Source organism: Hemicordylus capensis, chromosome 1, assembly GCF_027244095.1.
Source record: "Hemicordylus capensis ecotype Gifberg chromosome 1, rHemCap1.1.pri, whole genome shotgun sequence".
Lineage (NCBI taxonomy): Eukaryota > Metazoa > Chordata > Lepidosauria > Squamata > Cordylidae > Hemicordylus > Hemicordylus capensis.
The window spans coordinates 126,939,450-126,992,360 of record NC_069657.1 but is presented as its reverse complement, the minus strand read 5'-3'; the positions used below and the strand labels follow the sequence as shown (position 1 = coordinate 126,992,360).

At 44.3% G+C, this 52,911-nt stretch overlaps 1 protein-coding gene and 1 long non-coding RNA gene across 2 annotated transcripts; one reads left to right on the top strand and one right to left on the bottom strand.

Moving 5' to 3' along the window:
* Window positions 1–310: 310 nt before the first annotated feature.
* On the bottom strand, window positions 311–36,432 carry LOC128340876 (uncharacterized). Its single transcript, XR_008314054.1, has 3 exons — window positions 36,208–36,432; window positions 33,852–33,926; window positions 311–437 (listed from the first exon to the last, which is right to left on the bottom strand). It is a non-coding gene; the product is annotated as an uncharacterized LOC128340876 (long non-coding RNA).
* Window positions 36,433–38,742: 2,310 nt separating this feature from the next.
* LOC128339442 (pleckstrin homology-like domain family A member 2) lies at window positions 38,743–41,948 on the top strand. Its single transcript, XM_053283374.1, has 2 exons — window positions 38,743–39,367; window positions 41,526–41,948. The coding sequence occupies exon 1, from the start codon at window positions 38,889–38,891 to the stop codon at window positions 39,330–39,332; it is 444 nt and encodes a 147-aa protein (XP_053139349.1). The 5' UTR covers window positions 38,743–38,888; the 3' UTR covers window positions 39,333–39,367; window positions 41,526–41,948.
* Window positions 41,949–52,911: the final 10,963 nt, after the last annotated feature.

The following is a 52,911-nucleotide window of genomic DNA, read 5'->3' as shown; positions in this document are numbered from 1 at the left end:
GTTCAGCATCAGCATTTTATAGTATTACAGCTTTACACATTGATTTTAAGCTTTAAGATGTTAAGATCTTAAGATTATAACAAATTAAAGTTTTTACATAGTCTCGCCCATTTTACTCTTCTTGTACTACTTTTACCCATTTTAACCACAGTTTTAAAATAGCTCACCATAGTCTAACAGTAGCTGTATAACAGTGTAAGGCTTTTAGCCTCTGTACTCACAGTTCTGGGCATAGCCTGTTTTAATGTCATTTTAATGCTGCTAGATGATGACTTAATTCTAGATGATGATGATGGTTATTATTATTATTATTAGAGTCAAAGACCGTAATAAAGGTTGATTGATTTGAAGGTACGCTGCATGAATGTCCTTGCTGTGGGCAGCCAGATCTGGGTCTTCTGCATTCCAAGTCATACAAGTACATTCTCTAGATTGCACTAAAAGCAAGAATCGTTTTTAGAACATTTATCATCCTGTGCCAACTTCACATGAGAGCAGTGCTTAAACATAGCATTTGATTCCTTAACAGGAAAAAAAGATAGGTGGCAAATAGTTCCATCACCTACACTGGGGCTGCTATACCAGGTTCATTGTCTATACCAGCATCAGTTTGCATTATAAAAGCTGTTCATAGTTTTCATCATGCAAAGTAAAATCGCTGTCGAGGATTGTTTTGGTTTTACTTTCAGTGGAACATTAATTTCTTGATAATGTTTAAATGGCAATTCAAAGCAGTGCATATTGGACTGAAAGTTCAGAAGTCGCTGCTGAGTCATATTTAATGGCTCTTGTGGAACAGTGAAAGGTCCAAAGTGCAAAGTTGCAGTCTCATTCTTGAATGGTAGTTTTTCTGGTTTTACAGACAGAGAGGCATTTATTGCCCTATGTATTGTGCCATGAATTAATTATGTGTGGTTTTAATTTCATTCATTAGGAACATAGGAACATGTACTAAATAAACATAGGAAGCTGCCATATACCAAGTCAGACCATTGGTCTATCTAGCTCAGTATTGTCTACACAGACTGGCAGCAGCTTCTCCAAGGTTGCAGGCAGGAGTCTCTCTCAGCCCTATCTTGGAGATGCCAGGGAGGGAACTTGGAACTTCATGCAGATGCTCTTCCCAGAGTGGCTCCATCCCCTCAGGGGAATATTTTACAGTGCTCACACATCTAGTCTCCCATTCATATGCAACCAGGGTGGACCCTGCTTAGCAAAGGGGACAAGTCATGCTTGTTGCCACAAGACGAGCTCTCCTCCTTAACCATATCTAAATTAATTAGGCTGTGGTATCTTGAGAAGTGGTCAGAACTGAGCGTCTTTTTGTTCATATGCCCTCCATACGAGCAACAGTTATATGCCTCCTAGGCTCAGGAATGACAGTCACCATAGTCAGCTTAGTGAAGATTACAGTCTGAATGGAACTGCTGCAGCAACCTTGCTCAAGATGAGCAGATCTAGGTCTGGTCAGTGCCTAGATAAGTGTCCAACTTGGAACACCATGTGTTTCACAGAAGAAAAGTGGGATGGAAATGTAATAAGTAAATCGATAAAATAGCAATTCAGCAAAGAAACTGCATTTGCAGAAGCATGCCACCAATGCAAATATGGATGCTCACCTGGGCCCCACTGTGGAACAGTGTCTTTGGCAGGAGGTGTCTTTGGATGGGGATGTGCATTCCCATCCATGGCCACTAATTGTTGTGCTTGATTAGTGTTTTATTGCTGCTTCCCTCATAAACTCAAAACCATCTTGTGTTTGTTTAACTAAGCTTTATTTGGAAACAACTCAATTTTTTCTCCTCCTTTCTTTCCCTTTCCAGTCTGATTTCCCCCACACTCTCTACAGGATCCCCACAGGGACAAACTTCTAATCAACGAAACCGAAAAGATTGCAAGATAGACTACAACAACTAGTTACATGTGACTTGAGGGGGGCTGGGGCCACCACACCCTCCTCTTGCACTAAGCCTCAGTGGCAGGAATGGGACTTGCAGAATAGCAGTTTTTGATGGAATGTGTCTATATTACATGCTGACTGACTTAAAAATGTTATACTGCAGACAAAAGGAGTTGGTAATTTATATGACATTTATTCAGATTTTATGTAAATGTAGTAATGAGGTCCTCTCCAGTACAAATGATAGGTCTTCAAGTCTGTGCTTCCTTAGCATGATATCGCATAGAGAAGTAATATGTGCACTTGTTTGGTGATTTGCTTGGTCAACATGATTCCCACTATACAGTTTATGTATGCTAACTAGTGCCCTGGGCAAGAAGTGTCTTCACTGCCTGCCTACCTCCACCACATGGTTAGTTTCTTATCTATTGCAGGGGTTCTCAAACTATGGGTTGGGACCCCCTAGGGAGTTGCAAGCAACTTTAAAAGGACTCAGGAGAGAGTCTTTAGAAGGTAGGGGGTCTTACCTGACATCTCCAAGGTGTGAGGATAGACAGGGTCAATAGGATGCAGGCAGGGAGACAGATGCTAACAGCCACTCAGCTTCTCTGTCACTCAAAGCTGTGGACAGGCATAAGCATGGCACTTCTTTGGATGATGGGATGGAAGAGAGTTATCCCCTTCTCCAGGAAGCCCTCTGTGCCACCCAATAATATGTCCCAGAGGGCTGCACAATCCTCAGGGACATATTGTCGGATGGCACAGAGGGCTTCCCAGGGAAGGGGAATTTGGCAAAAATGGCCACTTCCCTGTTGCACTGGTGCAATTAGTTGGGAGGTTTTGTTTGGCTTTTCTTTTGGTGTACCTTGCTCTGTATTTTTATCCAGCATTTATTAGGCACTGAAGTTTAGGAAGGTCAGTTAATTTCAATGATGCCTGCACAAGGTAGTGCTACATAGACTGTATTATTCTTCAGATCCAAGCAGGGGGGAATGGTACTGGGCTTGTAAAACAAATGCATTCAAGTGAAGCATCCAGAGAAACAGCAGCTATGCAAACTAGCCTAAACCAGATAGCGTAATCATAATGTGTGCATTTTAAAAGCAGCAGCATGCTTCTGTCTCAATAAGTATATAATCTCCAAGACCATGTTTAATTGGAATAAATCTTTGGAAGTATGAGGTATTTGAACACTTGCAGCTTAGACTCTGCTGTGTCCTTGATATGTTATCTCCCCACACAGCTAGCACTGACTACAAATTCTGACTACTTGGAATGCAATTTCTTCCCTGCAAACTTTCCTAATTCTGGTGGCATGACCAGCTGTGGCATTTCCAGGAAATTGCTTTAAACTACTGGTACCCTACACAGCCAGAACAGAGACTGCTTTTTCAAAGGCGGCAATTGCTGGCAATTGCAGAATGATTGCTTCTCGTTTTCAACAGCAGGCAAGTGCCAGGGCCGGGGGTGGGGGTGGGGGGTTGCCAGCAAAGCATTCCTTCCACTACATAAGAAAGGGCAATCACTCCAGAGAAGAGAAACACTGGCTCTGTCAACTGGAGATAGCATAAATAATTTCTGATAGCAAAACTATGCAATCCCAGCTGAGGGCTGGGGAGCAGGGAGGGAGGAGGAGCAGGGAGGGAGGAGGAGGATCAGGATTCCACAGAGAAGATAGTCTCTCATGCATGAGAAGGAATCAACTGTATCTCTTGAATCTAGAGGGGGGAAGATGACAACTACAGTATTATAAACATCATTATGGAAGTCCCTTCCCATTGCAGACTCACCAAAGTTCAAGCCTGAGCACCTTTGGAGGTATTGCAAGAACTATTAGTGTGGAATAGCCTTTGGGACCCTATATTAAGGTGGCAAAATTTCACTGTACTATCCACACAGTGGACCACCAGATGTCTTTGAGAAGGGGCAGGCTAAACATCTGAATAAATAAATGATTTCACCAGCCATACTGAAATAGAAAGTATTTCATAACAGGATTCCCCAAATGTACATTTTTAATGTATTGGGGGAAATGGAGTGTTAACCTACTTATCCTTGCTCTTTCCCCTGGTATTTTAGAATTACATAAAGGGCAAGAGGTGTTGGTCTCTGATAGAAAACTTCTGATAGAAAACCTCTCTCCTTTAACTGCTAGTCTCTGACAGAAAAAACTGTGGTGAAATTCTCTCTGCTATGCAACTCTTAACTAAGTTCCTTCAGGTTCAAGAAATGGCAACCTAGTTCAAGACTGTTTTCATGACTTGCCATTTAGGAATGTGCCGAAACATGATTCAGCGGTTGAATCACAGGCACATCCCTTTTAAAACTAGGGCTTACACAGTCCCTTTAAAGTGGAGGAGAACAGGTCCATACCTGCTCCTCCTCCAATCGCCGCCATTGCTGTAATCCCAGCACTCCCCCCAGCTATGCCTGCACATCGGCGGGGCATCTCCCAGCTGCCCAGGGTGAAACAATCATTATACTTAATTCTCTTACCCAGCCACCAGCCATGCATGGGGATGTAGCTCAAGGCTATGCGTGCCAGCGAGGGAGGCACCTGATTGGCTGGGCACCAGTTGGCCTCTGTGAAGTTAATGGCGGTGAGGAGAGGCAGGCGAGGAGGCGGCGGCCGCATTGGGGGGCAGCGGCGGGGAGGCAGGTGAAGCAGTGGCTGCTTTGGGGAGGCGGCAGCGGGCCCGGCTTCAGCGAGAAGAGGCAGGCAAGGCAGTGGCGGGCCCGGCCGCGGCAGGGAGGCGGCGGCGGGGCTAGCTGCTAGGGTGAGGAGGCAACTGGGCCGCCAGGCCAGAAGCTGTGGTGTGGGGGAGAAGCGGGCTGCGTGGGCATCAGAGACGCCCGGGGGAAGAGGGCGCAGACACTCTGCACCGGGTCTGCTTGTTAAAATTATTTCACAGGATAAAAATTAAACAGTTTAAAAATAATTTTAATTAAAAGCCTGAGGAAAACAGGTGTGTCTTAAAGGTCTTTTGAAAAGAAATCAGAGATAGAGAAGCTCCCATTTTGACAAGGAGTGCATTCCAAAGCCCTGGGGCAGCCACAGAAAAGGCCTGGCTCCAAGTCGCCTCCTGACGAGCCAGTGGTTACTATAATTGAACCTCCCCCGATGGTCTTAATAGGTGGCAGGGTTCATGACAAAGAAGCAGTCTCTTAAATACCCTGGACCTAAACTGTTCAAGGCTTTATAGGCAATGACCAGGACTCAGTATTTTGCTTGGCAACTTATCGACAGCTAGTGCAATTCTTTCAGAATTGGTGTTGTATGGTCCCTGCATGTTGTCCCCAGAGACCAACCTGGCTGCTGCGCTGTAGTTTCCAGACTATGTACATAGTTTGCCCCACGTAGAGTGCATTATAGTAGTCAAGCCTGGAGGTCACCAGCATATGTACTACCATTTTAAGGTCAATTACTTCCAGAAATGGGCATAGCTGATTTTTGATAAAAAGCACTCCTGGCCACTGCCTCAACCTGAGAAACCAGAAAGAGTTTATGACATTAACAGTAATATGCAGCACAAATAGTGTGAAAGAGGATCAAAGGTTCTTGTCGGTATCATGTGTGGAAAAAAGATCAAAGGCCTGGATTTTAGAAGCTTGTCATGACCTTTCTCTGGAGTCTTTAGTGGCTTCTCATAACCCTTCAGGTGCAATATAAACCATTATTTTTATGACTGCCCTGTGGTGTCTTATGTACACTATACATAAGTGTACATAATTATGTGTTTTATGTATAACACATATAAGTGTTCTGAGGTAAACTCAGAAAATCCCTGTTCACAAGCCTATGCTCAGCACTCATAGAATGAGGATACAGTGTACATAGGCACTGTTATGCAAGTGTTATGTTGAATGCAGGTACAATACTACACTTCCTATATGTACAGTGCATTTGAAGTGATTGTACCCAGGTTCATTTTTAAAATAAATACAGATACAGCCATTCACACAAAAACATGTGTGAGCTAATAGACATCTGGGTGCAAGTACAAGGTAGTGTATGAATAAGGCTACTGTCTGACTGGATCCCACCATGCTGATTTTGCCTTGGGAAGGGCATCTACCACGGAAAAGGCACGAAGTTGTGCAGGGTTCTGGTAGTGGGGGGAAACTCAATATCACTGCTCTCTCTCTTCCTACAGGATGCAAATCCATCTCTCTGTGGATGCAAGCAGCCTTATAATGCAAATTTGCAACTCAGAGTGCATACACTGTCATAAATTGTTCTAATGCAGGTATCCCATCATCCAGTTGGTAGCTCTCATGATTTATGAATTCATTTTTACATGGAAGAAGCCAAGTAAGCATGTGTTTGGATTAGTTATTCTTTTAACCAAGTAAATCAGAACAAGTAGAGTAACTCTGAGCAAGAGACCTTTGTAGCATATGGCAGTTCCAAGCTCCCAATGCCTCCTGATGACTCCTCCTTTTCCTCAGCCATTTTTCCCAAGAGAAGCATGGGTGTGCAGACTTGGGCTCTCTTTGCATTGGCTAAGCTAATATTTACTGATGGGGCAATCTTGACAATGAATTCCACTTTCCCCTTCTGCCATCAGCTATTCATATTCTTGCTGAACACCTGTACACGCCTTGCTCAACATTGTAAAAAGCTTCTTAGGGGCCCTGTCATAGACTTTGCTTCCTCTCATTGTGAGTTCTAAAAAGCCCTAATGTAATGTCTTAGCAACGTAAGAGACACTAGCAATCATCCCAGCAGAGATTATATGCCTTCTCAATGCCCATGTGATGTGCCTCACTAACATTTTACTATACATGTGGGAGAAGCAAGCATAATTTTAATGCAAGCAACTGACAAGGGGAAAGCATAACAAGAAAGCAGACATCATGCCTCTCCAGAAAGAGAGGAAATCCAAAATAAATTTCAGTGTAAACTTCTATGAGGGGCTGGGGGTTGGGTATGTAGTTGTTTTAGAGCAAAGGAAAAAATGAACCAAACTAGGCCCATTCGATTCATTTTCCCAATGGATAGAAAACTGTGCAAATTAAACATGCTGTTACGTTGGCCCAGAGAAGTGCTGCGGCAATTTTAAGATTCCAACGTGCCCAAGGAGGGCGTTTTCTTCTCTGTGGCCATTACATTATTCTCTGCTAAGCCATTAGCACAATTCTTATATGGAGCGCAATTGGGTCCGTATTCCAATTTTGGCCCACTTGAAAGAGTTCAATCTGGATTCCTAAGAGTTCTTATGAGTTTGGATGGCTGCTATTTTCTTCTGGCTCAGGTTCTATTTTATCCCTGTAGGACTGACACTTTTACCAAATGTGATCTTTCTAGGATAGAGGGTGGGGTACATTAATCAGAATGCAGTACATTTATCAGAACAGTACAGGATTAAAACAGGCTTTCCCAAAGTAGCTAACATTGCATACATTGATTTGAATATAGTCTTTGACTTTAGTTTTCATTGCCCACTATATCCCAGAGGAAATTCTTATTAATTGTTGCCTGAGGCTCACTGAAACTACTGACTTATTCGAAACCTGACTCATACTCTAGCTGATCAGTCAGTGTGACAGAAATGTCCAAGGATTGTGCAGTTCATGGAATAAGCTGTTTCTGTAACAAAAGTGTTGCTCATCAGTAATGAGCTAAGAAAGTGAAAAGACAAACTGAATTATTATGACATTCAGCACTTTCTTTTTTCTTTCTTTTTTTTACAATCTTTGGATATCCCATTGATTGCTGGGATTTCAGCACTTAAAAGTACTGGGTTTCAAGACATCAATTAGATGCCAGTTTAAAACGTATTTGCCTGAGATCAAACATCCCTTATTCTTAAAAGATCACTGTTTAAATCAGAGTGTCCAACACAATGCATTGCACAATGGATGTCCCTTATTTCAGAAAGCTGCCACCTCCATAGCAACCTACAAAACTGTAGCTCCACAAGGTCATCCAGTCAAGTGACAAATCTTCACTTTGGCTCAAATGTAACAGCAGATGGATGTGTACAGGTGTGGAGCTGCACCCTGTACACACAATGTGGTTTACTGTGCTGCTTAAGTACACCCTGTGAGACCTTTGGAAGGTTGAGATAAGTTGCTTTGAACAGCCAGCTTTCTACTCCTTCCTGAATGTGAGTTATTTCTACAGCTATATCAGGAGCACAATCATCTGTCAACATGCAAGAAGCCTTCATGTGGCCACGGAGCTGCTCTATCCACTGATAGTTTATTTAACTCCAAAGTCCTTTTTATGAATCAACTTGCAGAATGCTTAGACATTCTTGGTGGAAGCAGGGTGTGGGGTGGCTCCATTCAGTTATCAAGACCTATTAATGAATGGAAATAGGCAAGGAAAGAGTACACATATAAAATGGGCTCATATGTCACACTGAGCACATGTGCTTGGAATCTAAAGGGAACTTCCAGCCTAATCTTTCCTTATTCATTGCAGGCAATGAGATAAGAGGAGGATGCTGGTTTCTTATCTCTGGTGAGTCATTAATTCTTCTGCTTCAGTTATATTTTAATCTCAGGTGCTTGTTCTATGGCCATTTCTGGTGCTTACAGCTAAAACAAATGTGCTTCTCAAAACTGAGAGCCGAGAAGGCCCCTGGGGAGGGCCTGATTCCACCAGAGGCCATTAAAAACAACCTGGAATTGTGACCCCACCCTGTTCTGGCCTTCATTGATACACATGGCTGCATCCCAAAGGACTAGGGGACCGCAATAATTGTCCCCATCTTTAAAAAGGGAAGTAAAAACAACCCAGCCAATTACAGACCTATTAGTCTGCTCAACACAATCAGTAAACTTTATGCGAGACACCTGCACTGGAAATTATGGGACTGGTTGGAGCAAGAAAATCTGCTGGCAGAGGAGCAGGCTGGCTTCTGTGAAGGCCGATCTACTATCGGCCAGTGCCTAGTACTCCAGCACGTTGCTGAAAACTACTCTTCCTCCAACACATCCTCCCTGTATAGCCTTCATTGAATTTAAAGCGGATTTTGACTCCATCTCAAGAGTTAAATTATGGGAGAAGCTAGAGGCCTCCTCGATCGACCAGCGATTGTTAATACGTATGCTACATACTGAAACATCACTCAAGGTAAGGTGCAACCAGCAGGGACATCTCACTAGTGCCATCGTTACACGAAAGGGTGTAAGACAAGGCTGCATTGTGGCACTGTTACTATTCAACTTCTACATCAGTACAATGGTGGGGCAAATTAGCAACTTAGACTTCCATCTCCCTAAACTCGCCGGAGCCTACATCTCCATGCTATTATATGTGGGTGATGCAGCAATACTCTCAAGGACCCCAACTGGCCTCAAACAAGCACTGAAGGCATTGGCCCAGTATTGCAAGGAAGATTTTCTGGAGCTTAATTACCACAAAACCAAAATCATGGCCTTTGCCAAAAGGCCCCAAACCCGTTCCTGGTTTATAGATGGGCATAAGATAGAACAGGTCCCTTGTTTTAAATATCTGGAATAGTCCTGCATTCCTCCAGCTCTAGGAAGACACATGTATGCAGCACTAAATGATAGATAGATAGATAGATAGATAGATAGATAGATAGACAGACAGACAGACAGATAGATAGATAGATAGATAGATAGATAGATAGATAGATAGATAGACAGATGCACAGAGGAGCTCCTCCTCTATTCTTAAGTTCCTCTCAACAAGAGGTGGCCACTATATACCCGCAGGGCTGAAACTGTATGAAGCCAAACCGATAGCACAGTTACTCTATGGTGCCCAGCTCGGCCCCTTCCCCAACTTTTCCACACTGGAATGTGTGCAATCAAAGTTCCTAAGAGCAGTTCTTCAAGTACCAAGATGTGTATCTAATGCTATCCTGCAACTAGAGACAGGTCTGATGAAAATGGAGGCAAGGGTATGGATGACCATACTGAACTACTGGCTAAAACTCTCCCTTTCCCCCTCAGGCCTAGACCCCCTAATGCTACGTGGTGACTTCCAACCCAGTTGGAAACAGACAACTATGAATAAAATAAAGTCCCTGGTCGCTTCACTTAGTTAACTTGGGGTACGACCCCACCAAGGCACTCATCAAACAATGTATTACAGATATATAGCGTCAATCTGACATAGACAAAGCCCCTAACCTCCCTGTAAGTGAAGGACTCAGGTATGTCAGTGCCCCCTCGTCATACCTAATGCAACTGGAGCATAGGAGGGCCATTACGCTGGCGTGCTGCCATGTGCTTCCTTTAGCAGTGCATGAAGGTCGCTATAGGAAGATCCCAGTCTCAGAGCACAAGTGCCCCTGCAGCTCAGGGCAAGTAGAAACAACAGGACACATTCTTCTGCAGAGCCTGTTCTACAGGGACATCTGTGCCTCCCTCATCTTACCACTATTGCAGGGCTATCCTGGGTGAACGGACCAGTTTTACACCCCTTTGCTGCTCTCTGATAGCAACCCTGCTGCCACCTACAGTGTCGCCAGGTTCTGTGCGGCAGTGATTAATATTTGGTGGACGATGACCATGCGTGCCCAGAGCCCACCTCTATGAACTAGAGGACAGCCACGGCTACTGCCTTAGTGTGTCAGCTGGCTTATATTAGCTGGCTTATATATTGCCTTATATTTTTGTATATATTATATGATATCCTTTTAAAACATATGAGCTTTTATTATTTTAAATGACTGTCGTGATTTTATATGTTTTAAATCTTTTTAGATATTTTCTTACTTTATAAGCATGCAATGTGATCCTGGGTACTGCTACATGGTTTATTCCTCTGCTTCTTATTGCAGCCGTAGTTAAATCAAAATGTAGCCTAGACCAGAGACTACAATGTATCTTATTAGAGCCATAGCTAGATTTTTAGTGCAGTCACATACCTATTTTTTTATATTTTAAAGTCATTTTACGTTAGTAATATATTTTAGCATCTTTTATATTTTGTATCGTATATTTTAAATCATCTTATGATAGTCTTAGAGTGTAAAATCTATTGCTACTCAGGTTTTAAAATGTACTTTATGCTGGTCTGTGACCGTAATAAAGATTGATTGATTGATTGATTGATTGACTGATTGATTGTTAAGACCAACAAGCGCTTACACTGTTGGAAGTCTGAGCCAGTGTGGTGCAGTGGCATTGACTAGGCTCAGGAAGACATGAGTTCATGTCCCCACTCAGCCATGAAGTTGGCATGCTCCCTAGGAGCATGATGCCAACACCACAGACTTAAACTGCTTTAATAGACACGGAGAGAAACCTGGAAATTATAGTTTGGGTATGTGTGGATAGGGATCTTTAACAGAATTCTCAGCCACCAAACTATAACCAGGTTTCTTTGCTAGAAGAAGCCATGACTATGAAAGTGTCACAAAACCAACCTAAATGTGTAGTATCATGAGCCTGTCATTCTCTCTCAGCCTCCCCTCTCTCGCAGGATTGCTGTGAGGATAAAATGGGAGAGGAGGAGAACCATGTATATCACCCTGTGTTCCTTGGAGGAAGGGTAGGCTATAAATGTAATGAATAAATGTTGCTAATTAGGCTTCAGTGTTCTGAGAAAAAAATAAAAAATGTTTAACTGTGAGTTACTGATTACGGGCATGTTTAGATGACCATCTCAGTAAGTTGCAGGGGTGGTGTGGGTGGGATGCAGTGCTAATCTGTGCTGCTTCTGTGCATGCACTGCCGCAAGTTGAATTCAGCCTGGACTCTTAGTACACCAGCAGCAGCAGCTCACATTCAGGGTGGCTTCTGTGGTGTGCCAGAAGCTGCATTCAACCCATGTCAGCACATGGCTGACTTGAAGTCAGCATGGCCAAGCTATTATTGTGGGTGCCACATGCTAAAATGGTTGCATAAAGCAGTCATGGGCCTAGTGCTCTAATGAGCTCCCTAACACCACACACAAAGTTACCCTCAACTTGATAACCAACTGATTGTTGGCTGTGCAGATATGTCCTTAATTAGAGTGTTGAGTATAAGTACCAGAAAATATAATTAAATAAAGATTATTCAGGTATTTTTAGAAAGGACTAAGATCAGAGAAAGGTGGCAATGTTTACGTTTTCTGTTGAGATTTCTAAGTGTTAAAAGGAAGAGACAGAAAACATGAACTGGTGTCGCTTTAGGTTGTGCGCACAGTACACTCTCAGCATAAATCTCATACTGCTTAGTGCAGTAATAGCTTGAGCAGGAGCACTGATCTCTGCACAGCCTGCCCCAGAGCACCAGTATCATCAAAACTGACACTATTCTGGGCAGGGAGTGGGCGGGGACAGTGTATGTAGCTTTAGAGAACCTGGAACCAAAGGACAGAGAATTGCAAACCAGTCACCTTCTAGGTTGGCTGAAACCCAGCAATTTAACTATTGTTAGCCACTGAGGCTGGGTTTTTCCATTGTATTTCTAATCCCACCCTTTCTCCAAGAAGCTTTGACCCCCCCCCCAACAAAAATTAATTACAGCTGCCTTGAGAATTAGGTTAGGTTGGGAGATGGTGACACGCCAAAGAACATCCAGTGAGTTTCGTAGCTAAATTGGGATTTAAATATGGGTTCCTTACATGCAAATTCAGCATTCCAGCCAATGCATCTTGTAATATGAAGCTTGGATGGTTAAAAGCTGAGCAACAGAGAAATCCTCCTCTAGTCTGTAGCTGCCATATAAAGAAGCATGGATGCACATAGTATTCATTTCTGAGATCATGTCCCTTCATGGGCTTAGAAAAGAGGCTGTGATGGAGTTGCCTATCCCCTTTGCTTTCTGTGGATTTTTCTTGCCCTGTGGAAGTATTGGGAACCCCCACAAATGATTACATTGAGCATTAAAATTAAGTTTTGTATAAATTCAAAATATAACAAAAAGTTCAGGTTGGATTTTTAAATCAGCTTCTTTTGAAATTTGACTCTGAAGGAGATGTATAAAAACTAAACGCAAGTCTCGTTAATGAGTTTGACTTCCATTGTGTTAGGTATAGCACTTTTACACTTTGCTAAAACCCATAAAGCCAACTGTATCCATAATCTGAAGTGTTGAAATATGCTGAGTTAGGAAAATATAAAATGCAAACAAATGCAAATTAAGAAAATTGTCTGAGAAACGTTTACCTCAATTAATTTGCAATAATCATGACAACACTCAGACTGTTCAGACTGCAAGTATGTAAATAAGAATAAGTATCAACATTATTTTCCCACACAAAGAGAAAAACTCAAAGATTGTTCACATGTTGTTTTACAGTAACAGGTGGACAGGCATGGTAGCAGCTTTATGCTTTACTTCTACAGCATCAGGAAAAAGCAGTCCCATCAGGACTAAATGGTGATGTGGTACAGACCCCTGTATGCATCCACCCATCTGAGTAGTTGGGCTGGCAGTACAATAAGGAGGGTGGAGGGGGGGGACCTAAACTGCACAAGTAAGGCTGCCCCCACCCCCAAGATTAAATTAGGGCAAGGCTGATTTGTGCTGCTCTGCTGGCCTTCAGTTTCTCTTTCCCATACAGACTCCTCCATGCAGTCATCCATGCATCCATTCCTACTCTCAGCATCATCAAAAGGAAAGTATGAAGGCCTGGGTGGAGTACAGGGAGACTCAGAAAGAGATACTATTGTGTTGCCATGGAGAAGTAATACACACCCACATCAGAGTATGCTTAATGAATCACATAATTCACACAGTAGCTTGCTGCAATACTCTCCCTGGGACTGGGAGGTTAGTCATAGAATTCCATGGTTTTCCCATCAGGAGATTACTGTTTCGTGTCAAAAAGAGTCATTTTCTTATCAGTGGTTAAATCCTTTGCACTGCCCACTCCTAGACCATCTTATTGTTCATTTCCACAGGCCAGGCAGCTACCAAACTAGCTTTACTTCCCAGTTTCCCTCCTCAGAGGACAGCCAATCTCATCTTAGCTAAACAGAACAAAGATGAAACCGCCTTCTCTGCCTTCGTTTCAACCATCTCTGGCAACCTCTTTACAATAGCCAAGGTGGGGGTTTTAAAGATAGGACATATCCTGTCTGGATCATTTTTCTTGCAGCGTCACTCAGATTCAATGAACTTGGATTGAATGCAGTCTAAATTTGGGGGGATGGTGGGTCTCAGACCAATTTTGTTCAGTTTTATTACCAATGTTTTACCAACTCTTAAAAGGTGCTTAGAGTTGTGGGAAGAGAGCTGGTCTTGTGGTAGCAAGCATGACTTGTCCCCTTAAGCTAAGCAGGGTCTACCCTGGTAGCATATGAAAGGGAGACTACGCATGTGAGCACTGTAAGTTATTCCTCTGAGACATAGGCGTAACTATAGGGGGCGGGGGGGCACGTGCCCCGGGCGCCACTTGGCAGGGGGCGCCAAAAAGTGCCCCCGCCGATTTGTCGAAAATAAAAATTTTATTTTTATGTTATTTTATTTTTTTGCAGAGCAGTCCCCCTCCCCCAGTCCCGGCGCGCGCGGCCCCCCCCCATTGTCATTGCTCATCCAGCACTGGGTGCCGCGGCGTCTTCGTAGTCCAAGTCTCTGACTCTCACTCCCCGGCGTGCCCCGCCGCCCCACCACCAGTCGCGCATGCGTCCAGAGGAGGACACGCACCAGAGCAAACTTCCTGAACAACTCCCTCTTCTGAACAACTTCCTGAACGCCCGAACCAGTTCCCCTTTTTGCTCATTCAAGTCCTTCCTCCCCTATAATCTAACCACATTTTAACTGAAAAGGTTCAGGGAGGGGGAGATGGGGGGATGTGGAGCCTTGGGTTCCACATCCCCCCATCTCTCCCTTCCTGGACTTTTTCACTATGTAATGCAAGCTAATTTAATTATATGTCATCATCAAAATGGATTAGCTGTTTCAGCCCATCAGGAAAGTCTAAACCTCCACCGATTTAATTAACCAGACTGAAAATCAGATGAACAGAGAATGTTTTAATGAAAGGTGGTATATAAATTTAACAATAAGTAAAACTATCATTAGAAGCAATTAGCGATTACTTAAACATTGGTGCTGCCAAGCAATTTGTAAATAAAACTTGAAGCCCTTTGAAAATAAGCTGGAATTAATTGTAGGTTGGGCAGGGGGTGAAAGTATATAGTTCTAAACATTTATTGTTAAATTTATATACCACCTTTCATTAAAAACAACCCCAAAGTGGTTTGGTTTTAGTCATGGATTTTAATTTTAATTGCTCTTTTTGTCAATGTGATGAAGATTAGTTAAATCTGAGTGGTCTTAGGCAACCAATGTTGCATCTGAAATGCCATTTCATTTTTTATTGTCATAAATACTCTCCAACCAATTTAAATAGCAAAGGTGTATATGATTGCTTTATTCAATTGCAGGGAATCTCAAAAAAGCAGGATTTGCAACTAAGGCAGTGCATATCTTCTCTAAAATGGCCCTTTTATAGTTTTTCTAACTTTGAAATCGTAACATGAAACAAAGCATAAATGCATAAATGCTTCCCCCTCCATTTGAAACCTTTTCTGGTGTAAATAGCGCGCGGTTTTGGAAAAGGGGAGTCTTTCTTTAACAGCGAGAGAATAAGGAGTCTTTAGCACTATCACCCTAGTCCCTCGAATTACTTTGGAGTCCTTGGTTTCCGTTTTGTTAAAATACAGTCACTCACAAGGGAAAGTCAGGAACAGAACCAGGGCATGAGGGAGGGGCATCATAATCATAATAACCATCATTGCATCATAATTCTGATGTTTGAGATACAAGCCAACTTCACAGGGTTGTTGTGAGGAAAAACCTAAGTATGTAGTGCATTTTGAAATTTTTGGTAATTTTTGTAATTTTTTAAATTTTTAAAATAAAAGTTTTCTGAAACATGTGTGTCAGTCAGATGTATGTTGGGGACGTGGCGGGGGGGGCGCAATTTCAGTGCTTGCCCCGGGCGCCGTTTTCCCTAGTTACGCCTCTGCTCTGAGAGGATGGAGCCACTCTGGGAAGAGCATCTAGGCTCCAGGTTCCCTCCCTAGCAGCATCGGCCTACAACCTTGGAGATGCCACTGCCAGTCTGTGTAGACAATTCTGAGCAAGATGGACCTATGGTCTGACTCAGTAAATGGCAGCTTCCTGTGTTTGTACAGGCAACTAATTAACATGGATCCTCATTTTCTAGGTAACAGCAAGTCAGGAGAACCTAGGCCTTTTGCTGGCAGGATTGCCAACTTCTAAACTAGTCCCTGTAGCCGGGGGCTTTAACATCTATTCAGTCCACAGTACTTAGCAGATGATAACGTTTATCACCATGCTGCGAGAAATGCTTTGTATGCTAATTCCTGTATATCAGGCTGCTGTTAAATGCACACCACCAGATCAGGATGTTTTCGGGTTTTTTCATCCTGTCCTGACCTCCTGGTATCCTCGTAGTATCTGTTAGCCTGAAAACAGTTGTTATTAGATCTTTGTTGAAGAAGTCATCTTTAAATGTAGATAAGTCTCCCAACTAGTGTCACCATGCCCCCCTGGAATTCCGGGTTTCACTCAGATTTTAAGCATCTCACCCAGATTACTTAGCCCAACCAGATTCGCCCGGATTTCAGTGTTCATAAAAAAAAATAAAATAAAAAATAAGCTAAGCTCTAGCCCTTGTAGAAGCGGAGTTGTGGAGCAAAACGTGCAGTCACTCTTCTGCTCAAAAATTATTTTCAAGCCAATTTACATAATATGCAAATTAGGCACCTAGATTTGGAAAGCCAGAATATGGCAACCCTACAGTCCCAACTTTTCCTTTGGGAACAGGTGGGAGTTGAACAGTTGGTTAGGCTACGGTTGTAATCTCATTCTTGTTGGAAGTGAAGGACTCTGCGCTGTCTCATATCTCAATGACAGAAGGGGACAGATTAGTGAATCAGAGGGCTACAGGGGTCAAGACATTGGTCATCCCTTCTCTACTGCTCTGACACTATCCCTTTGATATGTAGATTGCTACTCTCAGGGACTTCCTTCCTTCCTTCCTGCCACTTCCACTTCCACTTCCTCTTCCCTTTCTTCTCCCTTGCAACACACACGCTCCTCTCTCCCTGCACCATGTGTGCAGAGATGCAGAAACTATCCCTCTGCATCCAGCTAGCTAGCTAAATAAGAGATCCTATCTCTCCACTTTCCCATCTAGAATGGAGTTCACCAATAAAGACTCCTTATATTGATTTGAAACTATGAACTGGCTCCAAGTTTCTTTTACTCTCAGCATACATGTCTGCATGCCTAGGCAGACTCCACTGTGTTGTGCCTCAGTGCACTCTGCTGTAATAGAAGGGTATCTCTTACCAGAGATAATTCCCAACAATTCTTCCAGATCTTGCTGATGTGTTTTTAACAGCAGGCTGTTACACAGAGGAGGTACTGATGGTGCAGTGGGGAAGCAACCTGCCTAGAGAGCAGGAGGCTGTTGGTTTGAATCCCCTCTGGTGTGTTTCCCAGAATATGGAAAACTCCTATATCGGGCAGCAGCAATATAGGAAGGTGCTGAAAGGCATCATCTCACACTGCGTGGGATAAGGCAATGGTAAACCACTCCTGTATTCTACCAAAAAACCCACATGGCTCTGTGGTCACCAGTCAACACTGACTCGATGGCACAATCTTTCCTTTTGATATACAGAAGTTTAGCTAGGAAAGCATTTTCTAACACTTCTCTCCATACCTGGAAACGTGTTGTCCTACATTTCTGCGCGCTGAGCTGTCAAAGGCCCAGGAGCAGGCAAGTTTAAAAGACGGGTGTGGGGTAACCAAATACACAGTACCTTGAATAGGATTGCCAGCGTTCAACAGACCTCTGTAGCTGTGGGGCTTTTTCACCCCTAAATGGCTTGATCTGTAGCAATTAGTATGTTCTAATGTTTATTTTTATGACTTTCTCTCTACAAAAAACCAAACTCCCCCAGCTGATTCCTGCGAAACCAGCTGCTGTTTAGGGCAAGCCATTGAGGTTGGTTTGAAAAGTTAGTGACCTTAGCCCAGAAGCTGTAGGCAACCACATCCTATGTAGTAAGTGTTTAAGAAGTCACCGCTTGATTCCTATCTATCTGTTCCATCCAGCATTTTGAAGTTTCTAAGTTGTGGTTTCTTTTGAAATATTTCATTATGACAGAAATGATCCTATAACTGTAAGAAAAATGTGCTGGGGAGAATGACAGCAAGTACTGCGGTAACAGAAGCGGAGGTTTTCAGTAACAGAAGTGGAGGACTTTAAGGCAGGGGGGGAAGCAGAGCAAAGGAGATCACTTAACACCACACAAGCAGGTGTCAGTTTAGTTTGAGGCAGGAGCTTCCTACCTTGGGTCTCCAGATGTCGTTGGACTACAACTCCCAACACCCACAGCCAGAAGGGCCTTTACTCATTGTGGCTGTGGATGATGGGAGTTGTAGTCCAGTGACATCTGGGGATCCAAGGTTGGGAACCCCTGGATTAAAGTCTACATCTGGGATTGTGAACAGAACTGGTCTAGGGCAGTGCAATATCTATTATAGTCTTATGCCATAATGTTTGTGCCTGGTGTTCAGATGTCTGTCCTTGCTGGGACTCTTCTGAAACTCTTCTGTTATTCTCCTTGCAATACTCCTAATGCTATGATATTAACCCTGTTAACTGAGCAAAGAGGCACCTATTTAAAGAGATCATCCTCTTTATTGAGCAGGGGGAGAGCAACTGGCCCTATCCATCCCCAGCACAGTATCCCACCAGTGACTGTTGCTGGTGTTTATCTTATGTTTTTTTTTAGATTGTGAGCCCTTTGGGGACAGGGAGCCATTTCATTTATTTATTTATATTTACGTAAACCACTTTGGGAACTTTTGTTGAAAAGCAGTGTAGAAATATTCGTATATCTACGTAGACATAAAACCTGATTGAAAATCAATGCATCTTACTTCTGGGTAAATGTGTTAAATCCTTTAACACGTTGCAGCAATGGCAATTCAGGTTCACCTGATCCAGTCAAAAGCAAATACGAAAAGAAATGCTGTGAAGCAACAGCTCCTTGAGAGTGCTACTTCTCTAAAGAAGGACAGGGCACATGTGTGACACTCACATCTGTCTGTCCCACAAACCATACTTCCTTCTTGACTAGTGTGCAGAGGCACTCTTATCCCTGGACTTCAGGGCCGAAGTCCAGGGCCTCCAAATCCTCTGTCCTGGGTGGTGTGATCACCGTGCCGCACTGCACCAGGCGGCCAAGTGTGATTGTGACCTGTGCCAGGTACCTTAGAAGGGGGAGTGGAGAAAGAAGTATGTGGGGTAGGAGTATGTTAAGTTGCATATTGAGATGTTTCTGCTAACACATATTTGCATAAATATCTGTTTTATATTCTTACATGCTTGTGAGTTCAGTTGCTGTTTGTGCCCTCAAGAACCCATGTGTTAAAAATATTGTGTGTGTCATGGAGTTTGTGTACATAGGGGGATGATGCTTAGCTTGCGGTGCAGGCGGTGGGGGGGGGGGGGGGGCTCCAAAGGCCTTTAGGTCCAGGCTCCAAAATCACCTAGTTGCACCTCGGCTAATATGCACCCACAGAAGCAATACACTACAACTGCATCCTTCAACTCACGTCAATCTTACCTTACATATTCTGCCCCTGCACTCTTCTCCTTCATTTTCATAGTCCTCTTCCCTAACCATGTTTTTTTATGACACTCAGCTGCCAGACTCCAGTTTATTTCACATATGTAAATATATTTGCATGCATTATTCCAGTTACACATTTCAGTTTTTTGAGTTACTGAATTTGGGATTTCTCTGTGTGGTGTTCTGGAGTTTTCCCTGTCTGGACTGGGAAAATGCTGATCAGCTGTTCCATGCAGACTTTCTCCTCAAGATACTAACACTGTAATGTTACTGAAACTGTTCTGGAGTGCTGGCTAAACACTCAAATCAGGCTTTTGAGCTAACGTGGGGAATCAGTGTGACTATGTGAAACAGTTATTTACAGAATAAATGTGTGCAAGGTTTTGGTCTGGAAAATAAGGAGAAGATAAAAATATGGTACGATCAGATTTATTTAGGGATAATAGGGAGACAAGAAAATAAAAGGATTGGTTAGGCAAGATGAGGAGGCAATAGAATCTCAAATAACAGTATTAACTAGAGGCTCACATAGAGGGATTTTAGCTTAAGGTCCAAATTGTCAATTAAATCAGCTTAAGGCTTTACTTGAGAAAGGACCAAGATGAAGACTTAGAGAGGAGAGAGAAGGGAACAAGGAGATTTAAAGGGATAGGCATAGGGATGTAGGAAGCTGCCATATACTGAGTCAGACCATCAGTCCATCTAGCTCAATATTGTCTACACAGATTGGCAGTGGCTTCTCCAAGGTTCCAGGCAGGAGTCTCTCTCAGCCCTATCTTGGAGATGCCAAGGAGGGAAGTTGAAACCTAGATGCTCTTCTCAGAGCGGGTCCATCCCCTAAGGGGAATATCTTACAGTGCTCACACATCAAGTCTCCCATTCATATGCAACCAGGCTAGACCCTGCTTAACAAAGGGGGCAAGTCATGCTTGCTACCACAAGACCAGCTCTCCAGTTAGTATTAACTGAATTCCAGTTAGTATTACCAGTCCAGTAATACCAGTTAGTAATACTGGTAATACAAGTTGGTATTACTGGTCCCAATCAGTTAGTATTACCAGTCCCGATCCATTGTTATATTGGATACACTTGCAGGTTGAGGTGTGCAGATAGATTTCCTCGCAGGGGGAAGGCAGCAGAAGGAAGGTAGTAGAAAAGTGGGAAGAAGAAAGGGTGAGGAGCAAAGAGCTGCCACACAAACCCTTGAGAACCAGCAGGGCAAAGATCCATGGGGAGTCTGGTTCCAAATCTGATCCCAAGGCCATGTGGCTTGGCCAGGAATATTTGTACTCAGAAACATATCCTGAGGCAATGCACATCAAGTGCCCTGATTCCAGTGGCTGAAACCTGTGTGTAACAAAGAAGTTCATGTTTACATGAACCAATCAAGTGGGTGTGATCTTTAGGAAGAAAAAGGTGTAATGGCTAGTCGAGAGGTGTGTGTAGGGTACTGGATGGGTGAACTCAAAAGCCTTATGGGAGACCAGGACATCTCTTCCTAGGAGAGAGAAAGGTTTTCTTTTCTGTTCCTACCTCTGGGTCCTCGCCAGCTCATTAACGTGGTGATAGGAGGCTGGGGGTGTGCCATGCTTCTCTGAGTAGTTGTGGAAGCAATGAGTGAAACTAACCCCATTGCAAGCTAGCTATTTCATTTGAGAAGGTCTCTTTGACCCAAGTCTGCTTGCTAGCTTCCTCCCTTTTTGCAAGAGAGACCATGGGGGTCTCCCTTCAGTCATTTGTTCTCCTGACCTGAAGCAGATCTGCCCCACATGTGCTTGTGCCAAGCAACCAAATTGCATAGTTTGCCAAGTATGGGCATGTGCAGAGTGCATGGTCTCCAAGATGAGCGCAAGTATCCAAGATGGAGGTTGCAAGCCTGCAACTCCAAATCACATGGAGGGGTGTTGTTTGCTTGCAGCCCCAAGAAAAAGTGTTTCAGTAACAGTAATCCAGGCAATGATTTTTCACCTGTTTCTGATGCACTGCAGAAACAGTGGGCAAAGTGTATACTGTTCAGGCCTTTGTTACTCTCCCCAGGATACACATGAATCACAAGACTGGGTGTGAACTGGACCATTCAATAGTGTTCTTTCTCCAGCCCTTCCGCTCTCTATGCCACAGAGTGCAGGAAATGCTGCAGGCAAAATCTGGGGGCAGAACTGAAACACTGTTTTATTTCCTTTATTAGGGTGTCATAAAACAATCACATACTCAGTTGCATGACTGGAGAAACTCAGTGTGTGAGAATATTGACAGACTGACCTTCTCAAACTAGAAATTGAATAAGCGCATTCTGTTTAATATTTGTTTTAATATTTGCTTCACAGTCAATGCTATGTGTGCAGCAATTAAATACATGCTTCCGACTACACAAGATACTTTAGCTAAATTAGTGTTATACTAGTAAGATTAGAGTTGTCATGGTACTTTGATTTCATCTGGGGGGAAATTAGCTGGCACCATGAACAAATAGGGCAATTTCATGGGCATCCACACAGGAGCTCTGTGGGGAGATGGCAGGGGGGAATAGGCGCATACAGTGTATGCAAACAGAAATCAAAGCACAAGTTGTATCCAATGTTAATGTTGGCTCAACTGGGTGAGAGCAACCCCCTTGTCCCCACTCTGGAAATGCATTGGCAATTATATCTTACTATAAAATGGCCAGGGGCGTAACAAGGCTGGAGTGGGCCCAGAGACAAAATTTTAAAATGGGCCCCTCACTGATACACACACACACACATCACAATATATAGTCATGTGACTTGCCTCTGGGGGGCCCCTTGAGGCGTGGGGGGCCCCCAGGCAGCTGCCTCCCCTTGCCTAATAGTAGTTATGCCCCTGAAAATGGCATGATGGTAAACCCCTCCTGCACTCTACCAAGGAAAACCACATGGCTCTGTGGTTGCCAGGAGTCGACACTGACCCGATGGCAAAACTTTACCTTTATAAGTGTGTGGAGAGGGTGATGCGGAACATAAACATGGTCACTGGGGAAAGGTTCAGCACCACCATCATTCCTGGCTCCTCTTGCACTGCTCAAAATTGCCGTCTTCAAAGGCAGTTTTTCAATAATTAAAAAAATGTTGGGAGTCATGTTGCACACACTTGAATGTAGCTTGTAATTTGCCACTACACTTACTGTAATCCTAAGCATACTTACTTAAAACTAAGTAAGTTTGCTAACTGGGCAAAGAGGCACCTTTTACTGTGGTGATTCTCTTTATATAGCAGGGGGAGAGTAACTGGCCCCATCCACCCCCAGCACAGTACCTCCAGTGACTGTTGCTGGTGTCTGTCTTACATTTCTTTTTAGATTGTGAGCCCTTTGGGGACAGGGATCCATCTTATTTATTTATTATTTCTCTGTGTAAACCACCCTGAGCCATTTTTGGAAGGGCGGTATAGAAATTGAATTATCTCTTGTTTACACAGTCAGACAGGTGTTATTGACTGGTTTGTTTTATCCAGACATCGAGTCCTTCCCAAGGACCTGGGATGGCTGAATGTTATTGTCAATTGTTATAGATATCGTTGCAGAATATAGGCTGTTCCCAGTAAAGCTGCTTTTTGTAACTGGCTGATGGTGATTTCTGTGACCCCTATGGTGTTGAGGTGCTCTTCAAGGTCTTTTGGAACTGCACCCAGGGCGCCAATTACCACTGGGATTATTTTGGTCTTTTTCTGCCACAGCCTTTCAATTTCAATTTGTAGATCTTTGTATTTTGTGATTTTTTTCTATTTCTCTATTATATTATTATTATTATTATTATTATTATTATTATTATTATTAGTGAACCTCATGGAACTAATGGCATTGACTTCAGAATAAATGTGGTTAGCTCAAGCTGGTAACTAACACACAGGCCCTGGTTCATAGGTAACACCAAACTGGAGGCAGGTGAACCCACAGTTTCAGTTTGAAATTCCAAATTGTGTCGCAGACGTCCATCAAATTGTGGCACGCCAAACTTCAATTCCAGGAGAGAGCCCCTCCCTGCCGTTCGGCCTCTGAGGCAGATCCCAGCAAGCTCCATGGCCAAACGGTGGGGAAAGCATCACCACGTCAGTGGGGCGGCCGTGCTTGGCCATGATCTCGAAGGGGGCGCATTGAGCACAATCATGCATTTTTTGAGCACTGCACCCCCCTTGGCATGGAAAGGGTATTTAAATCAATTTAAATGCCCTGCAATGCCCTTCCATGCTGTGCCATGGCAGCACTTATTCTGCAAGCAATGGCACCCCTCCCCAGGGGTCCCACACCCTTTTAGTCCCACACAAGCATGAATCCTGGGGCAGTTGATATGGGGATGTTGTAGGAGGGGATATGTAGATGATGGAGGGCAAAGGATGCTGGGGATCTGTCCCACCGTAACCTATGTAGATGGTGTGAGGGGTAACCAGAGCAAAGCAGTCCATGCAGACCCAACCAAAATCCTGCTGTCTAGCAGCTTGCTGCTGAGCAGGCTAGTCCTCTCAAGGGTGCACTGCCCCACCCTTGGACTGCAAGCTCACAAGCTGAGCCAGCCCACTCATGCACCCAAGGGGCCCCTGCTTGTGTGGGGCCCCAACTCTCAATGGTAAAAGATAGAACAGACTCCCCAAAACTTCCCCACCCTCATTCCCTGTGGAGACTTTCAAGCACCCAAAGGACATCTAGGCACTCGATGTGCCATGTCCCAGCTATGTGGACGGAGGGGAGTGGGGAGACACTGGGTCGGACCTTTATACCCATGCAGAATTCAAGGTCCTGGTCCAGTTTCCAGCTGCCCCAGGACAGCTGGGTCATTCTTTGGGGGTGCAGGCAAGGGTGCACAGGTCCACATGGGTGGATGGGCTGTCCCAGGACATGATTTGAACTGAAGGTACATGGTGATGGAGCAACTGAAGCAGAGCTTGTCTGTCCCTACTAGAGACTGCCTAGACACCCTATGTATGCCATTTCTTGAGTTCCATCATGGAAGAAAAGAAAGATGTAAAAACAATGCATGAGCATTTCAGCACAGTACAAACTGACTGTATGTGACATATGCTTAGGAAGATTTGAAAGCATAGAAGGAGTTGAGTGGACATTTGTGTTGGAAATGAAGGACTTTGCGCTGTCTCTTGTCTCAATGACAGTGGAGGACAGACTAGTGAGTCAGAGGCTAGAGGGTCAAGACATTGGTCATCCCTTCTCTACTGCTCTGACACTATCCCTTTGGAATGTAGATTGCTAATCTTAGGGAATTCCTTCCTTCCAGCCACTTCCTTCCTCAATCCCCTTTCTCTTCCTGTTCCTTCTACCTTGCAACATGCAAGCTCCTCTCCCCTGCACCATGTGTGCAGAGATGTAGAATCCATCTGCATCCAGCTAGCCAGATAGATTAGAGATCCTAACTCCTCACTTTCCTATCTAGATTGAATGGAGTTCTTTAATAAATACCATATATATTGATTTAAAACTATGAACTGGCTCCAGGTTACTTTACTCTCAGCATACACACATGCCTAACTAAATCCACTGTGTTGTGCCTCTGTGCACTCTGCTATAATGAAAAAGGGTTTCTTCTACCAGAGAGAATTCCCAACAATTTGCAAGGGCAGAAGGGAACATGGGTCGGGCTAAGGAAGAAGCAGCAGGTCCTCCTGCTGGAGACCAGCACATGGCCCAAAGGGGCAAGTAGGAAACATAGATCATGAGGCTCAGCACCAGTTTCAGCCAAGGACATTACTGAGAAACAAAAGAAGGGTGGATGCAGCTGAATGGGTTTGAACAGAAGGCTCTTCCATTCTACCTCTCCAAGCCCGGAGAACAGCTCTGCTAAGGGAAGATACTGAAGGGGCTTGGGTGCTGTATTGATAAGAAAGGGATGTTAAGTGTTTGGTTGTAATTGTACAGCGAGTACTGCTGACAGAGTAAGTTTCATAAGATATACCTTGTCTAATTGAAGATCAAATCAGTTATGTAAGCTTTATGTTAAGTTGCATTGTGTTGAAGTTTTATTTCTTCCTTAAAATATGCATATGATATTGTATGAAGATGAGTGTGACATTGCACAGTTCAGCAGAGGAAGGGAGCTTCAGAGCAATTCCTTCATGTTTAATCCATCACGCCCAATGAAGCTTGATCCTGGATGGAGCAAGTATAGCGGGGTTGACCAACCTGAGGCCCCAGCTGTACTTGGACTACAACTCCCATCACGCCCAGTCACAATAAAGTGCTGCTTGGGTAGTTTATTGGGGCAAGGATTGATGGGAATTGTAGTCCAGCCTCAGGCTGGCCACCCCTGAGCTATAGCCTTCCACTCAGAGCTCAAGACAACGAGAAGGGGAGTGGAATTGGTAGGGCCTTGCGATGGAGCTGGCAGAGCCCTGCGAATGGTATGCTGGTAGGGAATGTAGAACCAAGAGCCTTGGGATACTGATTCGCTTCCTTGGGGCCGAGCACTTTTCATGGTGGCAATTCTACGATAGCAGCATCACATCAGCAAAGCATGTCACAAAGAAGGTGCAGGGACTCACTGGAGGAAATGTGCAGATGCTTTTGATCACCTCCCCCAAGTCCCAGTTATATGTCAACACACATATATGAAGCTGCATTCTGCTGAGTCAGGATCCATCTAAGTCAATAGTCTCTACTCTGACAGGCAGCAACTCCCCGGGGTTTCAGGCACCGGCCGGGGTCCTTCCCAGCCCTTCCTAGCTGAAGATACCTGGGACTCTCTGCCTGCAGATCACGTGCTCTAAGCACTGCCCTCACCTCACACACCAAAGTCCTAACCTCACACTTCAGATAAAGAAACTACATTTCTCTTGTGACACAGATTCAGGTAGCTGCCCTTTCCTCTTAATTAAAAAGCCAGCAATTGTGCAATTGTCTCTTCATTTAGACAAATTAGATTAGCCAGACAAGGGGAGGGAACTTAAGCAGCACATGAGAGAAGCTGAGAAAACCCGGAGCAATTAAAGGTGCCTGTTTGCTTTGCTCTTAATCTAGCCTCTCTGTGAACACTGGCTTTTGAAATTGGACTACCCTCTTTAAATGCAGTCTGGAGGTTTCCTACTTTCCAGAAACACAACCTACTGGTTGAGCCAGGTTGAAGCGAAGGAGGAGATAGAGACAAAACCCCGTGACTCTTTCTTTCCGCCTTAATGAGAAAGAGAAGCTGTTCAATCAACTGTGGGAAAAGATGGGCGAGGCTGTCTGCTGTCCCAGGCGTGTGCAACTCGGGGCTAAATTGTCACTCATTCATTCACCTGGCCACCACAATGCCAGTGGCTGGTTTTTTGTTTTTTGTTTGGCCATGCACCCATCCTGCTGGCACCAACAGTAAAGTGATAGATGGCTGCTGCCATGCTGGGCAGTCAAAAGGGGATAGTCAGGCTATGGGTATGTGCTTTTATGTCTTTCTACAGGTCAGACCTGTGTGTAGTGTTGCCAGGTCCAGATGGTGAAAGAAGTTGATATCCATCACCAAAAAAGTGGAAAGAGAGGACACTTTTCACTCTCTCTCTCTCTCTCTCTCTCTCTCTCTCTCTCTCCAAAAAGTCTCCACTTTGCATAAAAATTGCATATGTTTAGTAGTATTATATATGCACATTTTGATAAAAACTGGATAATATGAGAATAAATACAGCTCACCACTGTGAAGCTGGTGATCCTGTGAGCTGTATGTGTTGGAGATGAACTTCCAGTGCATCGACCTTTTGCACCAACTGTCCTAATGACCACTAGGGGCATTGGGAGTAGAGACAGTGAGTCAGGGTCTCCCTATCTGTCCCTACTCTATGACCCCTGAACTGACTCTGCAGCACTTCCTGTGCTGCGTCACAATCCTTCCTTTCCTCCTAGAGAGCAGATGGAAACATCTCTCTCTCTCCTTACCTATCCACTATGTAGTCCTTTAGATTAGAGATAGGTCTTTCCTATCTAAATGTATTTAACCAATAAATATTTAGTGTTTAGTCATACAAGGATCTCCTTGTGTTTTCTCTAAACAGCTGCAATATCCAAACCATCCTCTGCTACCTACTCTGTAACTGGAGTGTGTGCTCATTCCTTAGTGCTCTGCTGTTTTACCTATTGTGGGTAAAAATCAACAACCTCTAACAGTATGTCTGCTCAGTCTGCTGTCTATGGGCAGAGCCACAGGTCAGCCAGCCAGCTCTCTCTAGCCTAATCAGGCCAACAACTTCACCTCTTGGCTCAAGGCAGGGCAGCCAGCTAGCTACCAAGCCAGCCTCTTTGTATGGTGGCGCAGTGGTGCATGCACGGTCTCCTACCCACTTGCTGTTCTCTGTGACTGCAAACATTTATATACCGCTTTTCAACAGAAGGTTTCACAGTGGTTTTCAAAGGGCCCCTGCCCCGCAAAGGGCTCACAATCTAAAATGAAACACAAGGTAACACCAGGACCAGACAATGAAGGAATGCAGTGCAGGGGTTGGAGAGGACCAGTTGCTCTCTCCATGATGAACAGAAGAGATTCGCCACTTTAAAAGGCTTACTCAGTTAGCAGGAGTAACTGCTAACTAAGGAAAGTTAGTTTGCTAACTGCTAACTTCTCACTGCCACCACATCGTGTGGCCCTGCAACCTGCCACTGAAGCAGAACCTCCCCTCTCGCTTCCCCTTTGGATGGCTGGTCAGTAGGATGCTGGCAGGGGAGGGAGACCAAGGAAGAGAAGCTGCTCATGAGAGCAAAGTGTTATGCAAGAACAAAACTTTGGACACCACAACAAAATTGCAAAAAAAGTTGTTTGGTCCCTAAAATTGTTCCTATTCCTCATAATGCCAAAAAACAAAACAAAACAAAAAAAAGGTTTCTATCCCATCCCCATTATAGGTCAATTGGGAGAAAAACCACTCCAGAAATGAATGGGCTTTCTGTGGTGGGAAGGTTTGTATCCCTTGACCATTTTAAGCTCTTTGGAATGTGGGAGGACACCCTGTTTCCCAAGATGATGACAGTGTCTCAAAACTAGTCTGAGGCTTTGTATAGTTCTGTGCTCCAGAGCTAAGGCAGATGAAACCAGCCCCACCCACAATATCATTCATACCTCATGTTTGGAACAAGTAAAGCATTCAGAAGCATCTGACTTTGCAGAAGCAGGGATTTTATTCACTGTCAACTGTGTTGGGCTTGGATTGACAGAAGCTGTTGTTATTGTGTGTAGCCTGGAAATTTGTGCCCAGGACAGCTGAAAAGAAACCAAGCAAAAAATGTGATGATTGTGGGTGACTGGCCTGTACAATGCACTTGACGGGGTCCCAGATTACCTTTAGGTAAGTCACAATGTGTCCTTTGGGCTGAAATGCTGAGAACAGAGCTGTTGAAGTATAGTTCCTCATCAGTGTGGGGTTTTAAATGTTCATTTTTCTTAGCTGAGAACTCACATTCTCAGTGAGTCACTCAGTCATACAGGGCACCATGCTTGGGATGGAATGAAATGTTAAATTATTGTGAGTCCTGTGGCCTGAAAAAGTTGGGGGGCATCCAATGAAACCCCTGGGACTAATTGAGAATAGCAAGTTCTACAAGTGTAAAAATCATGACTCCGGATGAGGGTTAAAAATAATTTTCTGAAGGTGTTCTTGTGCAAGAACACCAGCACACCAGAGCAAAGGGAAGATCTATCTGCCACATTGGTGCCTCACTGGAATTGGATATCTCATGGGATAGCAGGGCACTACACATGCCACCTTCCCCCCACTCTCCACAGACACTACTGTTCTCTGTATGGAAAGAAATGTTGCTGGGTGACTCTGATGTCTTGGTGTTCTTGCCCAAGAACACCATGGAGGTATGTTTAAAGGTGGGGGCAACTGGAAAGGAAAACAGCTTCCCATCCTCCAAGCTCTGCTTTTTCCATGTACCCAACATATAATCTCCCCCATCCCCAAATCCCCACCTCTACAGAGTGTGAAACCTGCTATGGATTTTGAAGTAGCTGGACCTTCTGACTGTTCTAGTGCACTGCTGTTAGGAGTGCTAGAACATCAGGGTTTAAAAAACAAAAAACAAAATCAGTATTCAATGGAGCTTTGGACCAGAAATAGACTGCAGGGCATAAGACACAAGTCTGCCCAGGAGTGGAATTCAGAGGGGTGGTGAAACTGACACTCCACAAAGTCACTCCCAGACAGGTAGCCATGCTTCCAACTTATATTTTATCACAAGGGCCTCTCCACACAGCTACGCAGAAATGCTGGAGTATCCCACACTACCACTTTTAACACTCTTCCAGAGTACGGCCAATCATCATGAAAAAAGCCAAACAATGCTACTGGCTGTATGAACAACACATTGCTGTTATCATATTGAAGGTGCTGTAAATCCCTCTGTTGCATTCTATCCATCGAGGGGATTCTCATGATCGGGCAAAATAGCACTTACAGCAATAGCACTTACATTTATATACCGCTCTATAGCCAGAGCTCTCTAAGCGGTTTACAATGATTTAGCACATTGCCCCCAACATTCTGAGTACTCAGAAAAGGAGCCTAGCCCGCTTTTGCCCGATTGTCCACTGCCAAGGGAGCTGTGCGGCTCCCAGTAGCAAACCCACCTAATTCCCACTCCCCTTAGACAAGGTTAGCGGAGCCAGCGCTCCACTAACCCCATCTTTTCGATTGTGTGTTGCAGCTCCGCACCATGGCAACACATGAGAAAGCCCCTGCCAGGAGGCTGAAACAAGCCTCCCAGCCCTGAGGGTCTCTCCAGGATTATACAGTAACCAACATTTGTGGTACTGGTTCACACTCTCCAAATGAAAGACACTGCAAAGGCATCCTTACTGTAGGCATTATGTATTAATTTTAGTAGAGTCTGTCTGGTGCAATTATCCACCCTATATTAAACCACCCACACTTAGTACCTCTGTTATAACCTCTTAAAATCTGGGGTGCATTAACTTTGGCATTCCGGTTCCTAGATTAAAAGAACAGAACGAGGAGATTCTTATGATCACCAAAAAGTGGGCTAAGGGAGCCTAGCCCGCTTTTCGGCGATTGTGTGCTGCATCAGGAGCTGCAAGCGCTCTGTTAACCTCGGTGATTTGCTCGTGTGTTGCCACGGTGCACAGCGACACACGGGTGGACCCATGTGCGACACACGGGTAGACCTCAGGGGTCTCTCCAGGATGCTCTGCGCACCTGGAACTTCCGGCGACCACACGGCCCCCGATCTCCGCAGCCCCCACCGGCTCTGTGATGGAGCTGACAGTCATGTGGGCAGCCGATTCAGCCGCCCAGGGCTCCATGGACAATCGTCTGCGAGGAGAGCAGGCTAATCCCGCTCTCCCCACAGGCCTCATTATGGTGAGTCTCACTGATCGTGAGACTCGCCTCAACCAGTATTCTAACCTAGGGAGGCTATCCTCAGGGTGAAAAGCATGATCCCAATATAGTAAAGGAAAAAGTTTAAATTTAATACATAATTTAAACAAGTATGTTACCTGGATATGTTTAATTTCATTACTATATGTTTATTTGCATTATAATAAGTAATTATGAACCAGTTAAAATAATAACAAACGTTAGAGTAACCAACTGCAAAATTAACCTGAAATATGCTTTATCTTGAATGTGCTAAATATATTGCGTGTATACACAAATATTCACACACAATTAGGCTGTTCTTTGATCATAGCAACCCAAAGTAACAAATTGGGGTAGAATTGGCAGTTGATTGGCCAACTCCCGATTAGAGGATGGGAAAAGATCCCAGAGTCCAGTTCCACTCAGATGCTTTACAGAGCACTATGTCAGGTCACAAGAGGGTCCTCCTCCCAGAGAAAGTGCCATGGACTTATTGTAGTTTCAACTTCTTGATACCTGTGGTTTGTACTCTGCTTCTGTGTCTTTGTAGCAATGTTCCTGGCTCTGTGGAGAAAGCCCTCTGTGCCTATAGGTTGTATGTGCAAGAACTCTTGCAGCCCTTATAATGTGGTTGGGCATGCAACCCTTAGTCACCTTAAGTGGCACAGAAGGGAAATGCTTGACTAACAAGCAGAAGGCTGCCGGTTCGAATCCCTGTTGGTACTATATCGAGCAGCAGTGATATAGGAAGATGCTGAAAGGCATCATCTCATACTGCACGGGAGGAGGCAATGGTAAACCCCTCCTGTATTCTACCAAAGAAAAACACATGGCTCTGTGGGTGCCAGGAGTCGAAATTGACTTGACGGCACACTTTACTTTTATGCAACCCCTCCCTCCAGCTGCTTTTCCACACTTGACTCGTTGAGGGAAAAGCAACTGGGGAAGGGGGTGGCAGAGAAAGAGTAAGAGTCGGGGAAAGGTTTAGCATACCCCACACAGCTGACAGCACCAAGTGCTGATGTTCCTTACCATCACCTCTCCACTATCCACCAGCAAAAATAATTATGTACCCTTCTAATGGGGGGAAAAAGAGAAATCCTATCTGCTAGCAGAATGGCTCAATAGAAGATGGGACTTGGCTATAATAGTGATGATGATGATGATGATGATGATGATGATGATGATGATGATGATATTACTACAACAACAACTACTACTACTACTGATATTTATTCCCCGCGCCTCCAGTACACTACGGCTCAGGGCAGCTCACAACATCAGCAAAACACATACAATGTAAAATAAAACATTAATAAAGTTATAATTAAAAGATCAGGCTAAAACCACATTTAAAATTACAAATTTTAAAAGTTTCAAATTAAAAGTTTTTAATAGAAAGCTAAAAACTGAGAACTAAAAACAAAAAAACCTACCAGATATAAGCAGCAGATAAAACATTAAAAAGCCTCTTTTAAAAGATGTGTTTTTAATTGTTTTTTAAACAATTATATGTTTATATTAGGGTTAGGGTTAGGGTTATTTATTATGTACAACTACAGCAAGGCTGTTCAATTCAAGACTGTTCTGTAAAGTGTGGTCTTTGTGATGTACTGGAACAAAAGATGTAATGGTAATATGAAAACATCTATATTTCCTTGCCCAAGAACCCTATTGAACTTAAAAGAAGTTTCTAAACAGGAGTGTTGGTTAGATGTTGTTCTTGGTAAAATATCAGAAGTGACATGTCATGGTTATGCTTTCTAGATCAAAAGTCTTCAGACTTCTTTTGTCAATGGGTTCGGTGTCAAGAAGTGATTGATATATTGAACACATGATGCACACAAGTCCATAACGGCTTGGGTCCAGGGTACTTAAGAAAGCATTGTCATGAACCCAGCCACCTGTTACGATCTTCTGGAGAGGTCCAGTTATGGTTGCCGCCAGCAAATTTGGTGGCGACTCAGGACCGAGCCTTCTCTGTGGCTGCCTCAGGGCTCTCGAATTCACTCCCTGCTGAAATAAGAGCATTTACTTCTCTGTTTGCTTTTAGGAAGAATCTCAGGACATGCCTGTTTCCCCAGGCTTTTAACTGAAATTTAAATTTTAATATTTTTTTAACTTATTGATACTGTTTTTTATCTGTTGTATGCATTTTTAACTGTCTTATTTTTTTTTATATTATGTTTTAACTTGTACACTGCCTAGAGATTTTTATATCAGGCAGTACAGAAATACAATCAATCGATCGATCAATCAATGATACATGTAATCCAAGAATGTATGTAGTAGAGTGTGTGTGTGTGTGTGTAAGAAAAGTTAATAACCACCGACATCAGTCAAATCTCTGTCGACATCAACATGTGATAACTGCAGGTCTATTTATTTCAGTGTACATGAAGGGCATAGTGAGGGGAGAATAGGGCCGTGGTCACTACACGGACAGCCTCCTCTCTTGCCACAGTGCCCCCCCCGCCAGTGGTGGTGTGCATGTTCACACGCACGCACACCCCATTCACACAGATCCACCCATCCTCCTTTCATCAGCTGGGCTCCTGCCCAAGGGAAGGAGGATTGTCTGACCTGGACCAGCCACCCAAGGCGGCAGCTGGTGGTGGCGATAGGTTGTGTGTGCACCCTCTTTCCACTGGCTGAGAGCCTGGCCAATGGAAGAAGGATGGGTAGAGCTAGGCCAGCTGCCAAAGAAGGCAGCTGGCAGCATCGTTGGGCAGCATGAGTGCCCTCCTCCTATTGGCTGGGCCTGGGAGTCTGGCAGATGGAAGGAGAATGGGCAGAGAGACCAGCAAGCTGCTGAAGGAGGTGGCTGGCAGCGCCAGGGGGTTAGCAGCTGTGGGAGCCCCAGCCAGGGAGAGCTGGGTGGCTCCGTGGCTCCCCTATGCAGGGCACAAGGGGCAGGGGAGGAGGATTTGCTTTTATTTACCAAGTGAAAATCACGAAAGGCAAAACTACTTTAAACACATTTGTCTAGTCTGCTTTGGCCCACAGGCTACCTAGTAAGCAAATACGTTTTTGTTATTTTTGTCATCATCCAAGATGCTGAGGAGTCCCTGAAACCCCGGGTAATAATTGATGCAATAAAAAGTTCATACCTACGCAATTGATAAATATGTGCCTTGCGGAAGATCTTCTTACAGGAAATTGATTGTTTCTTCCCACCAAAGGGCCTGCACAGTAGAATGTTATGTAACTTCAGTTTAGAAACTTTTAAAGACTGCTTAGGAGAAAGGAATGCATGTCCAATAAATATTAGTATACTGGCTGGCTGACTAGATTATTTGATGTCACTGGTTAATGCAAGTTCTGCGTATGGAGGAGGGGAAGTTCCCACAGTCCAGGCAAATACATTCCCACCATTTCCTTTGTATAAGTCTTGCAAAAATCCAGCTCTTCCAGTGTATAAAGTACATATGAGGATTCATGCTGGAAGTATTCAGTTTACCGGATTCGCCAAACAAATACACACAGTCACCATTCCAATGTGGGGTTGTACTTTAGATATACACAGCAGAAAGATCTGAACTGGAGAGGGTTTGGAGAAACAACTGAGATTTGTCATCCATTCATTCACATACAACAAAAATGTCACATGAACTAAAAGCCTATTTAACTGCCTGTAGTATGAAATATGTGGGGCCAGAACAAAATACCGCAACACTGCCTTATAGTGCCTTTGCACTATGAAACTGATATGTATGCTATTTTTTTCTTACACTCGCCTCTTTTAATAATGAAAACAAATGGGGACCCACATCCCTAACCCGCCTCCCGCCGCTGCTTTAGGATACTGCTTAAGCTGTTAGGGGGTTGAGCAGGCCAACTCCCCCTCCCTTACCCTTTGTTCTTTCTTCTTTCACCCTCAACATTGTCTAGGTTCTGAAAGTTGAAGAGCATGGATCCTTGGGACAGAGGCCATTTGGGTTCTCCTTTTCCTTTTAATTTACAAACTAATATACTTCTGGATATCTGGGGAGTCCCCTGATTATGCAGGAACTACTGCCTTATTTAGGGGTGACTCTGGTTTGCTGCCAAACTATAGGCAGCCAAGATGAGTATTGAATTGGCAGTTGGAGCTGGGATGATGCTTCAGGTCATACTCTATCCAGTCTACTTGATTTACTACTCTTAGACAAGTCCCATTCATTTCAGCAGAGCTCCACTTAAGTGACAGATTTAGTACCCTATGTCATGATGTGGAACACAACAAGGCTGTTCACATGAGCAGCCTAACCTAGGCTAGGGCAGCCCAGCCTGGGTTAGGCTTCTTTTGTGTAGCACTGGGGTCTGCATGGATGCCCACCTGCCTAACCCCACTTTGAAGTCCAGCCTCTAGCTACAGGTGCGGCCAGTGATGCACTTCCCGTGATGCTTCCCCACAGGCCTATTAGCAGCTTCAGGGACATAATTTTCATTGGGGTCACATTCACTCACAGAAACTATCTTAAAGTGTTTGCGTGAATGAAACACTTAAACCATTATAAAAGTGATAGGAGTTATATACTAGCTGGCTGAAGTCCTGGGGAACAGCAATCCTTAATGTACAAATTCAGTAACAAATCTTTGTCTCACCTGGAAGAAAAAAATTATACCTATCACCTCTAAAGCTAAGGCAGGCTGTGTGCAAACATGTATGTGCCTGCAAATGACATTGGTTTAGCCTCTTTCCTGCCAGCTTCATTCATGTTGCCTTTTATGCTTCCTTTCTGTGCCTGAAGCTGTCTGTCTCCTTGTACAGAAATCTAGCCCCTCCCCTCTCCTAAGCCCATTCATAAAATGCTCAGCCTCCTGCAACTACAGCTCAGTAAACTAGACCAGTGATAAGAAATGCTGCTGATGTGCTGCTTGTATTCTGAGGGCCAAACTAATGTGATGTGAGAGTTCTGAGCTCCCAACCCAACAACTCTTTCAAAGAAGTGTGTGTGTGTGTTGTGTGTGTGTGTGTAAGAGAGAGGCGGGGAGGGAGAGAGATTTGGATCAGTGATTTGAATCATGCTGTGAGGAGGAGGAGGAGGGGGTGTTTAACCCATTGTTCCTATATGATGATTCTCTGTCTATACTTGAGCAAGCATACCAAGAGCTCAAGAGACTGCACAACTTCAAGCAATCCCATGACTTCATGCAGCTTTATAATTGCCTTGCATGTGCACAACTTTGTTTGCCATTAGCTTTTGGCCACAGCAGGGTGGGCATTGCTGTGTAATACAGCAGATAATGAAGAAAATAGGGAGGGGTGAGGCTTGGGGGCCCTTAGGAGCTGGGGAGCCCGGGTTCTTCGAACCCATCTGCTCAATTATAGCTACACCCCTGATGTGAAGCCACAATTTTAATTATGTTTCCAGCAACAGGGATGCCTCAGCACTGCCAATGGGCCCTAGTATGGAGGCAAACTAAATCTTCACCCAGTTTGTACAAAAGCAGAACAGCATGCTCTGTGTGTGACAAACTTACCACCTCAGTGTGAAGTGAAGTCTTCTCTCGGGCTTCCTTCAGGCAAGGAATTGCTTCTGATAGCATTCATTTGAAAGTGGCTTACCTCATCCCCCAACATCCGGACCCACCCCAGCAGCTGAACACAATCTGGAGAGAGTTCCAAGGTTACAGGTGACTGAGTCATAGGGCTAGGCCGCAGCTGCTTCCCTGAGGCAAGTCAGGCTGTCAGGCACAAATGCACCAAAGTGGGAGGGAAAGTGGGGGGAGAAGCGGAAGGAAGACCTCGGAACCAAGTTTGGGCTTTGAGGGAGAGGGGGTCAGGAAAGTAAAATGCTGGCAAAGGAACAGAGAGAGAAAACTTGTGTAGGAGGAAGAAAGCCATTCAGTATACTCGTGAGCTTCTCTCTGTGTAGAACAAAACATAACACATGAAGTGGCCTTATGTTCTTTGAGGTGCAATGGATCTTGTGGGGTCATGAAGCTTGCCTTGGGCTAATCTCTGTCTCTCAACCTAACCTACATCACAGGGTTATTGTGAGGATAACATGGGATAACCCCAACTATACTAGTCTAAATTCCTTACAGGAAGGCTGGCTGAGGTACATGAAAATGAACTAAATCATAAAAATAAATATGCATGCAAACGACCAGACAAAAACTGACTCAAGTACAGGTGTGTGTGGGCAAGTGGGTCAGGATCAAAGGTGCACCTAGGTAATTTTGGAGCTTGGACCTAAAGGCCTTTAGAGGGCCTCCCTCCCTGAAAAATAAGTATCATCATGCTCAGCCAGGTGACCACAACACCCAGGATAGACTAAAGAGGATTTGGGGGCCCCCAGGGGCTGTGGAGGCCCTGGACTTTGGCCCAGAAGTCCAGGGGTAAGAGCACCTCTGGTCAGGAAGGGTATGATCATCTAAATGATGGCACTAACCAAACTGACTTGGAATTTTATTCACATTCACACTTCCAAAGGATATATTGTGAAATATTTTGAAGTCCCAGGAACATTACTGTATTTTCCCAAATCGAAGACAACTCTGAATTTAAGAGACCCCCTCAAAGTAGAGTTTAAATACAGGCTATAGTGCCTACATTTACTCTAGAGTCCTGCTCCTTTTGAGTAAATGTAGGCACTATAGCCTTTATTTAAACTCTACTTTGAGGGAGTCTTCTTAGATTCAGAGTTGTCTTCGATTTGGGAAAATACAGTAATGTTCCTGGGACTTCAAACAGCCTTCCAATTTCTAATATCCAAAAACCCTAGTCTTGGATTCAGGTAAATACAGTACTCTTCTCATCCAAGGCTTTAGATTTATAATTCTAAACACCAACACTAAAACATAGCAAGGAAATTCAGTGTTTACTTTAAATCCATCCACTGAATTAAGAACATAAGAATAGTCCTGCTGCTGGATCAGGCCCAAGGCCTTTCTAGTTCAGCATCCTGTTTTACAGAGTGGCCCCGAGAAGCCCACAGGCAAGAGGTGAGGGCTTGCCCTCTCTCTTGCTGTTGCTCTCCTGCAACTGGCATTTAGAGCCATCTTGCCTCTGAGCAGAGGTGCACCTAGGTAGTTTTGGAGCCGGGACCTAATGGCCTTTTGGAGCCCCACCCCCCACTGCAAATTAAACATCCGCCCCTGCCTACACACACACACACCACAGTATTTTTAACACGTGTGAGTTCTTGAGGGCACAAACAGCCACTGACCTCACAAGAGTGTAAGAATATAAAAGAAGTATAATGTATGCAAATATGCATTAGCAGAAACATTTCAACACGCAACTTAACATATTCCCATCCCACATAGTTATTTCCCCACTTCCCCCCTCTGCCTCTAGCAGAGGTCAGACTAAGGAGGATTGGTGGGGAGTGGCCCAAGGGGTGTGGAGGCCCTGGACTTTGGCCTGGATGTGTCCAGGGACAAGAGTGCCTCTGCCTCTGAGGCTGGAGGTGGCCTAGAGCCACTAGTAGATTCTGGATTGGTCTGAACTGAGCTCAAGTAATGACTTGCCATGTGAAGGAGGAGCCCTCTCAGATATAATGCCACAACCAGAACTTTCATTTCACCTCAACTGCAATGGTTTTCGGTGGAGCTAATGGCCATTTGAAATACAAACTCTCTTGTTTTTTAAGCATTGTATCCCGCACTTCTGTTAAACCCTATGGTAGATATAGAAACAAAGCATTCCGCTACCTGTCCCCATGGGCACAGTCACGTAATGTGCGAATAGTACTGGGGGCGTGAAGGAGTGAGCGAAGATCGGACATTGATCTGCACCCTACTTTTTCACCACTGCAAAGTGGGCAACCCACCCTTGTCAAGGGCAGGCACCTCTCAAGGTCAGGAGACAGAACCGCAGGGCGAGGCGTCGGGCGAGAAAGCAGAGACAGAGAATTTGGAAGGAGCCAAAGGGTGGAGCCGCCGCCGAGCCCGAGTCAACCGAGAGCGGGCGCGGAGGAGGCTCGCAGGGTGGGGCCTGCCTGGGACAAGCCCAAGGGCGGCCATAAATGGTGCGGGTCGGGCTCTTGAGCCGCAGACTGTACAAGAGCAGCTCTTTGCTCAGCTGCAGCGGCCCAGCAGCCGAGAGGGAGCCGCCAGCGCGCAGGCGTCTCAGCGGGACTTGGGCCCGCCGGAGTCAGGCAGCGAGCGCAGCGGCGGCGCTGGGTGCCGGTGCGCGCAGGGCAGGCAGCGGCAGGATGAAGGGCCCGGCGTGCGTGTCGGCGTCGTCGGAGGTGATCCGCGAGGGCGAGCTGGAGAAGCGCAGCGACAGCCTCTTCCAGCTGTGGAAGAAGAAGCTGGTGGTGCTGAGCAAGGACAGCCTGAGCCTCTTCTCGCCCGAGGGCGGCAGCGGCGGCGGCAAGGCGCGGGCCAAGGAGCTGCGCTTCGGCTCCATCCAGAAGGTGGACTGCGTGGAGCGCACCGGCAAGTACGTCTACTTCACCATCGTCACCACGGACCGCAAGGAGATCGACTTTCGGTGCCCGGGCGAGAGCTGCTGGAACGCCTCCATCACCATGGCGCTCATCGACTTCCAGAACAAGCGCGCCATCCAGGACTTCAAGAGCCGCCAGCAGCAGGAGGCCGTCGAGCAGGCGGCCGCCGGCACCCGCGACAGCAGGCGCCTCGCCCGCGCCCCCTGAGGGGGCAGCGGCAGCGCCCCAGCGACGAGCCAAAGGTGAGCGGGCACTCCTAGATTCGCGAGGCATTTGCCGGCCGGTCTCTCCTCGCCAAGAGAAGGGGCGGGTGACTAACCCGAGGGAAACGCGTGGGAGGGCTGTGGCTTTGTTTTACACAAAATAAGGTTAGATGTAGAAGAATCTAAACGGGACCGCGTGTGCTTCCAAAAGGTTATTGATCTCTGAATTCTCTAGCTTCCGTTTTAACAATCCTTATTAGCAAATACGGTTGCAGACGGCATAGCAATCTTTTTCTAAGAAGTTTTAAATATTTACAAGGAAAACATGAGTGGACGACTTGATACGGACCGAAACTTCAGTTGCCAGTACTGGCCACAAACTGGTGACAGTAGAAGGACAGTGGTGAGAGCTACACTCGATTCTCGATTGCTTGTGCAACATGCGAGCGGTCGCCTATTTGTGACATTGTCGTCTTTTTTATGATCAAGCTGCTGACAACAGTATATGTAGTTCAGGGATGCGTTTTACAGATGTGTGTGTCTTCCCAAATGCAACCATGTTGTGCACCGCCCAGAGCCGTTTGGATAGGGCGGTATATAAATTAAATAAATAAACCACTGATGCTGCAATTTGAAGGAAGAGATTGGTGCTAAGAGGGGACTTTTTGCTGAGGCTGTTTTCCTCCCCAGATCCCTCCAAGCAGATTTTGCATCTGCAAGGGGAGAAAATATAGGTACTACTTGTATCTTTTCCCTTGTAGGGAATAACAGTTCTTGAGGGTGGGTGGTCTCTACCTTCACCTTGCGCTTTAGGTAGCTACATTTTCTAAAACAAGACACAGTCTGTGGGAAAGACTCACAACATGTAGTTCCATCTAGCATCAGTGTCCCTTGATGGATCTAGACCAGGGCTGTACAACTTTGGCTCCCCTGCAGATGTGGAACTACAACTCCCATCATCCCTTACTACTGACCAGTGTAGCTGGGTATAATGGGAGTTGTAGTCAAGCAATAGCTGACAGGCCAAAGTTGTGCAGCCCTGAATCTTGAACAAAAATCCAACCAAATCTGAACCAAACTGTGAATCGTGGTAAAGTACAACTATAGCAGCACAACTGGATCTTTCATGTGAAAGGGAATCCTTTTACAGAAGGATTCCCCACGCAAACCCCAACAGCAGGGGTGTAGTGGGGATGCACCAGGACAGAGGGATGGAGTGCCAGACTTCTCGGCTTCTCTGGCTGTTGGAGTGGGCATGGCCATGGGGGCTGTCATGGAGTATGTCATTTGCAACTACATCATTGCCCAACAGTGCTAAACTGGTCAGCCACTGTGCATTTCTGCTTTGACTTCATAAGAACAGCCCTGCTGGATCAGGCCCAAAGCCCATCTAGTCCAGCATCCTGTTTCACACAGTGGCCCACCAGATGTCCCTGGAAACCACAGGCAGGAGTTGAGGGCATGCCCTCTCTCCTGCTGTTACTCCCCTGCAACTGGTACTCAGAGGCATCCTGCCCTTGAGGCTGGAGGTGGCCTATAGCCCTCCAACTTCCCAGAAATACTTTTGCATTTAAGTTCCATTAAACCAGGCGTGGGCAAACTGTGCCCTCCAGCTGCTGTTGAACTACAACTCCCATCTTCCCCAGCCACAGTGGTCAGTAGTAAGGGATGTTGGGAGTTGCAGTTCCGCATCTGGCTCCTCCAGCCAAACACAAGATCATCAATGCCTCGAGAGAACCAGCCTTTGGGGACCATGTCGTCACTAAGAGTTTGTCGGAGCTAATGTCAGATTAAGATATAGCAAGATGCTCTAGTGTCTACTTCTAGGAATGTATAGCAAAAAGGCTGCCTTTGAACAACTGTTAATGAATCCTGCCCACTATGCCGATGAAACGTGAGGGGAAATTTAGATGTTGTGCATTGAGCCCATTGTAGAGACTGGTTCTAAATTAATTGGACTTCACGTGAATCTCTTTTTCTAATACTGTCAAGAGATTATTCTACTCACCCTAATGCCAAATTTACTACTTACTCATAAGGAAGCCTCATGCACAACCTATGTTATGGAGCAGAGAAAGTACAACCGTGGCTTTTCTTCTGTAGACATTCTTATTTATGCATAACAGTTTAAGACTTATTGAGTTGCCCTGTTAAATACTCTTTACTGACTTCCTCCTCTATTTCCCTCCTCCCGTAGACATACCTGGATCACAAATGGGATCAAGTGTCTTGGACTGTGATTGATTGGACTGGAGCAGGATACCAATGAAGGAAAAACAAAGAAGGATGCCAGAAGTGGCCAGGTTTCTTCAGATCTGAGGAGGCTATTGAGCAGAGCAGCCAAGTTGCATCTGAAAGTATTTACAAACCAAAGATACTTTGAAAAGACAGCATGGCTGATGGAACTCTATTTCAGTTTCTATTTATAGGATGCAAAGACTATTCTGTCTTCCAGACATCTGGAGGAAAGAAACAATTTAAATTATTTGTAGTATCTATATTTTATATTTATTTTGATGACTGTGTTTTTAAGCAAATGTGTGTCTTAATATTGCTTTTTTGCAATAATGTGTCCATTCCAAATAAACTAAGTGAAATGTTCACTTATTTTGCTGCATAACTGAGGTCAATCTTTTATTTTTATTTTTTCAATGTGCTAAAAAGTGCTGTGTAAGTGCATCTTAGCTCTCGGTGCTGGGGAGAAAGGGAGATCTAGAAAGGGAAAACTAGACACCCGGCTCAGTATAGTGCCCCCGCCCCCTGCACTTCCCAGCCATTAGCTAATTGGTAGTGTCAAATGATGTTGTAGGCAAAGATGGGAAGTGCTTTTATACAGCATGCAGCCTACTCCCATACTAGAATTGTCTCTGGATTGAGAAGCCCATATTGACAAGTTGCTGCTTTGATGAGATAAATACAAATGATCCATCTAGGATACCTTAAGTAGTTAAGTAATTAAGGGGAGGGGTGCTGGTCTTGTGGTAATAGTATCCCTTTCACTAAGCAGGGGCCACCTTGGTTTGCATTTGGATGGGCGACTGCATGTGAGTGCTGTAAGATATGCCCCTTAGAGCAGGGCTTCTCAACGTTGGGTCCCCAGAGGTTATTGGATTCCAACTCCCATAATCCCCAGCCCCAGTGGCCTTTGGTTGGGGATTGTGGGAGCTGAAGTCCAATAACATCTGGAGACCCAACGTTGAGAATCCCTGCCTTAGAGGATGGGGCCAAAGCTGAGTGGAAGAACATCTTCAGAAGGTCCCAGGTTCTACTGGGAGAGACCCCTGCCTGAAACCTTGGAGAGCCTCTGCCAGACAGTACTAAGCTAGATGGACCAATGGTCTGATTTTGTATAAGGCAGCTTCTTATGTTCCAGTTGCGACAAGTGGATGTTGTTTCAAGACACGTGCAGGAGCAGACAATACACATATGATCATGGAGTAACTATCCCATCTTCATTGTTCATTTCCAGGAGTCCCTGATTTTAAGGGGATTTTGATTCAGAGAATGAATGCTCCCCTTCCATATGCCATATAACCACTGACCTATTATTTTCATTCATGCCTTCAGCCTGGCATTTGGGGTTGCAGAAGAGCATTATGAGTATCTGCAGCATTATTAAAAGGAGACTGCTTTAGTTGAGCTGGGCTGCATACACTTGCATCTGCAAATTAAAGCCACAGTTGTGCAGACACACTGGTGCATGCCTTGCTTGTAGTTGACTCCCAGTAATAACGTATGAGGAGTGAGAGAACGGCAAATTTCCTTCGGAATACTAATATAACTCCCCCACACACACAAGGCATCTGGTTGGAAAGTGGGAAGCAGGATGCTGGACTAGATGGCCCTCTGGCAGTGTTCTCTATTTTTTTTCTTCTTCATCTGTGTGTGGAATGAGTTTTGTTCTGGGTGGCAGTATCAAGGCAGTGTGTGCACACATGCATTCAGGGTGGGGCCTTCCGGATTAAACCTGAGCGGGATCTAGAATTAACTGAGCGGACATCAGAAAATGTGTGAGCGTGCACACATGCGCATGCCCTAGAGGGAACACAGGCTCTGGTCTGTTGCAGCAGGGCCCTTCCTATGGCAAGCTGATATGACCAGCATGCAACATGGGGCTGTAAATGCCTCCTTTTGTTTACTGGAAATTGTTGCAATTTAACTGCCACCCAACTGGTGTGCCCTGTTCTATTAATCTTGTACTGCTTCTTATCACAATGCTCAGAAGCTTAACTTGGGGTTAGGCTAGATCCTCTAACCTGACTCACCACAACCAATCTTGTGGCACTACCAACTTGATTGCAAAAACACTGATTTGTAACTGAATTGCATGTCCACAAGACATCTAATGGTCATGTAATATGATGTGGCATTCTCTGATCCCAGCAGCCTGTATGTGTCAGACCACCACATGTGGGAAGTGGAGGGAGAGCACTGCAAATGTGAAACCAAAAAATTCAACACAAATGGGGGAAAGGAGGGGAGAAGTGCCTTAGGCAGAGAAACAAACAGAACATGTTTATCAGAAAGCTCAAGTTAAGCAGTGGCATGTGCTAGAAATTTTTTTTAAAACACTGGTCTTTGCATCAATTTTCTATGTATAAGATGCCAAGACTGTTCTATATACTAGACATCTGGTAGAAAAAGCAACTTAAACTCTTTGTAAAATATATTTATTTATTTTGATACATGCCTTTTAAGTAAATGTGTGTCTTCATAGTGGTTTTGTGGGAGGGTGTTTTTTTGTTTTTGCATTATGTGTCAGTTTCAAGAGAAATGTTGCCATAGAGGATGTTCCTGACCAGCAGGGCCAGCCCTTCTGTGAAGCAGGCTGATTCAAGCAGCAAATTGTGGGCCAGATTTGCCCACAATTAGGGGCAGCAGAGCAGCCCATCCAACACGCCTCCTCCATGGATAGCTTGCAGAGGAAGGGAAGTGAGAGGGCGCCATGCTGGAGATTTGAAAGAGGGAAGGAACCAGGGGTGTGATTTTAACAGGAAAAGAAGAGGACGAGAGTTGCTTGGTGCTCCACATCAGGCAGCAACATGACATAGCTGGGAACTGTTGACCACTAAACATGATTGGAGCATATGGTAAATGCAAGGTCTATCAGCTGATCCTGTCATGAGACAAGCCTGATTTGCACCTTTGATATGCTCCGGAGCTCACTGTGGAAACTAGGCCTGTCCACTAGTGTCACAAAAGTGACCAAGTTCTTTTAAACTGCGACCATGTATGATCTGGACTTGAAAATAGGAGAACCAAACACTCTCAGACAGTTCAGTGGGCTTTATTGAATACAGCTGATCTACAAGGCACGAATACCAGTCTAGTATATCAAAGAGATAAATCAGATTTTCAGCAAGCAGCTAGATAATGTTCCTAACTATCATATGTGTATGGATGCATGTATATTCAATATATTAAATCTATCTAAAAACCTAACGCTGATAAAGAAAAGGGAAAAGAGGAAGGAAGGAAGGGCTTCAGGAAAGGGATGGCTGAAAGCCAGGGGCTAGTGAGGGAAGGAGGGGAATTGGAACCAAAGGTGTAGGTCTTGGGGAAATCATATTACCGACTCAGAGGGATGGACCAAGATGTGAGCGTTTGAGTTCGTAGCTACTGATCGGGGCTCAGATGGTCTTTGAGCAATCGTGCTGGATGCTGCAGGGGAAAGACAGAAATCACCCTAATCTCTCACCCCACAGCAGAGATCACCAATGCTTTCTTGTCCCTCTTGGGCTGAACCCTTGCTCCAGCTACGCAGCTTGGCAACAGGTTCACAGAAGGAGCAGCCTTGCTTGTTAGGCAAAGATTGCTGAGGACATGTTCGAGATGCTACCCCTTATATCCATGCCTGATCCTTTGATCCAGGCATCATATCAAAAGGATATACTGACATCCATCATGAATCTCTAAAAGTGTCAATATGTGTAAATCATGAGTTCTCTCCCATGTCAATTAAGACCGGGGGGGGGGGGTGTCCAGGAGATGAGGGTCATCTCTTGATGCTTGTTTGTTGTTATCAGGAAGAACTGTTTCTTCTAATGTTCCTAAGCACATCTGCATTTGTGGCTGCTCTATAAGCAGACTTGAGGTGCTTTGGTCCCAGGAAACTGTTAGCAAGACAAAGTGAGAAAGGAGGAAACTCCCAAATCCTATAGGAGAAAGACATCTCTCTAAATTATGCAGGTGCTCTTATCTACTTGTGTGACTTCAAAGTATTCTTAAGGTGACAGCTTTTAACATATGTAAAATCAGAAAGCAAGTGTCACAATAGTAACCAACAGAAAGTAATTAACTATACATTGTAAATACCAGAGTAGAGGATATGCAGGCTCATCCCCTGTGCCCCTCAAGGCTATGAGCCTTGAACAAAGAACAAGCAATTCCAGACTGTTTCACCTGATAAACCAGTTCACTCAGAGTTCAGACATCAACTGGTTTCTCAATAGGGCAGAATCTGTCACAGGCCTCAGCTTTGCCTTTGGGGCCTGCAACTCCGGGCCAGGCTTGGCAATGGTGGCCACAATAATCCCACCCCACAAAAGACTGGTTCTCCACATGATTCCCGCAAAGCTGGGAAAGCAGGAGATGCACATTTCCATTTGTAAGAACCCAGAAATGCATGCACATTTTCTTTTGTAAGAACCCAGAAATTAAAGATGAGATTGGGTTGGCACCACCATTTAAGTGGGATCAGCAACCTTAGGTCAAATCCCAGATTACTGATCCTAGTTACATGCCAGGTTGGTGTGGTGCCAATCTGACATGTCCCCAAATTTCTGAATTCTTATGATCAGAAATTAGGAGCTTACATACCTAGCAAATCTGATAGCAACTTGCTTCAGGCAGGTCATGAGAATCCACCTATAGAGAAGTTCCTTAATGATTTTGCACAGTCATATCTATCCTGTTTGCAACCACCTTTCATACAATCTAAAAATAAACATATACACCAGCATCAGTCACTGGAAGTACTGTGCTGGGGGTGGATAGGGCCAGTTACTCTCCCCCTCAGATGGTTACAAGACTCTTTTCATCACCAACTTTTGTTAATGCTCTGATTGTCCATTTGTTCTTGTGATCAATTTACTTGCAATGCATTTTGCCACAATCTGGAGAAACCAATTCAGCTTCAGAAAAGATCTGAATACATCCCCCTACTGTTTTGTCACCCAATGCATACATAGAGCAAGGCAGGTTCCAGTTTGATTTGTTGTTGTTGTGCTGTTGAGCTGGTGTTGACCACAGAACCATGTGGTTGTTTTTGGTAGAATACAGGAGGGGTTTACCATTGCCATCTCCCACGCAGTATGAGATGATGCCTTTCATCATCTTCCTATATCGCTGCTGCCCAATATAGGTGTTTTCCATAGTCTGGGAAACATACCAGTGGGGATTCGAACCAGCAACCTCTTGCCCCCTAGGCAAGTTACTTCCCCACTGTGCCATTAGGTGGCACAGCAGGGATCTAGCAGGGCAATATGCATTTGGACTGATTTGCTGATAACCAGCAGCTAGGATCTAAGCATAGCCTCGCCCCTTAGTAATCAAGATAGACTAATCCATGCAGATACAAACTTCATATATAACTCTGCCAAATGAATACAGTATATCGCTATGCAACAACAATCCTGTTAAAATACAGCATCCTTTTATCAAAGACAGCTTCTCCAATATAGTGATCGTTCATTGCTCTTAGTTGCTTTTGTTCAAGACTGAGTCCATACATCTTGAACCTGGTTGAACAAAACTGCACAAAGTATTTCAAACAAGCCTCTTTTCCCCCAATAGAGACCGACTGAGTGCACCAGCTGAAGCTCTTAACAGAAATGTTTGTCTTTGATATTACTTTACAAATGACCCTACAGCTGTGGAGTTCAGGAAGGTCCCTCGAGTGCTTGCAATCAACTCAGTGGAATGTTATTACTGCACCAGCCCTTGCAAATGGTTCCAATATCAATAGCTATCCAAGGGTGTACAAATCATATTACAATGCTGGCTTAGTCGTTACCATTTTCATTCTGGCAGAGGCATCAAAATAAAAGTCCTAATGTATATTTAATAAAAAAAACATTGCACATCCTGGCTTTGCTTATTATTAATTCTCTGCTTTCTGAGGATTTTTCTTTTTGAGGAGATACAAATATAAATCCATGTTTGTCAACAGCTGGGGGAAAACAAAAGATGGTATATCATGTGTTTCATACACAAAAATCCTCCTTGCATTTGTCCTACAGTTTATGCCAAAGAAATAAAGAGAAAAGATAGTTTTATTGTCATATCTGCTCCATCTGCTATAATGTATTGAACGCTCAAACTATGTTTTTCAGAAACATTTCTGCAATTAGGAACTTGCTTGCGGGAACCGAAATGTTTTAGTTGGCATTCGTGTCTCATAAAAGCAACCGTGCTTTTCCCATTTAAGTACTTTATTTGTTAGGACATATATTCACATAAGTGTGTGTTTCTTCAGTTCTGGAGTGCTAGTTTTTGATTTAAGTTAGAAGAGTGGCAAAAGCTGTCTCCTCCCACACTGCCCTAGCACATAGTCTGACATGTGGTTATTAAGCTGATGCTTTTATTAGACCAAAACCTGTATTAGTGGAAAGGCAGCTCTTTGAATTTATTTGTATGTTTGTTTTTTGCTTCATATAATTTTCCTTCAGAAATATGAAACCTGCAAAAGAATAACTATTCCTTCTTTAAAATAAAAATTTGGGGGGGGAAATAGGATGTGCAAAGTGGTTTTCCCTCTTAAATGGAAAAGTATATGCTAGCATATTTATATGGATCAAAGTTTATGTGAATCAGATAGTTCAGTGGTAGACTGGAACAATTATACATACTTGTATGTATACATACATACCTGTATGTTCTAAAATAGTAAAGGAACATAGGACAGCAGCAGAATTTCTTTTTTTAAATACATCCATGGGTGACTTAACTTAAACTTAATTTTTCTGTTGAATTTAAAATGGTGGAAGTGGGTGAGAAGGAAATCTGGATCAGAGAGCTGCATCCATTTGCAAAATGGAGCAAGGGCTTTGTATAAAGCAATGTACCACACCATAACTAATATATAGCATATTATTACAAGATGTAAAAGAATGTTTATTCAAAAGAAAACGAATTAAGGAACTCTGTAGCACAAGTTTTATTTCTGCATAGGTAAAAGATTTGATAGTGTGACTATTTTGGAGATTGAACAAGTCATGTGCAGTACAACTTGTTACCAGAAAGAGGGGTGGAGGCATTTTAATAGCTGTCATTCTTTGGAAGAGCCAAACCTCTCCCTACTCTGAAGTACAAGATTAAAAGGTCCTGGCAGTCCCTTTGCACCCTAGTTCATGTGTTACACTTTCAGACGACTCTCAGAATGAAAACCAAGTCTTTATTTGCAACGCCCAGAAAACTTGTTCCACTGAAGGACCCTAGTACAATTTCCCTGTTGTACCACACTTTGCACTTAAGGTGTAACACAAATAATTGATACTGAAACAATGTCCAGCAAACCTCAGCAATGCTGCTGAATTATGGGGTGACTGAACCATTGGTTCGAATCAGATGCAGAATGAGACTACCAAACCAGACTTCATTTGTGACTGTCACTGGAAGCAGAGCAGGCTCCAGTTTCCCTTACAAAAGTCCTTTTGAGATGAAGCCTTGATGACTTCCAGATGCCACTCGCAAAGCCTCCCCCGCCATTTCTTTGTTTTGGAATTGCAGGCATGTGGTCAACAGTACTGAGAGGCCCAAGACTGGCCAGGCCGTTCAGCACATTGGCCTCCCATTCAAAGAGTTAGCTGAGATTTTGATGCAATTTGCCGATGCTGTTTCCTCATAACTGGAAACAACTTCTGCTATTTGTAAGCCATTTTGAAGACACAAGTAATGGAGAGGCAGGATAAATCATGTTTTTAAAAAACAGAATGACTTGGGGGAGTTGTCATCCAGCAAATTATAATATACAAACTGCAGAAGTCAAAGAACAATCCTGATGAGCAGAAACACGCGTCCATAAAGCTGCAGACAAGGAAACTGCTGAGAGCCATGGTGTCATTTGTACGTTGCAATTTTGGCTTCATCAAAAGAGTGAAGTTCTGTGCCAGACACAATAGAATCCTAATGACAATGGGCGAAGAACAAAACTGCACCAGCTCAGCAGATGGTGACCTACATCCTCAAAGGTTAGACCTGCTGCTAATAGGCATAATTTGGGAAGTGAGGTGTGAGTGCTTGAGAGCCAAATGGCAGGGCAATTTTGCTTTTGTAGCATCACTCCTAAAAGTTCTAGAATTAGAATGTCATGTGAGGCCTCTGCTTGCTCTTGTCATCTTTTACAGCACAGTTGGGTCTGTATTATGGATGCAGCATGGATATATGTGGCACCAGGCATAATAGGCATAATTTGGGGAGTGAGGTGTGAGTGCTTGAGAGCCAAACGGCAGGGCAATTTTGCTTTTGTAGCATCACTCCTTAAAGTTCTAGAATTAGAATGTCATGTGAGGCCTCTGCTTGCTCTTGTCATCTTTTACAGCACAGTTGGGTCTGCATTATGGATGCAGCATGGAAATATGTGGCACCAGGAGAGCTAAGAAGTGGGGAAGAGGAAGGGGGGAGAGGGAGAAAAAATTAAATGCCATCTATTAAAATTAGATTTTTCAGGAAAGAGAAATGCCTGCATTTCCCAATAATTTATAAAGAAAAGCATGTGCAGTTGCATGGCATCATAAATATACTGCTGGATTTATCTTAGAACCTCATATATTCTGCACTGCAGTTGCAGGGGTGTTTCACAACGTTCTCATGAAGCAGTGAAATGTGATCATTCTGGTTTTGTAGGCACTGAATGCTTTGTTTCAAGTCACAAAGGGCATATTTGGAAAAACAGAGAATTGCACACATAACTTGCATCATGAAGTGAGCTTGTCTGTATTCAGGCTATGTTTCTGCAAGGGATGACCCAGTTTTGTTCTGTGCACTTTTGAAATGCCCTGTTTAAAGCCCATTCAACTTTAATCACTTGCCTTTTATAATAGCAAGTCTGGCTACATAGGTTGCCTGGGTGGGAAACTGGGGAATCACATGTAAGCTGCTCTAAGGTTCACTGTGGAAGAACAGGGCATAATCAAACAAACAAAGCAGCATCCATTGATCCCTTCTCAGTCTGGAATAATTTTTTAATCATGGCAACAGAGGGTTGCACCAATGTCTAGATAGTATGGTAAAGATTAGATCAGCGTTCTTCATTGCAATGGTGGCCCTCCTCAACCCTATATGCGGCTCCCTGACTCATAGTTTATTGGGCCTGTTTGAAGCTTCGGCTAGAGCTGAATATTCTGCACAATCCCCCTGGTACTATGCAGAGACAATACTCACTGTGCAGTGATATGCTTTGGCCAGCACTGGATGAGGGGATTCCTTGAGGGAAGTGGAGCCCCCTTGAGCCCCGCACCATCTTGGAAGGTGTGCACAGAGTGCTGAGACATGCAGCCCTTCTCAGTGTTTTATTCCTAGAGCTCTTAAAAGAGGGTGGTGTTTCTCTTAAAGGGCCCTCTCAGCACTGAGAAAAGTGCAGTCCTGTGCAGAGATCAGCACAGTAGGAAATGGCTCTCACATTCGGGGATTTATGCCAAAGAGCCCCTGCTTGAAAAATAGTGTCGATCACGAGATTAGATTGACCTTATATCTACAAGGTGATGCTGCAAAGGAGCTTTTGTCTTAGACTTTGAACCAGATCAAACAGCTTCTGTTTGAGTTATCTTTCACATTAAGTTTTTCATGTTCAGTCATATGATCCCAGGCAAAACAATGGAACACAGGATTCTGTATGCACTACCCAATCCTATATGTTCCAAGAACATGCAGAGAACATTGTACAGGTTGTTCACAGAGGAAGAGGTATCAAGTCATACTGACGGATTGCCACATTCTTCCTGCACATGACAAAATCACACATGCATGTTGAAGATCTTTAATTATCATTTTGGAATCTTCCTATATTCCAGTGAATGCCCTGTATCACTATTCACAAGTCATGCTTTTTCCATTTCAAATGTCACTGCACTTCATTTAGCTTGTTGCAGGAAAGAGACTTCCTCAACACATAGCCTGAACACTGGCCCAGACTGTCCTGTCATTAGATTCACATGCAAAACCACACATCTTTCTAGTCCATTGCCATTCCCTTCACCATTCTTCTGTGCTCGGCAATGAAACTAACAAGGTTGGGGAAAGCTTTGTCAATTTCACCAATGTCATATCATTAAAAAATAAAAAATAAAACAATTTCTGCAGCAATACTGATGTGTATACATGCCTTTATAAAGGGGAAACAACTCCCTCTCCCTTTCTTGGAGAAGCAGCAATGAAAAGGATGGACAGGTGATGTTTTCCAAAATGGCACTGAAAGGACATGATCGCTAGCAACAGGTAGCTATCATGGTCCACCTTGGAGGTGGGCATTTCTAAGATGAGGGGCAATGACTGAGAAGACTCTATCACCAATCACCACCCTCTGAACTTCAGGGGGGCAGTTGGCGTAGAGCCCCTGTTGATGATGACCAAAAGCATCCAGGTAGGTTCTTGTGGTAATAGACAGCTCTGCAGACACTCCGGTCCCAGACCATCTAGGGCTTTATAGACAGGCACTAGCACTTTGAACGGAGCCCAGAAATGAACTGAGCCCAGTGTAGCTATTTCAAAACAGGCAAGATATGGTTCCAGTATGGGATTACAATCCTACAATATGGATTTCCCCCTTCCTCTTCTGGAAGTCCCCCAACTCTCTTTGCCTTTTCAACTGTTGCCATTTATCTTCTTTTCCTATGTGGAAGCGACTAATTAAGATCCCGTTTTATTGTTAGAATTATGACTCCTCCCCTGCCCACCCCCAGTGCATTCCTGTCTACAAATCAATATGGAAATATTTTTATTTTGTTACCTGCTTGCTCAATGATCTAGGAGACTTCCTGTAACCACAGTCTGCTTAGCTTCAACTCTTTTAAGTGTAGTAAGTAAATTCTGACATTTTGCTGCTATACACATATTTCCAGGTTACTAATGATAATATTAAGAAGTACAGACTTTTAGGGGCTAGATATTTAGGGGCTAAAATGGGAACTTAATTAGCATTTTAAAAGCTGGGCATGAACAGGGATGGATGGAGTGTTATACCAGCATCAGCTCTGACAAGCTTCATGGAGGGTTCAAATTTTGAACAGGAGGTCCATAGAGAGGAGTAGATTAGAAGCAGGCTGGGGAAATCCCAGAAGAGCTTGGCCTGACAATAGCCCTATTCAGACATTACACTGAACTATGTTTAGGTGTCTGTATACATGTATATGCTTTTGTGTGAATGACTTGCGTGTGTTCATGTTAAAAGTGAACCTGGTACAGGTCTCCATATGAAGGATAGAGATAGGAAGTGTACTGCTGTTTGTGCATGTAACATAATGCCTGTTACATTATGAATAGGGCTACTGACAGTTTTCACATCAAACTGCAGGAGGTGGCTTGTTGCAGGCAGAAGACACGGAGTGGAGTGGCAAGGAAGGGCTGCCAGCAGCCCAGAGTAGGAT

Coding starts and splice junctions, on each gene's coding strand:
- LOC128339442 (XM_053283374.1), top strand. CDS start 38,889: ATGAAGGGCCCGGCGTGCGTGTCGGCGTCGTCGGAGGTGATCCGCGAG.